Source organism: Macrotis lagotis, chromosome 8 (assembly GCF_037893015.1).
Source record: "Macrotis lagotis isolate mMagLag1 chromosome 8, bilby.v1.9.chrom.fasta, whole genome shotgun sequence".
Taxonomy (NCBI): domain Eukaryota; kingdom Metazoa; phylum Chordata; class Mammalia; order Peramelemorphia; family Peramelidae; genus Macrotis; species Macrotis lagotis.
Window position 1 is genome coordinate 56,169,787 of NC_133665.1, and position 72,089 is coordinate 56,241,875.

The 72,089-nt window shown below is 36.8% G+C and overlaps 1 protein-coding gene across 2 annotated transcripts; it reads right to left on the reverse strand.

The window, feature by feature from the left end:
• Window positions 1–7,359: 7,359 nt before the first annotated feature.
• C1QTNF8 (C1q and TNF related 8) lies at window positions 7,360–37,489 on the reverse strand. 2 transcript variants are annotated; one of them, XM_074195995.1, is made up of 3 exons: window positions 37,285–37,489; window positions 9,887–10,111; window positions 7,360–8,788 (listed from the first exon to the last, which is right to left on the reverse strand). In XM_074195995.1, exons 2-3 carry the CDS (start codon window positions 10,101–10,103, stop codon window positions 8,241–8,243), a joined length of 765 nt encoding a protein of 254 aa, XP_074052096.1. In that variant the 5' UTR covers window positions 10,104–10,111; window positions 37,285–37,489; the 3' UTR covers window positions 7,360–8,240. The 2 variants fall into 2 exon arrangements, with proteins under 2 accessions (XP_074052096.1, XP_074052097.1); XM_074195996.1 differs by lacking the exon at window positions 37,285–37,489 and adding an exon at window positions 21,721–22,137.
• Window positions 37,490–72,089: the final 34,600 nt, after the last annotated feature.

A 72,089-nucleotide genomic window follows, 5' to 3' on the forward strand; every position in this document is an offset into this window, starting at 1 on the left:
TGGAAAATACTTTTCCCAGTGAGCAATCAAGAGAGAGTACCCCAACTCCCACCATCCAAATAAGGTTTCTCTCATCTGCCTCCATGATTCAAGTTTTGAAACAAAGGCAGATCTATCTCCCTTTGCCTCCTTATTGTCCTATAGACTTCCATCTTCATGATAGACCATTGGAGTTATTTTCCCTTTATTTTTAATCCTTTAATCAATTATAGTTTATTACATATTTTCATTTTTCTTCTTTCTCTTCTTTTTCCTTTAATTTTTGTCATAGTTTGTGACTGAAATATATTCATTCATCTAGCTTCTATTTGCCTTGTGCTTGTACCTTTATTTCCTTATGTACTTTTAGAAAGAAATCTCTTAATGGTCTCTCTGTTGTTATTTTTTTGTTGATCTTGGTCTCTGGATTTATTTGCATTTCTTATTTTTTCGATTCACTGATATGTTTGCAAAGCAAATATTTTGATTAGGTTTGGTTTTCTTTCTAGGAATGCTTTGAATACCTCTTTTTAAAATTAGATGTCTTACTTTTTCATTCATTTTTAGACTTTGATTTTCAGGGTATGTCTCCTTGAATTGCATCTTGATGGCCTTTGCTTTTCAGAATGTTATTCCATTTCTTTCTCAATTTTCTAGTAGGTACTGGATGATCTTGTTTGTTTTTTTTATTATTTGAATTTCATTTCCTTTATAGCTAAAGGTTTTTCTCTTCATTGCTTACAAAATTTGCTATTTGTTTTTGGAATTGTTAAATTTTTTATTATAGACTTATATTTATATATATTCATATACATCTTGGAATTTGAAGCATAATTTTTGTTTGTCTACTTTTATTTTGTTTGGTATTGGAAGGGATTCTGTGAATTCTTTCAATTGGCATTTTGTTTCTCTGTATTCATTCAATTCTGTGAAGTTTTCTTGTTTCTTCTATTGTAGTGTTAAAATATTTTTAGTATTCTGTGAGATCTAAAACTATCAAGTTGTCTCTTCTCATCCTACCTTCAAGATGAATATGCTTTATGTTTTCTTTTAATGTTTTTTTGTTTTCTTCTACATTTTCTTCACTTCTGTGTATTTGTATTCTCAGCCAGTCATTCTCTCATCTAAGATATAGAATTCCATGTCATATGACTGAATGGTGGACTAAGCATTTTCTTCTACATTCATGACTTCCCAAATTTCTCCAAAATTGAAATCATGCACAAAAAATAAGGCAGCTTTTTTAATTTGGGGGGACTATTAGAGGAAGGGCAGGGTACAGCTGAGTTCTAGTCTGATTATGTAACCGTACTGCCAGATTGTCATAGGTGGTAGAGGAGGAGATGCTGAGAGATATTGTTAGGAGTTAGGATTTAGCTTTGTTTACTGTTTGACATATTTTTGCCTTATTGAGAATTTTTGTGTCTTAGACCATGGAGAAATCTGAAACTGCCTTATTCCATGTGCATGATTACAATTTTGGAGAAATTTGGGAAGTCATGAGCATAGAAGAAGATGCTTAATCCACAATTCGGTCATATGACATGGAATTTTATGTCTTTAAAACATACTTATGTGTGAATGATTGTCTCCCTTGATAGAATATAAGTTTCTTAGTAATAAATAGTCATTCTTTGTTTTTGTATTCCCGTCACCTACCACATGTAATAAATGTTTAATAAATACTTGTTGATCAAGTGAATTCTACTACCTGAGCATTTATTTTTGTTCCTGCTAGTAGGGTTGGATTCTCTCACAAGACTTGAGATTTGCTGACCCATTTAGGTAAAGACACCTTGCCTTGAGGGAACTGATGAGAGAGAAAAATCAACTTCAGGGACACCCTATAAACCTGCTCCTTCTTTCAAGTTCCATAGAACATAGCCCTTTTCCTTGGGAACCCAAAGAGGAATTTAGGATCTCAGATTCTAAAAGGATTAGCAATTCTTGGTTCTCATACTCTGGGATAAACCTCTCAGTCAGTTTAGAGTCTTCCCATCCCCACTCCCATAAAACTAGTCTGGATAAGCAAAGAGGTCAAAGGAACTGACTGGGAAGATTCTCAGACACCAGAAGAATATGTAGTCACTCAGAAAAAACAGGTTCCAACATCATGCTATAAGGAACGTTTTTCTATTAACCTTAAAGAGATCCTTATTTGTTGGCCATGATTATTTTTGCATCCCATGAAATGAGGCAGGTAAGTGATTCCATGGTTCACAGAATGTTTGACCTGTAGTGGGGAAGTCTTGAATTCAAATATTATAGTCTTAAACACATTATAATCCTGGGCTAGTCACTTAATTTCTGTTTACCTCAGTTTCCCTTATTGTAAAATGGGGATAATAACAGAATCAAGAATACAGGGTTTTGTGAGGATCAAATGAGATAATATTTGTAAAGTACTTAGTACTTTTATAGATACTACATATTTATTCTCTCTTCTTTTCCTTTTTCTTTTTTCCCCTGAACACATAGTTCCCTTTGAGTTGGATCCAGCACCATTTCCCCACCTCCAATTCTGTCTAAGTAGAAACCAGAGACACATTCTAAATGAAAGTGGTTCTTTGTTCAAGGGTTTCTTGGGATCTCCAATTTATGGATCTTCCAAATGTGACCAGACTTCCATACTAATGTTCATGACCAGTAGCAGCCTGATATGAGTTAGTCCCATGATCTAGTCCCAAGATTCCATGTCAAGAATCTTGACTAAATAAGATTCTCTTTTATTCATATGGTCAAACCTTTTTATTTTACGGATGGGGACACCACAGCCCAGAGAGAGCAAAGGATAAATACAGTGAGTTGGGGCAGAGTCAAGTTAAAAAACCTAGACTTCCCAACTCCCAGTCTGGGGCGGGGGGGGGGGGGTCTTTCTACTATATGCATTTATGGGAAGCCTTACCTGATTCCCTTAGCTTTTTGCTTCCCTTATCCCTCATCCCTCAAAATATCTTGTTTTTATTTATCTGCTTTTATGGTATATGTCAAATGTTGTATTCCCTTGTAGAATATAAAGTCCTTGAGAGCAAGGAATATATTTCATTTTAATTTGGTACACAGTATGTGCATTCTATACATAAAATATAATGCTAAAATAAATGCTTATAAAAATTTAAATATTTTATGCATTGGTATTTACAAAAGCAAATTGAAAGGGAAGAGTTAGGCCATGATCCAGAGGAAGAAGTTAAGAATTATAAATAATTTAAATATACAGTCTTTAGTAGTCAATTCAGACTATTAGACTGTAAGCTCTCTAAGGATAGAGACTATGTCTTATCTATACTTTATCTTTCTCCAAATTCCTAGCACAATATTCTATATGTAGTAGATGTTTAATAAATATTGTGGAATAGTTTAGATTGTTCTAATCCCTACTTGACTTTGACTGCATACATGTAAGGAACTTTTGATTTCATTAGTATAGGGAACTTACAGGTTAAGAAATTAAATCTGCTAATGTAGTTTGGTGACTTTATGCAACTTTTCATCTTAAGAGAGTTGCCTGCATGATGAAAAATACTACCCTCCTCTAGAGAAAGAACTTATGGAGTCTGAATGTAGATCAAAGCATCCTATTTTTTACTGTGTATGTGTGTGTGTGTGTATGTTTGGGTTTTCCTTTTGATCTGTGTTTCATCCCATAATATGGAAATATGTTTTGCATGATTGTTCTTTTTTTAATCTTTCATTTATTTAAGGCAATGGGGTTAAGTGACTTACCCAGGTTCACACACTTAGACAATTATTAAATGTCTGAGGCAGGATTTGAACTCAGGTCCTCCTGATTTCAGGACTGGTGCTCTATTCACTATGTCACCTAGCTGCCCCACATGATTATTCCTATAAAATTTATATCAAATTTCTTACCATAACAGGGAGGGAGGGAAAAATGTAGAACTTCAAATTTTCAAAAACAATGTTAAAAATTATCTTTACACACAATTAAAAAACTATTAGGGGAGAGAAGCAGGGGGAGGGAGGGAGAGACTTGTCTGGAAAACTGAAAAGTTAAGTGACTGGCTGAGTTCTCAAGGGTCATATATATCAGAGATGGTACCAGTTCTTTATTCACTACAAGATGCTCCCTTTGAGCTATATAGACTAAGCCTAAATTGGTGAATTACAAGGAAGAGTGGGGGCAAGTCTTACTAATCAACTTGAACTTTTCTGTTGGCACCTCAACTGATGCATTGGGAATCATTTATTCTAATTGCATCCATGGGGGAAATAATTCTTTGTATGTTTAAGGAAACTAAAAAGGGGAGAGTGGACTAGACCCTGATTGTTTACTATTTTTAATGAGAAATTTATTCTGAATTCTCTCCTGAAAACTGACTTATTGTCAGAATTGACTATCCCTAGGGCTTTGAATAGATATGTAAATTAGCCCTTTTCAATCTTTGTGATATTTTTTTCCTGCTATTTTACTTCTTGACTTTGGTGACTTGACTTAATCTGGTAAATAACTTCAGGCATAGTCTTCCAGTTGAAGGATTTTCTGTCTAATCTGATAGACAGTGGATATTTCAATGTTATCACTTTATTGCGAAATGGTATAGGACTCTTTGCTAGAGAATAATGGTGAATTGATTCAGGCATTCATCATAGGATCAGAGCAAAATCCTGCTTTATTAAAAAAACAACAACAATATCTCAAAAAACAACAGCCTTACTTCCTAAAACCACAAAGGCCTGTATAAATGTCAACATTATTCTGAGGAGAATGAACACTGGACTTTCTCCTAAATCCAATTAGTGGGCAAATGGTTTGTAGTAAATTTACTGGACTTTCCTACATCCCTTATTTAGCCACAGCTGCTATTTTAAGGAACAGTGAACAAAAATGAATAAAAGAGAAAGGGGCAGGGATCTTTGTCATTATTCATAGGCTATCTGTGTGACAAGAATGATAGGGTTTTTTTGGTATATATCTTGAATTAAGTGATTCCCTCTTTTGGGAACCACAAATTAGTGATTTTTAGCTTAGCTATCCATAAAATGATCCTAGTATCATAAATTTAGAGTTATAATGAATCATAATGATGATGTAGTCTGATCTTCAATTTTACAATTGAAAAATTTGAGGTGCAGAGGTGAAGTGATGTCCCAGTGTTCCATAGCTAGTTTATTCCAGAGATGAGATTTGAACCTAGGTCTCCTAAACACTCTGTTCCCTAAACTTAATATTTTTACTATCTGACGTACAGATGAGGAAAGTGCATTGTAAGCCCTTAAGCTTTTATAGAAAAATGAGCTACAGTTTATTTCAAAACAAAGAGAATCATTATCAGCAGTAATATAGGAATAACAGTCATAGTAATAATAATAGTAATAGTAGAAGTAGTAATAATAGTAATAGCAGTAATAAGAAGTAGTAGTAGTAGTAATATTAGTGGTAGTGGTGGTAGTAGTAGTAATAGTGCTGGTAGTAGTAGTAGTAATTATAGCAGCAGTAGCAGCACTCATATAGTGCTTTAAAGTTTGCAAAGTGCATCACTTATGTTATCCCATTTGAACCTCAGAATAATCCTGAGAAGGAAAATAATAATAATAATAATAATAATAATAATAAATAATAATAATAATAATAATATTTTAATGGCCCCATTTTACAAATGAGGAAACTGAGTCTCTAAGTATTTAAGTGACTTTTCCAGGGTCACATGGATAGTATCTGAGGCTATATTTGAACTCAAGTCTTCCTGACTTCAAGTCCAGTGCTTTAGCCATTGCACTACCTGTATGCAGAATCAGAATTCTTTTTTATGAGTTGGGTTATCAAGTGGACGTGCTTTGAATCCAAGTATTCTAATCTTCAAGAGAAGAGTAGAACCCTAATGATCCATCATGTTGGGATTAGAAGAGGAGTTGGAAGTCATTTCCTGGGAAAGCAGAAACCTGCCTGGTAGGTTTTTATATTGGTACAGACAGAGAACTAATTAGAGCAAGGAGATAGAAACTTGGCCCCAATTTAGAATTCTACCAAAATTTAACAACTGCTCTCCTAGAAACATATAAGCGTAGCACCTCGTTAGCAAGAAAAATAAATTAAAATAAGAAGTTAACATTTATCTGTGAACCACTGTATTAAGCAATTCCCTTTCCTGCTCATTAAATTTGTCTTAATTATTTCTTGTATTATTTTCCACATCGTGAATTACAAAATCGACTATTTTGTGCTATTTGACCTGGGAGTCAATACTATTAATTATGACTATGGGCACAAGTATAAAACAGACATTCAGGAGATGAAGCAACATAGGGGTAAAAGGGGCATTCTTGGAAAACAATAAGAAAGAGGAGTGTGCAAGATGGATCTTAGGAAGTTTTGCTAAATTGATTTAGATCAATAAGCTTGGAACTCAGTTGTTACCAGAGAATTTTCTTTTATGCTCTATATCTTATTGTGATGATTCTGAATTAATAGCCTTTTTTCTCATGAAGATGTGGCTTCAGCAATGGGAACATTCATTCTCTTAAGCTGTGCAGATCACCACCTCTTCATTCCTTAAAGGGTAGTCTCTGAGTCCAATATGACCCTAAAATCATACCTAATGGAGAACTCTCTAGCCCAGTGCTTTTATGAACTCATCTTGGCTATCCTCAAAGGACAGAGTCATAGCCTAAACCCACTTATGTACTGCAGGTTGTTCCAGCTCACCAAGATTTTTCAGAACTTGTATTCTGCTGGCCTGGCCATTGAAGGTAGGCTGGTTAGCAAAAGCACCTATGTAACCTTTAACACGTTACAAAGAAGGAGAATGGAAAAAAAGAAGCAGTTATCAGAACTTGGTGATTTGAGCAAATTGGAAACGGGAAGATGAGGAAGTACCAGAACTTTAATTTAGGAAGACCTGAATTCAAATCCTGCCTCATATACTTAACAATTCTGTTCCCCTTGGGCAGGTCACTTAATATTTTGAGTTTCCTCATTTATAAAATGGAGACAGTGGCATGGTGGATACAATGCTGAGTCTTGAATCAGGACGACCTGAGTTCAGATCCAGCCTCAGAAACTTGTTAGGTTTCTGGGTAAAACAAAAAAAAATCTCTGTATGCCTCAGTTTCTCTATGTGTAAAGTGTGAATAATAATGGCACTTATCTATTATTATTTATTTTATATTTTTATTTATTACTTCTACTATTATAAAGCAAGGTGTATATAGATTATTGGACTATTGGATAATTGGATTATTGTTTATTACTCAAGAGTTTGACTGAGACTGATGGTTTCATTTTTCTGGGCTAGTGGCTAAAATATGTGTAGTCTAGAGAGAGGAAACCAGGGACAGAGGCTTATCCTGGGAAGTTCCCCATTCTTTCCTGAAGAGTGATTTACATCAATTTCCAATGATCAAGAGAAAGACTCTTTAAACAGCACCCTTTATTAGAATCCTTAAGTGACTGATTATACAGTTAGAGAAGAGCAATGAATAAGAGATACCATCCAGTAGCAGCAGAGCTCCAGGTCAACTGGATCCTTTGGTTACCAAGCACTGAAGTCCATGATCAGCTTCATGGTGCAGGGGACTGAGAAATGGAACAGATGACCTGTGATGGAGGAGTCGACAGTCTAGCTGAGGAGGACAAAGTTTTCCAACCATGCAAGGTTAAATTTCAATATAAGGTCATTGCTGCAAATGTGATGCTGACAGTACTCTCCCTTATCATGGCTTAAGTGAACAAGCTCTTTGAAAATGCTATTTTCCATATGTGTGTGAATATATGTATGTTGGTATATAGCATATGAATATGTTTTATATATGTATGTGCAAACATGTACATAGTATGCAAATGTGTGGGTGTGCAGAGTTGCAGACAGATTGAGTGAACTATTTGTGCAGGGGTTCCAAAAAAGCAATCTTCAAGGGATTTAGACCTTGGTCTATATATACAAAGTAAAGGGAATGGTAAGATAGTCATCTGCTAAACTGCACCTATGTAGACAGCTCAAGTCATTTAGGAGCAAAGGTGCATCCAAATTGGCTCCAATTAATTTTATCCAGGGGGCAATATAGCTCCTCATACCATGCCTCTGCTAAAAGGAATCTTATCTCAATCTCATGTCTATAATATGAGGATGGATGTTCCACTTGACTCATCTTAGTCTTACAAGTCCCAGAAAATATCCAGTCAGGTAATATATGTTCCACTTGGCTCAGGTGTCCCCAGAGGTTGTCCCACTATACCCTATACTTGGTGCTTGATTCATATGTTCCTGACTTTGGGTCTTGGGGGAGTTGGAAAGGGGCAGCTAGTCCTCAGTAGGTTTGATCAGGTGACCATTGAAGGTGATGTAGATGTCAGACTCCTCACTGTAGATGGCATTTTCTCGTTCTCTCTTGAACATCCGCACCCAGACCTCATCTCCCTCCACCAGGTCCAGCATGAGGCTCTGACTCTGCATGATGCTCCGGTCACTGGGTTGGGTGTAGAGGATTGCTTCTTCCTGGTCATTTCTCATCAAGTGCAAGTAGGTCTCCTTGAAGTTCCAGGTGTGCACATTCAGATTGAAGAAGTAGATGCCAGCCACATAACAGGAAAACCGACCGGTAAACATGTTAAAATGTTTGTAGAGATTCACAAATTCTGTGTCAAAAGTGACATCTTGGAAGTAGTCAGAACTGTGGAGAACTTTTTTCCTGCCCACTGAGAAGGCTTCATAGACGTGCTTGCAGGAATTTCCTGGTAGGCCAATTTGTCCCTTCTGACCTTTCCGTCCTCTGTACCCCCGTTGGCCAGGAATGCCCTCCTTCCCACTTACTCCTGATTGTCCTTTTTCTCCGGATTCACCTTTTTCTCCTGAAGTCCAAATAAAAGAGAGAATATCAGAGCTAAAAGAGACTTTAGAGATTACCCTTTTATTATATAATTGGGAAAGTGGAGGTTTAGAAAGATTAAGTAACCTGTTCCATCCCACAAATAAAGAAGATGACAGAGGTGTCCAAGATTGGGATACAAATCATCAAACTCTAGATTCAGATGTCTTTCCACTTTTCCTCATTTTAATAGAGGAAAAAAGCCAATCTAGAAAGGGTAAAATATTAGTTTAAGACTAGGGTAGAACTTCCATCACTCTCCTCTTCCAGTTTAGTGTTCTTTCTACCCTCACTCTTCCCCAGTCCTTCCCTTCCTTTTTATAATCTTCTATCAGGAAGAATCTGTAACAATGCCTACCTATCTATGCTTCTGGACTTGGAGGGTTTTGATTGCCCTAAGTAATGCCAGATGAGCAAATTTAGAGAATCTACCCCAATATTCATATGGCCTATTTGCCTATTTGTACCCAACCTGTGGGATAGAGCATTCTAAGCTTGTATTGTTCTGATCAGTCACAGTCAGACTTACTATAATTTGACTCTCCTATAATGATCTTGGAGAACAAAATACAACAACCAACCATGAATAATAATAAAAATATCATAATGGTAGATCCTATTTTATAGTACTTTGAGGTTTAAAAAGATCTTTTTCTCACAACTGTGTAAAATAGATAGTACAATTATCATTAGCCCTATTTAATAGGCAGCTAGAATTTAGTGACTTGTCTAAGTTTACAAAGAGTATATTTTAGTGCTAGGGCTCTCCTGACACCCAGTTTAGTGTTTCTGGCCCAGCAATCTTTCTATTACAAACACTCAATTTTGGAGGCAAGTTATATTATTAAAATACAAAATTAAAATTAAAATTAAAACCACACTTTTTTGGTCTCAGAAATGGAAGAGTTAAACTTTATGAGTTATCTATTGACATGAATAATTCTGCCTTCAAACCTTTGTGGTGACTCAGTTCCTTTCACTGACTCTATCCCTCCTGTCAGGTTCCAGAGAACCCATGGAGGCTGGATGAGGTTTTGCGGTTCCCCCTTTATCAGATGCAATATGGGAGGCATAAATTAACCTTTAAGAATGGTGATGTCAATGGTGGGTTGCAGCCGGGGCATCACCCAAGAGGGATAGTTACTCATCCTAGTAGAAGAGGCAGAGACAGCAGCAGGGGGGCCTGAGGGGTTGCAGCATCGCACACACTTCTGGGCACTCTGTTTGGATTGCCCCAAGTCTGGCCAGGCCTCAGTATATAGCACCAAAACCAACAGCATAAAGAGGAAGGACCCCATCTCAACTCCTGAAATGGAAGCAAAAGTATCACCAAATCAGATAAGAAATTAGGTGTCCCCCCCAAAAAAACTAACAAGCTAGTTTGTTCTTCAGATTACTTTAGAGAGAGTATGTGTACATATATGGGATCATTAACTGATCTTTTAAAACTCATTTTCTATTTTTTCAGTCCCATATAAACTCTGTGGGTAGTGCAAAGAGGTACAATACAGTCCCTGCCTTCAAAATGATTACAGTCTGCTGGGGAAAACACAGGCAAAGAATGCCACTTGAGAGGCAGAGTCTTTCCCCTCATTACTATATTTAAGCAAGTACCACACGATACCTTTTCTGGTAGGGATTCTTGCATGCAGACATTGAGGTATCTGTTAGAGTAAGTGGTCACTAACATCCCTCTCAGCTTTGAGATTCTGTCATTCACATGTAAGCATGTGAATGTGCTCTATCTAATCCCAGTTTCCTCATGAGTAAAACAAAAGGATTGTACACAGGATCAATAAGATCACTTTTAGCTCTGACCCTCGATTGTGGTAAGGTACTAAGGGAGAACAGAGGAGGGAGACATCAGCTTTTCCATCTTTCCTTCTCCTCTTCTATTTTTTGGGGGAATTTTTGCAAGGCAATGGGGTTAAGTGGCTTGCCCAAGGTCACACAGCTAGATAATTATTAAGTGTCTGAGCCCGCATTTGAACTCAGGTACTCCTGATTCCAGGGTGGGTGCTCTATTCACTGTGCCACCTAGATGCCCCAAGTATTAACTTTAATAAGGACATTCATGTAACCTATGTCATAAAGTACTTTATTCAAGATTCTACTCTGAACCAGCTCCTCATTATCTTTTGTATGAGATGAATGCAAGTTATCACGTTATCATGAATAATGGTCATGGAAATTAAGTGAATTAGAGCTATAGCTAGAAAAAGGCATTAGAGTGTAATGGTTAGAGGGTCAACCTCAGAGCCAGGAAGAACAAATGCTGGCTAATCCACAACTTTTAATATCTCAGGCAACTAAGAACCAGATTTCTACCTACTTCCTTCACCAACCTGCCCCAGAAATAAAACTTGGACTCAGATTGGGATGGGTCTTGAATAGACTAAGGACTATATTTTTTTCTGCAGTTGCCAAATAGATAGTTGCCAAAAGTCTCTGGAATTCCATTTTCCTCTAGAGCTTATCTGATTATTACCTATCCTGCCCAGTTGTGTGAGAGTCCCATCTTCTCTGTGAAATGTTTCCTTATATCAGCAATGAGCTCTCATTTTAATCAATTATTATGGTCAGTACTATGAACTGAGCAAGCATTGAGTTTCTTTTTGCCTGTGTACATGAATCCACTGAGTCTACTGAGTACTATAGAGATTGAATTGCTTTATTTGTCTCCTTATGGGGCATTGAGCCCAGAAAACAGTATTTTAGGAACTGAATTATGCTTTTAAGGTAATCCTAGAAGGAAAATTCCCTCTAACAGTGCAGACAGGCATTTGATTTGCAATTTATAGTTTTACAGAATTTCCTGGAAGCACCAGGAATTGAATTTAGGTGTTATTGACTTTAAGGAGGATTCTTTATAACACTGAGTTTCTCATTGATAAAAGTTCAATAAGTGTTTTCTGAATTTCAGAAGTCATGGATCATGTGGGGTAGGGAAGACATCAATTATTAGATAGCCTTGGAATTTAGACAATGGAGTAGAATGTGATCATAATCCATTTATAGATTAAGGAGATGATTGAATCCTTGAACCGGATCTGTTACATCTCACTAAGTACCACTATTGTTTTCACTCCTGGCTGACCCAGCACCAAATCATCATGAAATTTGGTAATTATGGAAGTAAACATCTTTCTACTCTCTGCATAATTGACTCCCATTTCCTAAAGGGTTTAATATCTCAGTCTACTGAACATCTGAAGAGCAATGATTAGTTTTTATTCTAAAGACCCTATTCTTTCTCCCTCCCTCCCTCTTTTCCCTTTCCTTCCTTCCTTCCTTCCTTCCTTCCTTCCTTCCTTCCTTCCTTCCTTCCTTCCTTCCTTCCTTCCTTCCTTCCTTCCTTCCTTCATCATTTTATAGCCTTCTAAAATCAGAGCTAAGTTTAGTGTAAATCAGAAATAGAGCCAGTTTCCAATAATCTCACTAAATAATAAAAATAAGAGGATAAAATAATCACTCTCAGATAGCATCTCTAGTTTCTGGGAGATTTCACTATTACTTTCCAAAGGATCTTTCCCCAGTCTTCACTGCCCTATGTTTTCTTCTGATAAACGACTGGAAGAAGTGTGATTATTATGTGTTTATATTTTAGTCCTCCTTGGAGATTTCTTTGTCTTTCTTTGGGAGCTCAGAAGAAAGTATTATTAAATGTTCAGCATGAAGGAAAGATATAGCCCCTAGTTCTGGGAAAGCAACAAGAGCTTATCTTGCTTTGGTCACTCTCTTGGGGGCCTTTAAGAGATTAGTTCTCTATACCACATGGCTCAGCTGCCATCAATGGGACTGTGGTTTCCTCAGTTTGAACTCATTTATTTGGGAATGATTTATGATTACTGCTACTAGCAATAATAACAAGGATGATGATGATAATAGTTCCTTATACTTGAACTGCTAAAATGCTTTCATGTGTCTTTCTCCATTTGAGAATCACTACAACCCTGTTAGACTATAAGACAGGTATTAGTTTTTAGCACTATTTTACTGATGAATAATCTTAGACTTGAAGAAGGAAGTGAATTGTCCATGGTCAGGTGGTTAGTAAGTGTCTAATCCAGAAGTAGAGCTATAACTAGTAATTTTTACATCTGGGGCAAACAGTGTATGTATTTGGGGTGATAAATGGACAAAAGTGAGGTGTGACCTAAAGGAAGAAAGCATGAGAAAGGATGTTTTGAAATTTCTCTACTGTTGAAGGACTAGCAACTCTGGAGCAGGCAGAAGGAGGTACAGGGTTTAAAAATGTCAATGGAGGGGAAGAAATGTGCTTATTGGCAGTGGTTGGTGTTCTGTATGTTTTCTGCCCCAGTGTAAAGTCTGGATCTCCTTACATCAGTTACAAGTTCTTGTCAAAAATAAGCCTATAGAACAATATGTTTGTGGAAGGTCTGAAGAGGAATTAATAACTTCCCATCCAATCTGGTGCTAACATTTAGGAAATTGAGATAAGTCCCTCACTTATGGGGCTGAATGACTTGCCTAGGCTCACACAGCAGATAAACCTAGGTCTTCTCCCACTCCCACTAGGTTACTTCCCTAAAAAAAATTATTCACACATTTTGAGATCTTTATAATCTAGTAAGACCTTTCACATCTTTAAATGATCAGTATGGTACAGCCAAGAAGAATTTGTTGTCAAAGGACCAGAGCTCTGCCCTTGGTTAAATCACGTATTTCCTCATGATGGACCTTCATTTCTCAATTGCAGAATAAAACGCTTGGACTAAATGACCTTTTTATTTCTTTTTGCTCTGAATTTACGCAGATTGCCTGGGCCAATGTTCTTAATTTAAGGGAAGTGAAAAACATTTGCCTTTCTTTACCCTTTGTGAGAACTCGGAGGGCTTGGTGAAGTGGAATATGGGTTCTTGTCTTATCCACTGTGGTTGTTCTATTCACAACCTAATTTTTATGTATGTGTTTGGGTAGGGAGATGAAAGGGAGAGAGCAAGTCTGCAGATTCTGAATCTATCTTTGGTAAGTCACTTGCACACCTGCATCATCCAAGAGACCAAGCTATGCTATCATGCTATCTTTGCATAGCCCCAAAGATAATAGAAATTTGGCAGGCATAAAAACAGATTTACTTCTAGTATAGATCTCAAGGTTACAATACTCAAGACAACTCTGCATTTTTGGTATTCTTTCTTAGTAGCAAATTCTGTACTATCTTCAAGGCAGGGACTGGGATAGTTGTTTGGAACCTTGGGGAATCCCTCCTCATCTGGCTTCTCTTTCTAAAGGAAGATCAGGAATAGCTGTGGCCTGTGACCCTGGATTCTCTGTACTAAGTCCCAGTCTCCTGGGGCTATGCCCAGTGCAGCCGTTGGTCAAATATTTTTCTGTCTTAGGAGTACCACTTGACTTTGGCTGGGTCAGACAAGGGCACAATTCATTCCTGCCCAGGAAAGGATCCACACCGGAGATTTAAAACTCATCAATCTGTCTGCACCAGTTGAGCCAGACCTTCTAAATGGGGAAATTTCCTTAACATTTTCCTGACCAATTCAGGAGAAAGTAGGGATGTTGTCCATTTCAAACTCTATTACCATCATAGAATACCAGAATTGATAAGGTCTCTGATGTACTTTGATCTGACATTTTTAAAGATAGAGAAATCCTACTTGAAGTTCTTCTACCTGTTTGAGTCTGGATAGCAAGCCCCCTTTCTTAAAAGAGGCTTCATTCCACATAGGTTGACTTGTCTGTTAATGCTCCCTCATCTTCCTCACTTGTTCTACTTCCTACAAACTTTTCATCAAAGGCTCAGGCCTTGCCCCCACTGCTCATTAGTTGTGTGACTATGGACAAACATTAAATTCACAGAAAGAAAGGCTAGCCTGTAATAGTTGTACAACTAATTAGAAACTCGGGGGTTGTCTTCATATATTGGCAAAATGGGAGGGTTGTTAAGCTTAAAGGGCACCATTGACAGATTTTCCTTTCTTACAGTAATTTTGAATATTGTCATGGTGTTTGAAATTTCACCATTAGAGATTCATTTTTATAAGGGAAAGTACTGGGTCTCCAGGTGGCCAAAATTAAAGGAATGATACACATATCAACTACTAATCCCTTAGTATTTATTAATTTATCATATCAACCAACCACCTAACAAAGGATATGGAAAGAGGACAGGTAGGTTTTGAAGGACACAGTAGGCTCCTTGAGGACAAGGGGCTCATTTGCTTTAGTCTTTGTATCTCTGTTACTTGGCACTGGATTTGTGGGTTAGTGGATGAATGCATTCAAGTGGTATTATAAATTTAATTAACTTCATAATTTGACCAATGGTCCCAAAGTCTTTCCACCCCCTCCCATCCCTCTCATGACATTTTTACTTTCAAGGGGTTTGGGAGGAATAATCACTTAGTAAACTAACAGCTTGATCATTTTGAGCTAATTGTATTTGAGTAAGACAGATAGCTACAGTATTTTTTGTTTTGTTTTGTTTTTCTTAACAAAAATCCTGGTTACCACTTGAATATTCATCATTCTGAGAGAATGACATTGATATTATTTTTATCATCCGTGAAAAGAGGTCACCCAACCCTTGTTTATAAAAAATATCTCCATTGATAGGGTTCTCAACCCCTCCTGCTCCCACACCAAGTACATACAACCCTATCCATTTTGCCCTAGCACAAATTGTCAATGCAGGTTTCCTTAAGTTGAATTGAAATCTATACATCTCTCCACCCCTAGTGTAGCCTAGATTTGTAACTAGGAAGAATTTGGGGTTTCACTAGTTCAAATCCCTCAGTTTTTTCAGATGAAGGAAGATTCAAAGACCTTGAGTAAATTTTCTAAGGTTGCACAAGTAATTAAGTGATTGAGTTAGACCTCTAACTCAGGTCTTCTGACTCTAAATCAATAGTCTTTCCAGAGGATTTTGCTATTCTTGATGGGATCTAGATGGTTGTTTTTATTAAGGTAGGGAAGGTGGTTGAAGGTGGGGAAATAGGTGGGAAAGGAACACAGAAACACAGATTCAGAGAGTGGTGAAAAATAGTGGTTCAAGATTATAATGGTCTTTTGCTAGCTGTGATAGAAAACATTCTCCTTAGGAGCTAACAGTCTGGGGGAACTCTGGCAGTAAAAGTGGCATTCCCATTTAGAACACAACACCTAAGCAACACAAACCCAAGAAAGATAGTGGGAGCTCTCTGCAGACTGGAAACAGTAGAAAATCTGTTCATTTACATCAGTGTATTCCTTAGTGACTGCTTAGTAACAGTAGATTTGGTGATGGGGGACAGGGATAGAGGAAATGAAGGGGAAGGAGAATGATCAGATCTAAATTTCTCTCATCTACAACTCTTCGTGTACCTTAATATTTTTCTTATCCTGAAATCCAGAAAAATATGTATATATATATGTATATATATATATATACATATATACATATATATATACACATATATGAATCTTCATGGGTTGTTTATCTTGTGGTGGAAAGAGAAAGACCACCAAGTGAATAAGGCAGAAAAAAGAATCACCTTTAGCTACAATGGGAAAAATGAAAATCAGAAATGTACTTGAGAAGTGAAAACAATCTCAGAAGGTGAATGCAGAAAAGAACTATTCAGTTAAAGTTCTGATTTTCTGTCACTTACTCTGTTACTCATTATGTCCTGGGATCATAGATTTAGAGCTAGTTTTAAGGAACTTTTAATTCTCTCCCCACCCCATTTTACAGAAAAGGAACTGAGACGCCTAAAAGTTAAATGAACAATCCAGGGTGTCATAGGTTGTAAAGGGCAGAGTCAGGATTCAAACCCAGTTCTTTTCACTCCTCTGACTCCAAACCTAATACTCTTGAGCAAGTCCCTTCCCCACTCTTATTATCAAGTTTTTTCATCTGTATAATGGGAAAGTTGGATTGGATGATCACTACAATTTCTTCCACCTTGAAAATTTGATGATTTTCATTTCATCTCTGTCTCCAGTACCTAGCACAGTGCCTGGGTTAGAACAAGCACTTAATAAATCCTGAATGAATGAATGTTAGCTTCCCTTTTCACCCCATAAGACTATTGGTTTAAGGATCAATAGAAGTTAATAGAAATAAAAATTCTTGACCAAATTTAAAGAGCCTGTGGCAGTATATTATATATATATATATATATATATATATATATATATTTATACATATGTGTTTGTGTGTCTCTCTATATATACACACATATATGTATGTGTATATATATATATATATATATATATTTATATAATCCTTTATCACATAGTGCCTGCAGCCAGTCAGCTTGACCAGGGTGTGGCTGTTAAGTTTGTATTTGCCCAGGAGCTGTGCTCCAGAATGCCTCCAGGGATGGGACCAGTGAAGAAGGACAGGAAGTAATCTTTCATTCTGCCCAGACACACAGAGAGTGTTTGCTCTGCTCTGAAGCATGGCGCCACTGTGGTGTTACAGACTCTGGGATAGAGCTCAGAGTAATTCTGCCTGGCTGGGCAGAGATAAAGCCACCTGTGTACTGGTCTGAGTCACAGATTCCGAGAATCTCAGTAATGGGATATCTAATGTGAGCCAGTTCAAGTAGCACCTGAGCAGGTGATCCTTTCTGCCATATACCATGACCAGTGGTCATCCAGCCCCCATCTTGAAAGCTTCTAGTGATAGATTTGAATTCCCTCCCTACTTTGAATGATAGCTTTCCATTTTAGGAACTCTTTTTTATATTGAATAGAAATTTGCTACCCTATATTTCCATTAGGGGCAACTAGGTGGCATATTGGATAGAATTCTAGATCAGAGTTCAACTCCAGCCTCAGACACTTATTATTTGTGTGAGTTGGGCAAATCATTTAACTCTATTTGTCTCAGTTTTCTCATCTGTAAAAAGAGCCAGAGAAGAAAATGTCAAACCACTCCAGCATATTTGCTAAAACAAAACAAAACAATAGGGTAACAAAGAGTCATATATAACTCAATAACAAACCCAGCAACTTTCATTTGTTGCTCCTAGTTTTTTCCTCTGGATTTGAGCAATTAATATAGGTCTATTTCCCTCTTCCTCATGACAGTAACTTTAGACATTTCTATGATGTCATCAGAGCCCAACTCCTAATATTCTACCCCATCTCCCCAGTTATTTCTCTCCCATGATTGGCTCAGTCCTCAAAAATTCCATGGTTTCCAGTTCCCTCACCATCCTGCTCATCTTCTGCAGGTTGTACTACAGTTTGTCTTACATCTCTATATAGAGAAAAAGTACCAACTAGTAAGTCAACTAATCTGGCTTCAAATCCTACTTCTGACACTGCCTATAGAATCTTGGATAAGTTAATCAACTTCAACATACATATTAAATATATTACATATAGGAATATAATGTGTTATTTTCATATATAGTGTTATAAACATATAACATGATATATTCATAAATAATTTTGTTACAAAATGTATAATACATTTCTATGTATTTATTCACTTTATATTTAAGATATATATATATATATATATATTTGCACTTTTAGTAAAACATAATAAGCTTCTCAAGTATGGAGTGTTTTATTCTATACTTGTACAAATCTGGCACATAGTAGGTTCTTAATAATAGCTATTTACTAAATAACTGACAGCTTACTAAGATGGATGACCTCTCAGTCCCTTTCCATCTCTTGATTTATGATTTCATTATCTTTCTGAATTGTGTTGCCCAAAATTCATCTTCAAATATGGCCAGATCAGGTCAAAGTACTATAGGATTGTTACAGTCTTTGATTCCCAGAATATTTCTGTCTCTATTAAATGACCAGATAAGATTCCTATAATTAAGGTAAGGAAAAAAGTTTCCTTAATGCTTTCCTCTATGATGGGAAGGATTAAATACTCAAATCTGGAGGTCAAATCCAAGTGGTCCACACAGAAATCTCTGACTTCCCCTTGACTGTAGTTCAATCTGAGACTTTCCATCAGAAAGAGCCTGGCTTCTGCCCATAATAACTTCGGTCACTTAAGTGTATTACACTTTGAAGAATAAAGAGGTGCATAACACATTCTCCAGCCACATCTCTACAAGAAAAGCCCCACCACAGTGGAGAAAGTCCCTACTCATTTGATAACTAATCATTGGTCATGAAATCCCTTCCATCCTCTAAATGGCAGATATTGGACAATGGTTTTCCCCTAGAACTTTTAATATGTAGACAAATCAGAGATTAGTATTGGACAGGCTTCCTTTTATCCCCAGTTAACCTCTTATCTGGCCTCACTAGTAAAAGGAGACAGTGGGTGAACCCTGCTTGTCTCCAGTTCCTCCACATTGGAGTTGCTGGGAGTTGCAAAAGTAAGTGAGAGATTGGGTAGGGAACTAGCATTAAGCTAGGGGAGCATCTATGTTACTTTTTCATAAAAATAAAGTATTTGACAGTGGTTCTTATTCTTGTAGAAAGGTAGAAAGATATGAGGTAGATAATAGAACAAGATGGTAGATGCAGGATTGATTGGTCAAAGAATAATAACAACCTGGAAAGTAGTCTCTAGTGTGGTGCCTAAGAGATCTGTCCTTAGCCCTATTCTGTTAAATGTCAGTGAAGTGGGTGAAAACACTGATGTGATACTTGTTAAATGTGAAAATGACACAAATCTGAGTGAGGCAGCCAATATACTAGATAATATAATTAACAATTTAAAAGATTTCACTAGGTTAGAATGATGGGATCAATGTAAGAAGATAGAATTCAATAGTGACTAATGTAAAGTCCTATACTTGGGCTCAAGAATTAGCTGTGTTAGAACAGGATGGGGATGGAATGGCAAGAAAATGACCTAAGGATTGGTTTTACTGGAAACTCATTATGAGTCAACAGTTTGATGATGACTGCCAAAAAAAACTTAGGCTATTAGGAGAATCACAGAATGTCAGTGCTTGAAGAAATCTGCTAATCCAACTTCTTCCTATTATAAACTAAGATACTGAAATATGGAGAAGTCAAATAATTTGCTTAAGGGCAGAGAATAAGTCAATTGCAGAGCTAATGAAAATCAATCAATAAATAATAAAATAATAGAAACCTGGGTTCAAGCTATTTTTTTCTCCTGTTGTTTTTTAAACTGTACTAGATTACCTCCAAACTGAGCTATCTTAAAGTGAAATAGACTGCCTTGGGAGGTAGCAAGTTTTTCATGTTGGAGGTCTTCAAGCAAATAGATGAATGACCGTCAAGAATATTGTAGAGGAGGTTCATCTTTCTTCAGGTATGGGTAGGACTAAATGACCAAGATGGCTCAGTGGATAGCATTTGACCTGGACTCAGGAAGACTTGAGCTCAAACCCAAGCTTATCTACTTCCTATCTGTGTGATCCTGGGTAAGGCATTTAACCACTGATTGCCCAATAAAACAGATCCACTGGGGCATGAAATGACAAATCACTTTAGTATCTTTGCTAAGAAAACCCCAAATGGGATCACAAAGAATCAAACATGACTGAAACAATGGACCAAAAATAACAAATGACCACTGAGGGCCTATTTCATGCTAAGATCTTATCCTGATCAGACTATGCTCTAACCTAGACTACTGTCTGTCATCTTCTGTCCCAAATAATACTCACATAAATGTATGCCTTTGTTCACAGGGGCAACCAGGCAGGGATACTGATTTGGGCCACTGCTCCCTACTGCTCCATCACCAATGTGAATCCCTTATTCTCCAGATCTGAGGTTATCCGCATCATCTTCACATTAGTAGGATGCTCACTTGTATGTGAATCAGTAATGACAACCCATGATGGTAGAGTTTTCCAATATCTTTCCTGCCTGCTCTATAATCAAAGAATGCTTCTGTATCTCTTCCTTCAATTTCTACTTCCCTCCTTCCGCCACTATCTATTGAAAGCCCAAGCAGTCCCTGCTTGCCAGGAATCTCTCTGTCATGGCTTGGGATGGCCGTTCTACAAAGACTACCAATTCACCAGCCATTTGTGAAAATGAGTCAGTCTTGCCACAAGGAACTAGAGCTTCAGAGCTTCTGGGCAGGGCAGAGCACTGGGGCCAGAGTCCAGGCTCCTTCTTTCTGCCTTGCAACAGGGTTGGGTGATTCATGGGTAGATTCAGATGCTTTCTGGATTTCCTTGGTTTCTAATCAGTGCTGAAGCAGCCCAGAAAAGAAGGAAAGAACAGGAGAAAAATAGCCAGCTCCTCAAGTACCCCTTTACATATCACTGGACTTCTATGTTGGGGTCTGACTTTGTGGACTTAAGTGAGCTATTGTTTCTCTTGGCTTGACTCCTGTCATGGTGGGCTTACTACCATGGCATCTATCAGAGCAGAGAAGGAAATTTCTTGGGTCCAGGGAAGAGGGCAAATCTTGTCTCTGTCTCTTCCTGTTGGCTCCCAGTTATACATACCCTGAGCTGCAGGAACTTCTCCTTGATCAGCACCTTTTCCTGGTGGGGCAAGAACTTTCTCACAGTGGATTTCCAGCTATGCATCCCAGCCTAACAAGTCCCCGTCCCTTTCCTGGAATGCCATCTCAATCATACTTGATCTGGGAGTCAGGATGCCAGGAATCTGAGGAACTGAGTTTCCTCAAAAACTGAGGCACTCCGAATTAAGAAATAGTAGCTTGATTGTGTTCCTCAGTTGTTGTCCCCAAATGAGGGATGGTAACTGGTCCATCTGCCCATGGGCACACCAGATATAACAAAGGAAATGCACATAAGACTTGGTTATAGATAGGAAGGAAACTGTCAAACTCAACTCTAGAAAATGAATAATTCTATTCTGACCCCACTTTGGATTAAGCTATGATATCTAGTCAAGGCCCAAATCCCTGGGCCCCTGCTTCAAATGAGCAAATGGGCAAGATTTCGATCAGCTACCTACAAGGGGCCTTACATCCCACAGACGGATCCTGGTCAGCTCTTCCCATCCCTTTACCTTTCTCAGTGAAGGTTCGGGCTCCTTGCTGCTAGCCGTCCGGCTTCATAGTATGAAAGAGCCTGTTGATTCCACCCTCTACTTCCCCCAGTGGCTTCTGCTGCTGATGCATTCCCTGGTGGTGTCCAAATGCAACATTTAAAATTGGTCCAACTTTTTCCTCAAACTCAGCATCCATGGGGCAGGCGGATTACAAGCCTCTGTGTGTCTGTGTTGAGTGTCAGTGGGAATTTAATTGGATTCCATTCCACTCAGCTCGAGACTTGTGTAGAGTTCCTCCCCCTCTCCCTTGGGGTCTTTAAACCTCCAGCATCATTTCTCCATCAAGGACAACCTCCCTTTCAGGATTTTAAAAGGCTAAAACTTCTTGATCAAACGCAAGAAACATATGGAAACAATTTGTTGGCTTCGGGCAATTCTGTGGTATCAGTCTTTTAGCTGGGCGCTTACTGAGGGTTCCCGGATATTTACAAAGGGAAAAAGGGAAGGGGAGCAGTTGGGTGGAGCCTGCCTTTGGTCTCAGACAGCTCTTGCCCTTTGGAAACAGAATATCTTGCCAAAACCAGAGGCCTCTCAGTCTGAAGAAAATTATAGTCTTTCTCCAGCCTGTGAAGCTGAAGTTACTGTCCTCAAATGGACCAGGAGTGAGAGACCAGGATTCTATTCCAGTGGAACCAAATTCAAATAGAATTGGGGGGGGGCACTAACCCATACATAAGGATCCCCAAGGGTCCCATATTAATCTAGTTTTAAAATGTAATATCTGTTTTATTGAATTTTATATTTATTTTGTGGAATATTTCCCAATTTTATTTTAATTTGGTTCAGCTGCTCTTCGGAGTTGTTGAATATAACCCTGGGAGCCACATGTCTGACATTTCTGACCTAGACAATTCCACCTGCAAAACAAAGTGATGCTTAAGTTAGGTATTGGAAGACCTGAGAATAAGTTGGGGAGAAGAAAAAGAGTGAGAGGAATGAGAAGAAAGAAGACTGAAATGTAATATTAAGTGGAACAATGTCAAGGTTCAGTTATTATAAGCCAGACTAGAGCAGAGCCAAGGACTAGATACTGGCAGAGGGAGAGCCTGTGGGAAGGATAGTGACCATAATCGTAGGCTATAAGGAAATAATCTGGATAGATAGACTGGGGAGATGGCCAACTGAATTTAGCTGGCAGGCCTTGGTGCCACCAACTATTGTAACAGGTCACAGCATAACAGGTCATTGTAGCAGAGAGAGAGGCATAATGATAAGGGATTCTGTTGTACCATGGAGGCACAGATTGAGGCAAGGAGAATGGGGTGATTTTACAGCAGGTAGCATAGTCATTTGTGGGCCAAGTGCCTGGTTTTTAGAGTTGAGAAGAAAATGGTAATTATCTGTCAATATTTTCCTGTTGTATCTCTACTGTTGAGTAGTTACATTCTTTTGGACTAGCCCATTCTATTTTTTAAAGTACTAATGATTAAGAGGTCTTTTTTTTTCTTATATCAAAATTAAAACTACCTCCCTACAAGTTCTTACAATTGCTTCTGATTCTGTTTATTATGGCCAAAAAAGAGTACATCTAACTCTTTTTTCCATTTGAGAACCCTTCATATATTTGGCAACTATTCTTGTCCTCCATGAGACTTCCCTTTAAAAAAGCAGCATGATATAGTAGTGTGAGTGATAACAGGCTGATATTCAGAAGATACATTCAATTCAAGTATTTGTAGCTTATTGTCTATATGTGCCATTGGCCAGATCAGTTTTCTGAACACCAGTTTCCTCTTGTGAAACAAAATGCATATATAATAGATTTGCAATTTCATATGCAATCATCTTTTTTTAAATTATACTATGTTAAGGAAATATTTTATTTCAGAAATTTAAAATTAAATAAATAAAAAATAGGAAAAAAAAGAAAAATAAGGAGTAAGACTTAGATTCAATGATCTTTGAAGTACCTCCTAGCTCTAAATTTTGGTTCTTATGCTTCTTTGGGCAAAGCATTTCTGTTCACTTCAAATAGTCCTCATAGGATATGATTTCAAGTTCTTTACCATGTTTCTCTGGATGTTCTATAGCTTTCTGATGCCTTTTTTTAAAATGTGACATCGAGAATTGAAAACAATACTTCACATGTGATCTGATCAGGACAGAATCCATAAAAACCTATTGCCCCCTTAGTTCTGGGCCCATTAGGACTACACTGGCTTTTTCAATTACCTATTGATATGATCATCTTATATGGAACTTTCAGTCTACTAACTTTTGAAATTTTTAGTTCATTTACTACCTAGTTACATTTTATACTGGTTAAGCTATTTTTAATGAAGAATTCAGGTCAGTGTTATAGAAACTTTTTGTATGCTAATTTTGTCATGTGAAGGATTTATCAAAGGAATAGAAATCCAGCCTTGGAATCAGAAACATCTAGTTAGCTCCAGGTCCTGTCACTATCTTGATCCTGATTCTAGGTCTCATGCAGTGGAACCCTCAGTGTGTAAGGGTTCAAATAATCCATTTAATTATAATAATTCAAATACCCTCAGGTGAAATATATTACCAAGAAAATAAAAAAGGCATTTTGCAGGAAAATAAAATAGAACAAAGAAAAAAGTAGCTATATGTGGTCTCAAGAATTCTCTATTTTCATATTCTTACTTAAAGGACACACAGCTGGGTCACAACTCAATCTACCTAGGGCCAAAATCAACTTGAACTCGGTCCCCCAATTTCTATCAGTGTCTTGGTCTACAACAGCATAGATAAATTACTTGATTTCTCATTATTCTAGTCAAGATTCTAGTTTCAGAGAAGATGTTGATTTCTCTTGGTAAAGGGAGTTCTTTATCCAAATGAAATTACAGATCCAGATTATATTCCAATTACTATGTATTTTCTCTTCCTTCCAGTTTCATGTCATCTGCAAATTTTGGAAAGCAAAATTTGGCATTCACACTAATTTCTTTTTATTGGTAAATATCTTTCACCTGAGGGTATTTTCATTACCATAAAAGACGTTAAGATAGCATAGATAAGTGAGACACCTCCATGAAGATTTCTTTGAAATTTATGCCAATTAATACTATTGTTATGTAAGAAATAATGAATAAACTCTATAGAAGCATGGAAAGAATTAGAGGAACAGATGCTAAGTGAAGGGAATAGAACCAAAAGCATACTGTACACATTAACAATAACACTGTGTTGGGGCAGCTAGGTGGCGCAGTGGCCCAGGAGTCAGGAATACCTGAGTTCAAATGCGGTCTCAGACACTTAATAATAATTACCTAGCTGTGTGACCTTGGGTAAGCCACTTAACCCCGTTTGCCTTGTAAAAACCTAAAAAGCCCCCAATAACACTGTGAGTTAATCAACTTTGATGGATTTAACTCCTCTCAGCAATTCAGCAAACTAGGACAATCCTGGGAGACCTGTTATGGGCAGTGCCATCCACTTCCAGGCAAAGAAAACAAAATGAGTGAACACTATGTTCACTTTTTAAAAATTTCTCTTTTATGTTTTTCTTCCTATCCCTCAGTTTTCTTTCTTTTCCCTTAGTCCTAATTCTTTTTTTCAGTTTTTGCAAGGCAATGGGGTTAAGTGGCTTGCCCAAGGCCACACAGCTAGGTAATTATTAAGTTTCTGAGGCTGGATTTGAACTCAGGTACTCCTGACTCCAGGGCCAGTGCTCTATCCACTGCACCACCTAGCTGCCCCTAATCCTTAATTCTTAATAAAAAAATTACTAATATGTTGAACATGTTAAACACAAATGTACATGAACCATATTCACTAGACTGTTTGCCACTAAGCAGTGGGGGTGGAAAGGGAAGGTGGAAGAAAATTCTGTACCTTATAAATATGCATGTGGATGAATGTTAAAATGGAAAAATAAAATATCAATAAAAAATTACACCAATCCATTAATAACTATTGTTGGGTTTTGACCTTCCATCCAATTCATGAATCCTTTAACATGAACTATTATCTAGCCCATCTCTCTCTCTGGAATAGTATCCAAAGATAGTATGAGATCTTTGATCAAATACTTTACCAAAATTTAGGTCAATTATTTTTACCATATTGACTCTTTGTGATTACTATATCCTTTTTCATATGTTCATTAATCATTCCTTTAATAATATGTTTTTCAAAACTTTCCAGGTACTAAAATTAAGCTTGTGATCTACTTTCCCCACATCTAGTCATCTAAAAAAAATGCTACATATGCCTTTCTCCATTCCTATGGGATTCTTCTATTCTCTACAAGTTTTTCAGGATCACTGATAGTAGCCCAGAAGTTCTAATCTCTGGTTCACTAAGCAACTTGAGAGATTGATCATCTAGGCCCAGTGAACAATGATAGTTAGATCCTTTCTTATTTTCATTTTCTTACCTGGGATTTACATTTTCTACTAGGACATACAATTTTCTGTCCTCAACCCAAATAATATTCCATTTGGCAGATAAAACAGGAATTAAATTCACTTTGATAAAGTTTTTCCTTCTCTCTGGTGACTACTATTTTCATCCCAAACACCCTAAAAAATGAAACTATTCCTTCTTTGGTACCCTTTACCCTATATACCTTTTTTTAAAAATCCCCTTTTTTGGTGGTGTTTTGAATTTGAAGTACTTTGGACCTAAAATAAATGTAAGATATATGCCTTTCTTTTCTTCTTTTAAACATGTTTTAAAAGGTCCCAGTTGTTTGATGAGTCTTTCCAATAATTTTTCCTACTTACTGGAAATGCTTCTTTGTGCTATCAGAATTTCACTATTGAGATATTTCTGCCCCTGTCTATCCCAGACTGATTTTCTTTGTGGAATTTTAATATATGGAATTTTATTTATCTTTTTGCTTAACTCTTGAAAATTTTTCTCCCTAAATTTTGGATGTCAGCCTATGCCAGGGTTCTCTGTACTTTTCTATAGTATTCCAAAAAGAAATGATTGCTTTTGCACCCTATCACTTCCAGTTCTCAAAATACTATTTCAGTAATCAATTCACCTTTGGATTTAATTATAGATATGTCTTGAGACCACAACCTTCAGTTTTAGGAGTTGATGATTTATCAATTTGTTCATATCTGATTCTCACATATATTCATGGCTAACAAAATTCTCCAGTCAGGACATGGATTTTTCCAGGTATCAAAAGGAGGGTTAGGGGTGGCTAAGTGTTGCAGTGGATAGAGCACTGTCCCTGGAGTTAGGAGGACCTGAGTTCAAATGTGGCCTCAGACACTTAATAATTACCTAGCTGTGTGGCCTTGGGCAAGTCACTTAACCCCACTGCCTTGCAGGAAAAAAAAATGGGTGGTTGGACTTAAAAAATGCTTGAGATCCCTTCAGAGCTTATTGCTTCCTGACCTTAAGAAAAGGAATATAAAAAGAGGAAGATGAAAAAAAGAAGAATGAGAAGAATGACTGCTAATGATAGCCTTAGAGCTGAGGTCCCCATTCAGGATATAAATCTATCTCATTGCAGTCTAGACTCTTATCCCTCGCCTCAATCCTGAATAGCCTCACTATCCACAGAGGCTATTGAGAAATAGCAGAAGATAGTGATGATTCTATAGAGATTTCAGAAATTCAAATCCTGCTGCACAAAGATGTGTTCCATGACAAATACCCCTTTATATGAGTCATAACAAAACATGCAGTGTAATTTTCTTTGGAAAATTGTGTCCTTCTTAAAGCAATTCCTAATAAATTGTGACTTTTCTACAGATTCAGAGACTTTGTACTCAGAGGATCATTTTCTAACTATGACATATTTTTAATTTAACTTAATAACTACCTAATCTTCAAATCTTCCATTTTATAATTGGAAACTGCCTTAGGACATAAACAATAAAATGCCAGAACTTAGAACATTTTTTGGAGATCATTTAGTCTAATCCACAATTTTACAGGTAGGAAAACTGAAGCCCCTGTGACATGCCCACCCATAACTCATAGTTGCATAGCTAATTATCAGCAGAGCTGAGAATGTGAGTCTTGGGTTGGCAGTTTTTAGATTCAGATCTGGAAGAGATCTTGAAAATCATCTAATCAAACCTCCTGGATTCCATCAATTTGTAGATAAGGAAATAGGTTTAGAGATATTAAATGAATTGTTTTAATAAGTTAACAAAGGGAGTAAATGGTCAAAACCCAGTGGGAAACCAGGAATTTGAATTCCTGTTATTTCCACAACATCCCTCCAGGCAGTGGAATGGAGAATTGACCATTATGGTAACCAGCAGAGCAGCAATCTATTCCTTCCCAGTTCAAATACTCTGGCCTAATAAAAATCCCCCAAAACTTGACTGCATAGTCATTAGAGTTACAGTGAATGACTGAGAGGACTGTTTGCACAGGTGGGCTGGTTTGGTTTTAAGAGTAAGATTTTTTTTTTCTTCCAGGAAAAGGATGGTGCTTAAAACAAGTTTTTCCCCAAGCTGATTAGTCCTTGTTTTTAATAAAACATGGACAGGTGATACTATTTTCACTAATAATAATAATAATTATAAATATCAATAATGGCAACAAGGACAATGATGATAATAACAACCCATTCCATATAAATGATGATTTAAATTTTACAAAGTTCTTTCTGATCAAATCCAAGCTTTAGAACAACTCTCTGAGGGAAGGAGTGTAGAGACTCTGATATACATTTTAAAGACTGGAGAACTGAGATCTAGAAAGGGGAAATGAGTTGTTCCAATTCACTTAATAAATCAGTGAATGTGTCCTGGTGAGAACCCAGGTTTCCTGATTCCTGATCCAGTATTCCATACTTAAATGGTTACTTGGATCTTGGAGCAGGTATCCCTGGGGTTCTGTCTCATTTTTTGTAGTCTTCTCAGGATGGTCCCCTTTTTTCTGAAGTAACATTATATTACAATATCATTTACTCCAACATCAAAAATTACTTTATTGACAGTAAATGATAAATATCCTTTATTGTGGAAGCAAGACAAGAACCTTGCCAGCCAAAGCCTCAGAGATCTTTTCAAGATGGTCTCTATAGACAGGACCTGATCTCCTTGGTGACAGGATATTAGAGAAATAAAAGTACTACCTATTACATGGAAAAAAGTAGGATAAACTGAGCTTAGGTATAATGGACATATAAAGAAATAAGTGTGAACTTTGAACTGTGCATTCACAGAAATGCCACTGCTAGATCTTTACCTCAAAAAGACCAAAGGAAAAGAAACTCCATGTACAAAGAGTTAAGAATGCAAGTGTCTTGGCTATAGCAGCTCCTTTCACAGTAGTCCCAAACTAGAAATTAAGAAGGAAAAGGATGCCTTCCTTTTAGGAAATGACTAAATCGATAATGGTATGTGAATGTCATGGGATATTATTTTGCTTTAAAAAATGACAAAATCAGCAGTTTATGAGGAAACTGGTAACTTCTTTATGATCTGATACAGAGTAAATTGAGCAGAACTTGAAAAACAGTTTATACAATGACAGCAACATTATAAAGAAAAACAACTTTGAAGGCTTTTAGAACTCCAGTCTTGAGTCCAGAGCATTAAAGAAAGGAGGTGGGTTTAATATGGGACATAAATTAAATTAAGATGGGACATAAAAATGGGACCAATATGGGCTTTTTTTTTGACTACATATATTTTTATGAGTGTTTTCTTTTTTATTGTTTAATGACATTTGTAAGTTTGGGTAGGAGAGAGAATGGTAGCTGGTAAAAATAAATGAATATAAATCAATATGAGCTTCATCAAAATCTCTTTCCATTCATCTTTGTAACTATCTATTCATGCATGCATGCATCCATCCATCCATCCATCCATCCATCCATCCATCCATCCACCCATCCATCTATCTATTTGTCTGTCTGTCTTTCTATCTATCTACCTATGAATTAGGAAGAAAGTATAAGAAAAAAAGGGGAACAGAAATAACACTATAGGTGGAGTATAATTAAGGAGGCAGGACAATTGAGTTGTGGGACTATAAAGAAAGTAGCGGTCATTATTGGGTTACCATCCTTTTTTTCTGCTTTGGGATTGTCTGTATTTGGCAAATAAAAGAAGACATCTAAAATTCTTTGGATTTGTATTTCATAAACCAGTCTTTATATTGTAACTAGAAGACTGAACAAAAGTCTAGGGACTTCTTTGTGATAAAAGAGCACTATAAGATGCCTAGTGTCCTTAGATGTCTTTCTTAATGTATATAGTACCATTTCATACATTAGGATGTATGAAGATGGGCCTGCATGCTGGTCCTTTTTGGTGAATCCCTTTGCTAAAGACCAGCAGATCCTGAGAGATCTGTTGGTTCCTGTGATAGAGTGTCTGTGTTAAAGAAGATTGGTGATTTTGGATGAAGAGGTAGCCTACTCTGTAGGCTATAAAGACAGTTAGGCAGTATAGAGGATAGAGCAATGGAACTGAAATCAGAAAGACCTGAGTTCAAATCTAGCCTCAGATACTTATTAGACATGTGACCCAGGGCAAGTCACTTCATCTTTGCCTTATTTGTAAAATGGGAATAATGACAATAATAATGATGATAATGATATGATGCCTACCTCACAGGGTGGTGAAAATTAAGTCAAATAATATTTGCAAAGCTGTTGAAATATAATTGTGTTTAATAAATTTTCCTTCCTTTCTTCTCTTGGAATCACTTCATGATCTAGAATTGAAGAAGTCAGGCAGCCTTAGATCTGAGTTCTACCTAATCTCATGCTTCCTTAGGCAGCTATATGAGAGCAATCATCATTGCTACCAAACTGGGGAGAAGGAAGGAAAAGGAATCACCTTTAACCCTTGGAAATTCAAGGTATCAGTGGTCTCTACACTGGACTGTTTCACCAACTGTTGCATCCCAACAAAAAAGTGATATCAAAAGAGATTGGAAGTCATCTCTTCTCACTCCTTATTCCCCACAGAATGGATAGCTCATCCTGGCTCAGTCACCTATTGTCTTTGATCCAGTCTTGTTATCACAGGAATCAAGGTACCAATGAGGAGTGAGGGATGTACAAAGGGACAGAGTATATGTGATTTATCAGAAGAGCTCCCAAAGAGGTCCATAGATACTCTTTGGTATACTTTTAAGTTTGCTTTGGAGTTTTATGGTCTTTAAGTCTATGTCCCTGGGAAAGTCTTATTTGGTAGACTATGCTCTGAGCTGCCTAAAGTCTGGATATGCTTGAAGGGTAGGTACCGACGAAGCAAAGTGTTATGGTGAAGGTAGCACACCCCATTCTTGTCACCAAGAATACCGAGAACCCTCCATCCTCCTGAGACTGAAGCAGATCCTGTAATAACTCCCTAAGGTCATCAATTTGGGGCTAGAAATGATATTATTGGCTACTGACTCCAGCTCCCTCATTTAATGGGTGAAGAAACTGGGGCACAGATAGGTTAATTGACCTGCCCAGGGTAACACAGCTAATCTGAGGCAGAATTTGAACTTGTCTTCCTAATTTCAGCTTTCTAATAACCATGCAGCCTAGTTATATAGCTCAGCTAAGCCTCTATTATATTGTTTCCTATTTTAAAGGAGAATAAGAGTATTATCTTTTTGTGTTAATCTGAATTAGTCTTCAAAATACAGTCTTGAACTTTCTTGAAAGATCATGTCCAGTTGCTGTTTATGAAAGAAAAACCTGGAAGGGCAGTCTTTGAATGGACAATTCTCTTGTAGAGAGATTAAAGACTTTTCAAAATTTTATTTATTTATTTACACAATAGTCTTGTAAAAGTAAACATAATCCCCCTTTCCCCCCCACAAAGATAGAGAAACTTCATGAAAATAGAATGAGAGAAAAAGAAAAAAAATGTACTTCACTTATGTGTTCAGAAATCATTGGCTCTGTCTCTGGGATGAATCACATTCTTTATCATAAGTCCATGAGAGAAGTTACTTCAATATTTTTTTTCCCCACAGTGGTTATTGCTAACTGTATTTCCCTCTATTTATTCCTCCCCACTTAAATATTTTTTTAAAAGAATGAGTTCTTCATGGTGAAACAGTCCAGTGTAGAGACCACTGATATATGGAATCTTATTAGCCAGACCACCCTGGGCAGATGAAGACCTGGTAGCTTGACTAAGTATGGAATGTCTAGCTTTTAGATCTGAAGCGGAGACTGGTACCAGCATTCATAGATCATGATGAGGCCATGGGGGCCTCTTATTTGTACTTCTATGACTGTGATATTATGATAGACATCAGTTTCTAATAGATTTATTTCATTTATAGGGTAATACTTCCATCCTTATGGCAGTGATTATCTGTCCAGAATGATAATTCCAAGTCTCCCTTCTCTAGATGCCATCTTCTCTCAGATCATATATAGTTTTCCTTTTCTTTTTCTTTTCTTTTTATTAAGGCAATGGGGTTAAGTAACTTGCTCAAGGTAGCACAGATAGGTAATTATTAAGTGAGTCTGAATTTGAACTCAGGGCCGGTGATCTATTCATTGTACTATCCAGCTGGCCCCATATGGTAGTTTAAAAAAAAAGTCATTTACCTACATAGGCTTCCCAAATAGGCTCTATAATTTACCACCTAATTCTGGAGAAAAGTTCAAAATAATCTAGGTGTTCATTTTTTTTTTCCATCACTGCCTACCACACACAGACCAGTGGAGCACCCACAAGCCAGGACATCAAACAAGGTCTGTTTTATTATACTCCATACTTATGTTAGACTGGTCCCTGCCAATGGGCAAAGCTGCCAAGAACAATGCTATATACACCACCCTCAGGAACTTACCCTTTCAGAAAGCCTAGGGATTTTGTCCAAGGGTATGCCTGGCAGATGAACCAGCCCCCTTTATTGGAGTGAAAAAAACCACCTGCAAGGGAAATCCAGGCCACCTGGCAATTATTAAAATGGACCTAAGAGCAGGAGAGACCACAGAGATGCTGATGAAGAATAATGATTCTGTTGTAAAAACTTGGAGACCTGGTCTGAGGAGATCAAACACACATCCTTGTATTTATCTTCTCTTGGGATTTGGATGAGAGCTATTTGACAACTTTTCTATAACAATATAGTATTGGACAATTTGAGATTTTTGGTTGATTTCTTGAAAGAAATATTTTCTCCTAAGTAAGGTATTACAGCTAATATGAAGTGGGTTAATTCTTCAGCATCATCACCATCAGCAGCAGCAGTAGCAGTAGCAGTAGCAGCATCTTCAAAAATAATACTTTAATGTTTGCAGACCTCTTTACAAATATTATCTCATTTGATCATCATGGTAATCCTGGAAAGTAGGTGTAATTATTATCCCTATTTATAGATGAGACAGAGGTTAAGTGGTTTATCTAAGGTCACACAGCTAGTATCTGAGGCTGGTCCATTTCTCTATCCACCATGACACCAAGCTGTCATATTAAATGAAGATGTTGGAGCAAATATCCTCTGAACTAGTACTGGGGATACAAATTAGAAAATAAAGACAATCCCTGTTCTCAAGGACCTTACAATCTAATTCTCAGCCTATGATTCCATTTACTTATTTCAGTATCAGTCATCCTATTCATTGTTTACCTATTAAGAAGTCCCCCACAATTGTAGAATGTATTTGATTTTTTGAATACCTTTCTGAAGAAGTCTCTCAATCTACTTTGTTTTAGGTTTTTTTTGCAAGGCAATGGGGTTAAGTGGCTTGCCCAAGGCCATGCAGCTAGGTCATTATTGAGTGTCTGAGGCCAGATTTGAACTCAGGTACTCCTGACTCCAGGGCCGGTGTTTTCTCCACTGTGCCACCTAGCTGCCCCTCAATCTACTTTCAAAATGAGAGGTGGGTGATTGAGGTTTGAATTTTGTTCTAGTTATGCAACTAAAGTTGACTAAAGCAATGGTCTGCACATAGGAGAACTTGTTTTATGTTTAGAAGACTCAGAAAATGGAGATTTCTACTTTATGATGTAACAGTGGTAAAATCTAGTGTCAGAGACAATGTAGTCTAGTGGAAAGAGTAGAGAACTAATGTTTTATCATTTAGTACCTTTATTACTTTGGATTAGTAGCATTACTTGTCTGCTTCCAAATCATGATACGCAACCCCTCTATTTTAGAGATAAAAAATGAAACTCACAAAGATAAGCTCAAGGTTATATAGGGTATGAGGGGGGGCGGACAGAACACTGCCCTGGACCCAGATTTCTTGTTATTTCCCACTTAATCAAAAATTTTTTTTTCCTAGGGGTTCTATTAATTAAGAGAATAAAGATATGTTTTGGTTTGAAGGATGTGGGAATTTCTGTATTTTTTTTTAATTAAAGACTCCTCTGGATTGACCTGTGGTTCTAAAAATTTTATCATAGGAAAATGTCTTGTCTATACCTAAGATCATTTACTATAGCTGTTTTGATTGCTGCAGTACATACAGTTAAAAAGCCCTGGATGTACCGAATCCCCAAAGTAACATTTTCTTTATTGATTTTATTAACCTTTCTTTTGAAAAATAATTATAATCAATTGGCTTGAAATTAAACTCATCCATCTATAACTAGAGTAACCTTCACCCTTCCATAGAGTCTACACATGTGTTTTTCTTGCCCCTTAGTTCAAGTTCATGACTTTGCTTTAAAGAGCATTGTTAAGGCAAGGGATTTCTTAGTGTCAATCTATATGTCAAAATAGGCATGTTGCCATATTCCAAATATGCTTCCATACTTCATATGTCATTGATTTTTTTCTATGGAAGCAGATGGAAATCTCTTTATGTCTTCATAAAATATCTTCATGAAGAGCTTTGTCCTGTCCCCCAAATTCATCATTAGTGGTAAGTCTTCTGGTGATGGTCTTATCTGAACTCATTATCAGTCCCCATACCCCTTTTTTTTTTTTGGATTTTGCAAGACAGTGAAGTTGTATCTTGCCCAAGGTCACACAACTAAGTAAGAATTAAGTGTCTGAGGCCACATTTGAACTCAAGTCCTTCTGATTCCAGGGCTAGTGTTCTATTCACTGTACCATCCAGTTGCCCCCCCCCCCACCCCAGACACATTTTCAAAGTCTTTTCAATTTGGCATGACTTGCCAATCCAGTAAGATGGTACACTAACTATAATCTCAGCTACTAGGGAGATTGAGACTGATGGATCTCTTCAATTCATTGAGTTCAATTCAATAAACATGTATTGAGGGCTTATTATATGCCAGCCACTATGCTAGTACTGGGGATACAAATCAGAGAAAAGAGACAGTTCTACTCTCAGGGACCTTAAATTTAATGTTGGAAGATAGCACACAAAATGCTGAAAGATGAAACAAAGTTGAAAAGAGGAGGGGGACACCAGAGGATACCTGACATGGAGATGTATTTTCTCAAGTAATAGAAGCCAATCAGAATATAAGTTCTAAAAGGAAGACTTTGGGAGGAGATTAGTACCATACCTCCAATCTGAGGAAAGAAGCAAGTGAAGAAAAGTTGAAATAAGTTGTTGAGTTACAAAATCTCATTCAATTTGGGTGATGATAATCTTGTTAGGTGATCTCTCAAGTGAGGGAGCACAGAGCTTTATCAGGTTATGACTATAAGTGCTGGTATTAAGTTCAGTATCCCTATGGTGAGCCCCTCTCCCCTCCCTCCCCAAGAGGGAGGTCACCAGTTTTCCTAAGAAGCAAATAGATCAAAAGCTCTCAGTGCTGATCAGTACTTGCATTACCAGCCCAGATAAGAGGAGGAGATCCATTCTTAAAACAACAACAAATGAACTTGCCAAAGCTTGTATTCTTCGAGTCTCAGTTAAGACAAACAAGGTAGCTTGTATTTGTGCTTTGGTGGGGGAATTTTAGTAGAGAAATATAGTAATAATTACTATTATAACTCATTTTAAGGCAGAGGAGGAGTAGATCACTCTTTCCAGTTTCACTTCAAGCCTAATCTCTGTTACAAGTGAAGGTAGGGTTGGTGGAGGGAATGGGGAGGAATTCCATGGGAGGTAAGAGGCATAAATTGGTAAGCATGCTGTTGTCTTAAAGGATCACTTTTTTTAGGCTTGTAGATCACACAATAGTCCTTCACAACAACAATAACTAGGGTTTAAATAGAGTTTCAAGATTTGAAGTACACTGGTCAAATAGCTGATCCAACAAGAAGAAAAATTGATTCTCACTCACCTTTTGACCAAGTAATGTTTCAGAGGGTCAAACCTAGAGATTTTAATTGTCATTCAACTTACGGTTCCCCAGGTTCAGTTGATTTGGATAAAAATCTTTGGGTCTGGGTTGGACTGACCTGAGCATCACCACAGAATTCTGCTTTACCTTGTCCTCTGAGAGTGGTTTTGTCACTTTCTTGGTCATTCTATATCAAGATGACATATTCTTTGCATCTGTTTTAATGATTTGGATTGCTTTTTGGAAAACATGAGGAACCCAACTTGGTCTATGATCTAGAACCAGCTCCAAATAGTAATTTAAATAATGTTTATAGAACTAGAAAATTCAATTCAATAAATTAATCCTTTCCTCCTTACTATCTGCAAGACATAGAAACAAAACAATGACCCTAGAGTCTCAGAACAAAAAAATTAACCATTAAAAATATAACATTTCCTGATAGTACCCATTAAAACTTCTCCTGGACCTCTTCCTGCCTTGGAACTTGTGTTGCCTTCAGTTACAGATGAGGGACATTTGTACAAAGCCCAGTTTTGTCCAGCCTGTTCAATGGTTTTTATCAGATCAAGAGTTACTATGTTGATTCAATGTTCCTGACAGATATTCACACAGAATTAACAAGTGCTCATAGAATCATAAATGTAGAACCAGAAGGGATCTCAGAGATCATCTCCCTCATTTTACATGGATAAGTTCTGAGAAGTTAAGTGATTTGGCTAAGGTCACCTAAGTTCTATAAAGGAGCCCAGATTGAAGCATGGGTCTTGGGACTCCAAGATCAGCATTCATTTCATTGCCTTCTACTAACAATAGATATACCCTTGAAGATTTCCTGTGATGCAGACCTCATAGGCCCTATTATCACTTTTTGGATACCACAAGTTATTAGAAAATGGTATCTCCTTTTACTGAGTTGAAATGGGAATCACTACAACTCATTCATTGCTCCTGTTGTTGTTCAGGCATTTCAATCTTATTTGTCTTTCTATGATCACTTTTTTTGACAAACATTTCTGAATGATTTTCCATTTCTTTCTCCATTTCATTTTACAGAGGGGAAAACTGATGCAAAGGATTAATTGACTTGCCTCTGTTCACAAAGCTAACGAGTGTCCTATACTGGATTTGAACTCAGGTCTTCTTGACTCCAGGCCTGGGCCTCTATCTACTTCATCACGTAACTTCCCTTCATTGCTCCTAACTCTGCCTTTATGAGCCAAGCAAAGTAAGAGAAAATACTTGAAAAAAACAGCAGACAGAATGTTGGAATTCTGACTCCAAATCTTGGGCTCTTTATAGCTCCCTTACTTCCTTCATGGTCTGGTTAGGAGCATGACCTGGGATGAGGAACAATTCCCCTAGACACAAGAGTTGTTTATATTCATCACAGGAAGGAATTTTCTCACCTGGGGAGTTCATTGACCTAGACCATGGAGGAAAAAATAGTACCTACCTTTTCGTGTTGTTGTGAGGATCCAGTGAGATAATGTGTGGTACCAACCTCGCAAACTCTAAAGCAGTATATAAATGTGAGTTTTTGTCTAATCCAGGGCCCTCAGTTTTTTAGAGGGGACAAATGAAACCTAGAGAGTTAAAATCTTTCACCCATGTCGGATGTAGACAGGATTCTGCTGGGGCTTCTAGTTGCAGATCCTAGCCTCTCACTAACTCCTACTATCTTTCCCTAAGGGGAAGCAGAAGATCAACCAGTGGGGCCTGACTCATTCCAAAGTCAGTAATGCTTCCCTCTCCACACCCCTAATTGCTGCATGCCAGCAGCTTGAAGCAGCCCTGGGTTGTTTCAGTGCACAGAGGATTTGAGACCAATTATGGCTTTGCATTGGCAGGCCTTTATGGTGGTAAAAAATAACTCTAATGTGTTCTCACATTCCTAAAAGTATGGCCTGAAAAATAAAATGTCCTTAGCAAGGATGATTCGTTGTGCATGCTAAGAAACATTTTAGCTCTTCCAGGAGGCCGGGTCATGGTTATAATGGTCTAGGAGTTGCCCCTCTAGGCTCTGAAGACCCCTTCTGGGATTTTGGGGTCTGGAGGGTGGATCTGGTAGGTTAATTTCTTTTTTTAAAATTAATTCATATTTATTTCCACATTCCTTTCTCTTTAAATTTTGAGTTCCAAATTCTCTCTCTCTCTCTCTCTCTCTCTCTCTCTCTCTCTCTCTCTCTCTCTCTCTCTCTCTCTCTCTCTCTCTCACACCCACCGAGAAGGGAAGCAAAAGTTATGAATTAATTATAAATATGAAGTCATGCAAAACCATATTTCCATATTAGCCGTCACAAAATTATTTTCAAGTTTGTACTTCAATTTGTTTATCACTTCTCTCTTTGAAGTTGGAAGGTATTTTTTCTTCATGAGTCATTTAGAATTATCTTGCATCACTGTATTGATAAGAGAAGCCAAGTCTTTCACAGTTGAGAATCCGTTAGAACATTGCTGATACAGAATAGAATGATTTAATTCTGTTCACTTCACTTTGCATCAGTTCACATATATTTTGCCATTTTTCCATGAAACCACCAATTTATTTTCTTTTTAAAAAATTTTTAAGGAGATTTATTTATTTATTTTGAATTTTACAATTTTCCCACTAATCTGGCTTCCCTTGCCCCACCCCCTCAGGAGGCAGTCTGTTAGTCTTTACATTGTTTCCATGGTATACATTGATCTATGTTGAATGTGATGAGAGAGAAATCATATCCTTAAGGAAAAAAATAAAGCATAAGAGATAGCAAAATTATATAATCAGATAATTTTTTTTAATTAAAAGTAATAGTCTTTGGTCTTTGTTCAAACTCCACAAGTCTTTCTCTGGATACAAATAATATTCTCCATCGTAGATATCCCAAAATTGTACCTGATTGTTGCACTGGTGGAATGAGCAAGTCCATTAAGGTTGGTTATTACCCCTCTGTTGCTGTTACCCCCTGTCATTTCTTTTAGCACCAATAATACTCTGTCATAATTTTGCAACCACTTGTTCAGCCATTCTCCAATTGATAGGCATCCCCTCAATTTCTAATTCTTTGCACACATTAAAAAGAGCTACTATAAATATTTAGACAAATGGGTTCTTTTTATTTGTTCTTTTGGGTATACAGTGGCAGTGCTGAGTCAAAAGGTCTACAAGTTTTATAGCCCTTTGACCATAATTCCAAATTGTACTCCAGAATATTTACACCACTTCACAATTCAATCAATGGTTTATTAGTATGTCTATTTTTATTCATCCCCTCTAGCATTTGTCATTTCTATTAAGTGTACTTTATGTGGAACCTTAGAGTTGTTCTAATTTTCATCAAGAGTGCTTTCAAGCATTTTTTTATGTAACTATAGATAGCTTTCATTATTTCAACTGAAAACTATTTATTCACATCCTTTGATGATTTAGTTGTTGAGGAATGGCTCTTATTTTCAAAAAATTGGTTCAGTTCTCTATATAAATGAGAAATGAGTTTTTATGAGAGAAATTTGCTGCACTTTTTCAGTTATGAATACTATGTATTTTCCTCTGTCTTATTTCCTTTCTTACTTTTACCTATCTGCCTTCCCATCTATCACCCCCCTCTCCCTTATCTGCTTCGCCTCCTACTTTTCTGTAAGGAAAAATGGATTTCTCTACCCAACTGAGCATCTTTGACACAATTCCAATGATATTCAAGCATTGTTATCACTCCTTCTCTCCCCATTCATTATAAAAGCTCTTCCTTGAAAGTCTCTTTTATGAGAAAATATTGACCATTCCACTTCTCACTCCCACCTTCTCTCAGTTAATTTCTCTTTCTTACTCCTTCATTTTTCTGAGATCACTCCAACATAATCAATGCCAATGTAATCTCTTCATTTCCCTGTAATGGTAAAGTGCTTAGGAGGCAAATGTGTCATTGTCCCATATAGGAATGTAAACAATTTAACTTAATTGAATCTCATTATTATTCTTTTATATTTACTTTTCCATGCTTCTCTAGAGTCTTGTGTTTCAGTATCAAATTTCTATTCAGTTCTGGTGTTTTTTGATCTGGAAAATTTGAAAGTCCTCTTCTTTATTACATATCATTTTTACCTCTGATGGATTATACTCAGTTTTGCTGGGTGGTTATTCTTCACTGTAATTCCAGATGCTTTGCCTTCCAGAATATCATATCCAAAGCTCTCCATTCCTTTTAAGTGGAAGATTCATTTTAATCCTCACTCTGGTTCCACAGTATTTGAATTGATCCTTCCCTTCCTTATACTTTGTAGTACTTTCTCTTTGATCTGTGAGCTCTGGAATTTGGCAATAATATTGCTGGAGTTTTCACTTAGGATTTCTTTCAGGAGGTGATCAGTGGATTCTTTCAGGTTTTATTATACCCTTTAGATCTGAGATATTGGGGCAGTTTTCCTTGATAATTTCTTAAAATATGATACATAAGTAATTTTTTAATCATAGCTTTCAACCAGTTCAATAGTTCTTAAATTACTTTTTTTCTCAATCTATTTTCATCGTCAGGTTTTGTAATTTTGTTTTATTTTTTTTGCTGAGATATTTTCATTTTTCTTATATTTTTTCATTCTTTTGACTCTGTTTAATTGTTTCTTGATGTTTAATGGGATCATTAGCTTCTCCTTACTCAAATCTAATTTTCAAAGAATTATTTTCTGGAGATTCTGGCCAAGTTGGTGAAGAGAGGCCAGGAATTGTTTTAACTCTCCTGGTTTTCCCTCAGAATCAACAAGAATCAAGTCTTTTAATAGATTTTGGAGTGATAGAACTCATAAAAGAATAGAGGGGAACATCTTCCAGCAAGGTCTGTCACAGGGAACCATGGGCATGCCCAGCAACGAGAGCAGAGACCCAGGGCAGGGGCTGCAGGGTGAAATAGGGGACTAACCTGAGAAATGCAGTGATGGGAGCAGAAGCCTTTGTGCTGTGCATTGTGCAGGACACCCATTCAACCCACCCAGATTGTCTGGAGAGTCACCAGTGTTCCCAGAAGAGCCCCCAGCATTTCTGTGGGGTGGGAGGGTCTGGCATTCTCCAGTACAAACACAGAAATAGCCTTAGGTGTTCACACTTTTCCCCAAGGCCCAGGACTTCCCCAGTGCTGGGTCCAGAGAGACTCACCAACATTTCCATCTCTGATGGCCTAGGGCAGCAATTGGGTTGTGTGAGGACAGTCCAGATTCAGCCTCAGGTCTAGGGAATGGGAGACTGATACCCTCAGTGTAGTCAATCTAGGAAAAGCTTTTGGTGTTTCTTACTGCTTGATCCTTCTAACTCCAGTGAGTAAGTTCTCTAAGGTTCAAAACATCCAAGGCCAGTTAGCAAGCCCCTTTGCCAACACAAGACCTTAAGGAAGGTTAACATTCTAAAATTTTTTTAAAAAGCCATTGCAAAGGGGTCTATTGAATGTTACCTTGGAGATAAAGATACTAATTCAGAAAAGGAGAAAAGAAGGGATTCTAAATATGAACCTTCAAAGAATATGAACTGATCTCTAGTCCAGAAAGACTTCTTAGAAGACATCAGAAAGGAGTTTAGAAATCAAATGGAAAACTTGGGAAAAGAAATGAAAGGCAAATTTAACACTTTGCAAGAGAAAATTAACATCTTACAACAACAAAAATGACAGAAGAAAACAAATCCTTTAAAAATACAATTGAACAAATACAGAAAGAAAATAAATCTCTCAAAAACACAATTGAGCAAATGGAAGAAGATAATAACTTCTTTAAAAATAGAATTGATCAAATGAAAAAGAAGATGCAAAAACTAAATGGAAAAAATAGCTCCCTGAAAAATAAATTGGAATCAGTGGAAGCTAATGATTTCATTAGACACTAAGAATCTATTAAACAGGGGTAGCTAGGTGGTACAGTAGATAGAGCACTGGCCCTGGAGTCAGCAGTACCTGAGTTCAAATCTGGCCTCAGACACTTAATAATTACTTAGCTGTGTGGCCTTGGGCAAGCCACTTAACCCCATTGCCTTGCAAAAACTAAAAAAAAATCTATTAAACAAAATCAAAAAATGAAAATAAATAGAATATATAAAATACTCACTGAAGGAACAACTGCACTGGAAAAATAAATCCAGGAGAGACAATTTAAGAATCGTAAGACAACTTGAAACCTTTAATCAAAAACATGGCCTGGATCCATTATTCAGGATATAGCTAAAGAGAGCTGCCCTGATCCTAGAATTAGAAAGTAAAACTATCATTGAAAGAGTCCATCAATCCCTTCATAAAAGGGATTACAAAATGAAAACACCAAGAAATATTGTGACTAAACTCCAGAATTATCAGAACAAGGAGAAAATCCTGCAAGCAGCCAGAAAGAAGCAATTCAAATACAAGGTGTCACAGTCAGGATTACATAGAACCATCAGCATTAAAGAATCAAAGTGCCTGGAATATGAAATTCCTGAGAGTAAGGGAGTTTGGATTATGAACAAGAATCAACAATCCAGAAAAGTGCACTTTTTTCTTTCAGTGGGAAAGAATGAACATTTAATGAAATTGGTGACTTTCAAACTTTCCTGATGAAAAGATCAGAGTTGAACAGAAAATGTGTTCCTCAAATGGGATATTGAACAGATAAATGAAAAGCTGAACAGGGGAGAAGAAAATGGACTGCTATCCAATAAGAGCAAACTGGTTGCATCCCTACATGAGAGGAAGATTATCATTACTCTTGAACATTGTAACTCTATTAGAGGAATTATACTTAGGCTGAAGATATGGACATTCATGGTATATCCATTACTTTGATGGAATGATTTTTAAATGATTTCATTAAAAAAGGGAAGGAATATAAAGATATGGGAGGAAGGGGGAGATGGAATGGGGTAGGGACATGATAGAGGCAAAAAAGGAAAGAGGTGAGAACTCTCATTGGATTTGGCTCAAAGAAGGGTTAACATGCAGACTCAATTGATTTTAGAAATTTATCTTCTCAGGATTTAGGAGGGGGAAAGTGTAGAGGAGGGAAAGATGGAGGGAAGGAAAAAGGAAAAAGGAAAGCAAAGCGAGGGTGTTCCTAAAAAGAGGGAAAACACATTGAGGGTGGTGGTATTCAGAAGCAAAACACTAGAGAGGAGGGATAATATGAAAGAAGTGGAAAATGCAAATGGAGGGAAATAGCAAGGAGAGCATTAAAGATCTAGTAATTATAACTGTGAATGTGAATTGGATGACCTGTCCCATAAAACAGAAGTATATAGCAGAGTGAATTAAAAATCTCAATATGCTGCATACAAGAAACACATTTGAAGCAGAGAGATTCATACAGAGTAAAAGTAAAAGGTTAGAGCAGAAAAGTTATGCTTCATATGAAATTAAAAAATTAGGGGTAACAATCCTTATCTTAGACAAAGCAGTTGCAAAAATTGATCTCATTAAAAGAGATAAGGAAGGAAACTATATCCTCCTAAAAGGTACCATAGACAATGAAATAATTTCAATATTAATAGTATATACACTAAGCAGTATAGTATCCACATTCTTGGAGGAGAAGCTAAATGAGTTGTAGAAGACATCTACAGCAAAGCTATACTGCTGGGGCACCTCAATTTCCCTCTCTCAGAATTAGGCAAATCTAACCATAAAATAAATAAGGAAGTTAAGGGATTGAATAGAATGTTAGGAAAATTAGATGTGATAGATCTCTTAAGAAAACTGAATGGGGATAGAAAGGAATATATCTTTTTTTCTTTCTTTTTTATTAGTTTTTTTTTGCAAGGGAATGGAGTTAAGTGGCTTGCTCAAGGTCACACAGCCAGGTAATTATTAAGTGTCTAAGGACAGATTTGAACTCAGGTACTCCTGACTCCAGGGCCGGTGCTCTATCCACTGTGCCACCTAGCTGCCTTAATATACCTTTTTTTCAATGGTAATTGAAACAAAAAACTGAGCATGTATTAGGGCATAAAAAACCTCATAATCAAATGTAGAAAAGCAGAAATGTTGAATGTATCCTTTTCACATCAAGCAATTAAAAATCACTTGCAATAAAGGGTCATGGAGAAATAGACTTAAAGGTAATTAGGAACTAAATAGTCTAATTTTCAGAATGAGTAGATTAAATAACAAATCAGAAAAAGAATTAATGATTTCATCCAAGATAATAATAATAATAACATACCAAAACTATAGGACACAGCCAAATCAGTTAATTGAGGAAATATTAAATCTCCAAGTACTTACATGAATATAATAGAGAAAAGGAGATCAATGAACTGAGCATGCAACCAAAAATGTTAGAGGAAGAACAAATTAAAAATCTCCAATTACATACCAAATTGGAGTCTGAAAATTGAAGTGAAATTAATGAAATCCAAAACAAGAAAACTATTGAACTAATAAGCCAAAAGAATTTGTCTTATGAAAAAACCAATGAAATAGATAAACCTTTGGTTAATTTGATCAAAAAGAGAAGAAGCAAATTGCTAGTATCAAAATAAATTTATCACCAATAAGAAACAAATTAAAGTAATAATTCAGAACTATTTTGTCCATTTGCTAATAAATTTGATAGTCTAAATGAAATAGGTGAAAATTTACAAAAATATGAATTGCCAGGTTAAAAGAAGAGGAAATTAAAAGAAAAGAAATTAAACAATCAGGGCAGATGGATTCACACATGAAATCTACCAAACTTTCAAAGAACAATTAGTTCCAATTCTATATAAACTTTTTGAAAAAATAAGTGAAGGAGATCTGTCAAATTTCTTCTATGACACCAATATGCTGATATCTAAACCAGGAAGAGTCAAAACAGAAAAAGAAAATTATAGACCAATTCCTGTAATGAACATGGATGCAAAAATTTTAAATAAAGTATTAGCAAAGAGATTACAGCAAGTTATCACTAGGATAATGATTATTGATCATAAACACTATGATCAAGTAGGATTTATAACAGGAATGAAGGGTTGGTTCAAAATCCAGAAACCTATCAAAACAATTGATCATATCAACAACAAACCCAATAGAAGTCATGATTATTTCCATAGATGCTGAAAAAGCTTTTGACAAAAATAGCATTCTTATTAAAAATACTAGAGAACATAGAAATAAACAGAATGTTCCTTAAAATGATAAGTAGTATATAGCTAAAACCATCAACAAGCATTATACGCAATGGGGATAAAGTAAAATCATTCCCAATAAGATTGGGGTGAAATAAGAATGTCCATTATTCCCACTACTATTCAATATTGTATTAGAAATATTAGCTTTCGGGCAGCTAGGTGGTGCAGTGGATAAAGCACCAGCCCTGGAGTCAGGAGTACCTGAGTTCAAATTTGACCTCATACACTTAATAATGACCTAGCTGTGTGGCCTTGGGCAAGCCACTTAACCCCATTTGCCTTGCAAAAACCTAAAAAAAATTAGCTTTACCAATGAGAGAAGAAAAATAAATTGCAGGAATTAAAATAGGTAATAAAGAAACAAAACTCTCATTCTTTGCAAATGATATGATGGTATACATAGAGAATACTAGAAAATCACCTAAAAACTACTGGAAACAATTAGCAATTAGCAAAGCTGCAGGATATAAAATAAACCAATATAAATCCTCAGCATTTCTATATATTATTAACAAGATGCAACAGCAAGAGCTAGAAAGAGAAATCCAATTTAAAACAATTTCAGGCAACATAAAATACTTGGGAGACTGCTTGCCAAGGCAGAGTCAGAATCTTTATGAAAACAACTATAAAACACTTTTCACACAGATAAAATAAGATCTAAAAACTGGGCAAATGTCAATTGTTCATGGTAAATGGAGCTAATATAATACACATGATGATTCTACCTAAATTCTATTTCTTATTTAGTATGATACCAATCAAACTGGCAAAAAATTAGTTTAGTGGGTAGAAAAAATAGTAATAAAATTCATATGAAGGGAAAAAAATCAGAATATTAAGGAAATTCAAAGGAAGGTGGTTAGGTATGCCTAGTCATACCAGATCTAAAAACAATCATCCAAATTGTTTGTGATTGGATAAGAAATAGAATAGTGGATCAGTGGTAAAGATTAGGAGCACAGGAGACAGCAGTAATTGACTATAGTAATCTACTTTTTTGATAAACCCAATGATTCCAGTTTCTGGGATTTACTCTTTGATAAAAACTTTTGGGAAAACTGGAATATAGTATCACAGAAATTAGGGATAGACGAACAAGAAATAGTTTACCTGTCCATCCATGGAAAGAGGAGCAGTTTATGACCAAAGTAGACATAGAGAACGTGATGAAAAACAAACTAGATAATTTTACTACATTAAATTAAAATTTGTTTTGCACAAAATCACTCCATCCAAGATTAAAAGGAATTTAGTAAGTTGGGAAACAATTTTTACAACCAGTGTTTCTGGCAGTGGACTCATTTCTAAAATGTATAGAGAATTGAGTCAAATTTATAAAACAAGGCATTCCCTATTGATAAATGGTCAAAGGATATGTAAAAGTAATTCTCAGATGAAGAAATCAAAGCTCTCTATAGTCATATGAAAAATTGCTCTAAAGCATTATTGATTAGAGAAATGAAAATTAAAATATCTCTGAGATACCACCTCATAACTCTCCGATTGGTCAACAGATGACTAGAAAGGAAAATGAGCAATGTTGGGGGGATATGAGAAAACTGGGACACTGGTATATCATTAATTGAGTTGTGAATTGATCCAAACTTTCTGGAGAGCACTTTGGAATTATGTCCAAAGGGCAATGAAAATGTACATATCCTTTGATCCAGCAATACCACTAGTGGGTCTGTATCCTGAAGAAATAATGAAAAAGGGTAAAAATCCCACATATACAAAAATATCCTTAGCAGCATTTTTGTAATGCCAAAGAATTGGAAATTGAGGGGATATTCTTCAATTGGGAATGACTGAACAAATTGTAATATATAGTATATGATGCAATACTATTTTTAATAAAAAATATTAGGGTATGGGATCTCAGAAAAGCTTGAAAAATTTGCATGAATTGATGCTGAGTACAATGCGCAGAACCAGAAGAACATTATACACACTAGCAACAAGATGGGGTAATGATCAACCATGATGGATTTGTTCATTTCAGCAGTGCAATAATCAAAGACATTTTAAAAAGATTCATGATGGGGGCAGCTAGGTGGCACAGTGCATAGAGCACCGGCCCTAGTGTCAGGAGGACCTCAGTTCAAATCCAGCCCAAGACACTTAATAATTACTTAGCTGTGTCTTTGCGCAAGTCACTTAACTCCATTGCCTTGCAAAACAAAAAAAAACAAAAACAAAACAAAAGATCTGTGAAAGAAAATCCATACCCAGAGAAGGAACTGTGGAGTTTAAATGAAGGCCAAACCTTATTACCTCCAATTTTTAAAAGTTATTTTATTTATGTCTTTTTCTCTTTCTAATTTTTTTCTTCTGTTTGTTTCTGATTCTTCTCTCACAAAATGATCAATATGGATCTATGTTTAGCATAGTTAAAAATGTAGAGCCTATATCAAATTGCTTTTTGTCAGGAAGGAAAGGAAGGAGGGAGAAAATTATAAAACTCAAAATCTTCCAAAAGAAATTATTGGTTAAAAAATGATTGGAATGTGGTAGTTAAGTGGCACAGTGGATAGAACACCGGCCCTGGAGTCAGGAGTACCTGAGTTCAAATCCAGCCTCAGACACTTAAAAATTACCTAGCTGTGTGGCCTTGGGCAAGCCACTTAACCCCCATTGCCTTGCCAAAACCTAAAAAAAAAAAAAAGATTGGAAAAACGAATAAAATATTTTCTTAAAAAAGAATTATGTTTTTCAGTGAGCTTCTATACCTTTTCTTCATTTGGCAAATTCTGTTTTTTTGAGGAGTTATTTTCTTTAATGAATTTTTGTGCCTCTTTTATCATTGGACCAATTCTATTTTTAAGGTATTTTTTCCAGTACTCTTTGTGCCCCTTTTAATGAACTGTTCATTCTCTTTTTGTAATGTTCTTGCATCACTCTAATCCCCCAAAAGTTTCCTCTACCACTCTCATCTCTTTCTTTAACTGTTCCAGAATGTCTTGTTGGGCTTGAGTCCATTAAGCATTTTTTTTTGAGATTTTTTGGTAGCTGTTTTTCACTTTTTTTTTTACTTTTTCTGAGAGTCTTTGCTTTCCCTGCAATGTAGCACCTTTTAATGATCATGTTCTTTTGTTTTTGTTTACATTTATCCAGTTTATTTCTTGACTTTGACTTTTATGTTAAAGTTAGGTTCTGCTCACCTGGAAGTAGAGTGTACTGGTCTTTACCTCAGAAGGCTCCTGTTTTCCTGCAGTCATAAACACTAGTGCTTCCCTGCACCTTGTAATGATGACCAGGACTACTACTCCCTTATGACCAACCAGAAGTTCTCTTCAGCTTGGAATGGGACCCAGGACATAAACTTATGGGCAATAGAATTGCCAATAAGTGCTAGTTGTACCCAGTGCCTGGAAAGGATCTCCTGTTATCACTTGTTTTTTATCAGTTGTTTGAGCTCCTTACGATCTCTGAATTGGGAACTTCATAATATTCTATTGCAGTTGCTACTGTCTCTGAGGTCCATTTCTGGTGGTCCTGTGATACTCCCTAGAGTCAAAAATTTCTTCTGCAGATCTCCTAAGTTATTTTAGCTTAGAAAAATTCCTAACCCTGATCTTTTGTTTGCTCTTCCATTTCAAAATATGATTTGAGTTTATATTTTAAATTTGTTTGGAGGGTAATATTAGAAAAGTTCAGCTGCTTGTTGCCTGTACTTTGCCATCTTTACTTCACTCCATGGTTTTATATTTTTCACTGTATACTCTCAGGATTCATCTTTTGGAAAATTTTCCCATTCCATCTTTAAGATTTCAATTTACATGTCAGATTGAATATGTAGTTTTTAATCCTATTTATAATACTGAGACATTGAAAGTAATAACACCCTCAGGATTTCTTATTTTATTTTTATGGTCAACACCTGTGATACAATACAAGGTTAGAAATCTCCTTCCACTGATACTATTTTCTGCTTACCTACTTTATAGAGTTTTCGAGTATTGCCTGGGCCAGTGGTAAGCAAGGGTGTGCTGGGGCCAGCTCTAAGAGTTCTTGGAGAAAGTCAATTGTTAAATTTTTAGTGTGATCATTTAAACCTTGGTATAACTGCAAACTGCAAATCAGTGCTTGGTTTATTATTTTGTAATTGCATAGACTTAAGCTGATGGGGAAAATATTAATAATATAGATTAATTTAAAAATTCATTCTAAGGTGCCTTATCTATTCTCCCAATAGAGCTGGTTGTTAAACATTTTCAAAGACACCTCTCCAGGGAAGTTATATAATTTGCCCAGGGTCATATAGCTGTAAGTTTCAGAATTGAATTCAAGTCCTCCTGACTCCAAGACTGGTCCTTTATCCATGCATACTATATTTTTAGGATTATGAGATGAATACAATCATATAATTTATAGCTGAGAAAAAAATTAGCAATTATCTAGCTCCTAAATAGCAGAATCTCTTGTAAAAATGATCTCAAAGGCCACCGTATTCAACTCATACCTGAACAAGGTCTTAACTTCCTTGAAAAGTAATCAGCCAGTGGCACAGTGGATAAAGCACTGGCCCTGGAGTCAGGAGTACCTGGGTTCAAATCCAGTCTCAGACGCTTAAAGATTACCTAGCTGTGTGGCCTTGGGTAAGTCACTTAATCCCATTTGCCTTGCCAAAAAAAACTAAAAAAAAGTGATCACACACCCTGCTTCAAAACTCTCAGAGTGGAGCAGCTCATTGTCTCCAGAAGCAGGTAGCACATCTTACTTTCAGACAAGTCTAATGATTAAGGTTATTTTTTATTACATCAAATCCATCCTATCCAAAATCTGCCTCTACAATTTCCCACAGGTCCTATTTTTGCCCCCCCCAGGATAGCTTGATTCTAATCTCTTTTATAAGAAGGCTTTCTGAATAAAATTATATATACATCTTCCCCGTATTAATCTGCTCTAGATTAAACATCCTCAGTTCAATCAATCAATCTACTTATGGGAAAGGTTCAAGTTGTCATCATCTTGATCTCTTCTAGAGGTGTTCATCAATGTCCCTTTTAAACTACTGCTTATCTCATTTTACAGTTGAGGAAACTGCAATGTATTTCAGTTAAAATAATTGTCCAAGTACAGATATATATATATATATATATATATATATATATATATATATATATATATATATATGTATATAGTAAAATTGTTTCACTCTCCTTGTTTTAAGCACCTCTATGTTCCCTCCCAAGTGTGGAGAAAAGAGATTTAGAGCAAAAGAAAAATATATCAAATCATGATCATTTATATATTATAAAAATGCGATGTAGAAGTAATATCATTGAATTAAAATGTCAATGTCTTGAGGTCAGGGATTGCATTTTTGCCTTTCTTTATGCCTCTAGCATTTAGAAAGGACGTGACACTTAATAAATACTTAATAAATGACTGTTGGCTGATGCCTCGGGTTTGAATCTTTTTTTAAGCGTCTCTCTCTCTCTTTCTCTCACTAAACTTTAATTTCTATTTTTCCATCTCCACAGGTCGCTTTGGTGAGACTTCTACATGATGCAGAGGGGATCTGAGTTCTCAAAAATTATGCCTAAGAAATAAACCTAGTAGTATTATTGCTAGGCTAAAGGATATAGGCTGTTAAATAACTCTTAGGGAATATTCCAGACTGTTCTCCAAAATAGTTAGATTAGGTCACATACAATGAATTAGTATCCCAATTTTTCCACATCTCCTTCAACATTTATCATTCTCCCCTTCTATCATTTCACCCAATCTTGTCAGTGTAACATAATATCTCCAGGTTGATTGAATTTTTATTTCTCCAATAAATAATGATTTGGTATATTTAGAAAACAATTTTTCATAGTCTTTAATGTGAAAGGCTTTGTTCTAGGCAATGGAATTCAAAGACAAAAATTTAGCCATCCTTGTCTTCAAGGATATTATAGTCTATTGGGGGGGGTAGGATGCAACTTGTTCACAAGTCAGTGAATGCAAAGCATATATGCAGTTATTTCACACATTGCATATTGTAGCATAGGCCTAGGAAAATGAAGTTGGGGGCAGTTGGAAAACATTGGAAGAGGAAAGTTTGATGTCTGGCCACTTTCCAGAGCTAAATTTTCTCTGGTCATTCAGTTATTGCCAAGGTGATATATAGAAAGAAAATTAAACTTCCTGATAAAAATAGAATTTTCTTTTCTTTCTGGCTCCTGATTTTATGTAAGTTGCCACATTGTCACCATAGCAATTTGATAAAACCTTTGAATTTTAATGGTCCTTCAGACATATTTGTCATGTTGGGCCAGAAAATGACACTTTTACAGCCAATACATATGAACACTCTATTTGGAAATTCACAGGGTATCACAGGATGCCAAATGATTTCAAATCCCTGAGTAGAAAGGGTAATAGATTATTCTCCCTGACTTTTCAAATGAGAGAACTTATTCTTGGAAAGGATTTCAATTTTTTTTTCTTAACAGTGCCTATTCATATGATGCTCAGACTAGCACTCTGTTTTATAATTTTTTTTGTTTTGAATTTAAGAATCAATAATGAATATTTCAATATGCAGTGAGATGGCACAAGAAACTGTGAACATTTGTTTCAAACAAGGTAGTGACAAATTGTTCCATCTACTTGTTTCTGTATTTCCTTTTATGTTCTTTTGTCTATTAAAATGTTGTATTGATTCACTTTTATTTTTGCATAGCTCTCAATGTCTCCATCCAAAGATTCTCCCTTGTAATATATATGTACAATCAAATTCAGCACATCTCATTCTCCCTATTTATTAAGGACTCATAGTATTACAGTTGCATGTCATCATAACATTAAAGCTTCTTTAATCAGAGCTTAGGCTTCAAAACTACTTTATTTCATGAAATGTCATGATCATCATATTAATTGTTCTCCTAGTTCCACTCATTTTTTTTGCATCAGTTTATATGAGTTTACATTTTCCTCTGTGTCCATCATGGTTGTCATTTCATACTAGGTAAAACTATTTCATTTCATTTAGGTACATAATTTATTCAATCATTCTCATGTTTCTAGTTCCACTATAAATATTTTTCTATACATAAAATCTTTCCCTTTGTCCATGATTGTGTTTTGATTCATGACTAATCATTTGGTCAAAGGGTGTATATTGTTTAGTGACTTTATAGCCATAGTTTCAATAGTTGAACCAGGCCACAACTCTACCAGTCAATCAATCAATCAATCAATCAGTCAATCAAAAATATTTGATAAGTGCTTACTATCTTTCAGGCTAAGTATTGGAGAATCAAAGAAAGGTAAAAATTCTCTTTGGTCTTAATTAGCTAACATTTTAATAAAGGAGGTAATGTTTAGATAACCAGACACATACAAGACATATACTGTAGATGAGAGGTAATCCCAAAGGAGAAGACTATAGAAACTTAAAGTGGGATGGGGCACAGGGCGAAGTGAAGAAATATCCAGGAAAGACCTCCTGATGAAGATAGGATTCGAACAGACTTGATGGAAGATGGGGTAATTATGGGGTAGAATTAAGAAGGGAGAACAGTGTAGATATGGAGAACAAACAGCCTATGCAAAAGTACAAAGTTAAGTTATAAAGTGTATTCTTGAAGGACAACAGTGAATTAATGTGTCAGTCCTACCACAACCTTTTAAACAATTGCTAGTGTCTTCTTTTGTCATATTTGAAAATCTCATGAGTTTGTGGTGAAACATCACTTGTTTTAATTTAAGTTTCTTTTATTGTTTGTGATTTGGAACATTTGTATCATATTTCTTCATTTTATATTTGTTGCATGCCTGCCAGATAACTTATCCATTACTCATGACTAATATTGGTCTAAGACAATATTGAAGAGGCCGGTGACAAAGATGACAAGTTCTCAATTTATTTTACAGAATGCCAGAGTTTAAATATCCTCTTAGTCCCTGGTTTACCCCCACTTCAGGAGTAGTTCTCCAATTAGCAAATCAAACAAATGCTTCCTCCTAGTGGACAGCAGGTGATAAAGTTTACTTCCTCTGGCTAGTACTTCTCACACAAAGATGCTGTCACTGGCTTAGTGTTTAACACAATGGTCCAGGAAGTGCCAAAATATTAGGAACAGATAGATAAGAAGATCCAGAGAGCTGACCCAGAAAATTAGGCCAAGGGTGAACCTTGGCAAGAGGACCACTAGGCCATTCCCAGTCACACAATGACCTGTCTGTGACCTTCAGTCTCTTACAAATCCCCCTTTTTTGCTTTTTGGGGCAAATTTCCTGTAAGTCATCTGCAAGAGGGCAGATTATTCTCAGACAATACCATAGGAGAAATACTATGATCATAAACATTACCATCACTGATACACTAATGCACAGGGAGGTTCTAAAATCATTGTAGGACTTGGAAATTTATCCTACGCAGCATGATCAGGAGTTTTGAAGTATTATCAGTTTCACTTGCTTTTTTCCCCCAAATCAATTAAATTCAAACCCCAAACCAAAAGGAGTAACATTTAACATAACAATGTCATTTACTATTTTCCCCAACATTGCAATTGCAACAAGTTATGTACATTATTCATTGCAGCAAAAGCTTTCCATCCCACCATGACCGTTTTATAACTGTCATTATGCCATGACTGAATCACAAAATTATCAATGATCTTATAACAAGTTCCTATGTTAGGATAACAATCTAAAAAAGGTGGAAAAACATGTTCTTTTCCAATATCCCATGTAACAGGATATTGACAAGGTTTTTGTATACTGCTCCAAATACTTCTCATTATTTCTACATACAGACTCCAATATCCCTGATGCTGACATGGTGAAAGTTCATCTTTTGTATCTGAAACATCAGTTGGATTACTTCCAAAGGTCTGTTCCTATGTCTCCTCTTGCATTTCGATGGCCTGTGCCTTTTCCTCCTTATGTTGGTTCTCTCTTCCAGTGATAATGAGGACATTCCTTTCAGAGACCCAGATTTTTCCATTACCTGTGGAAATATAAACATATCCTGGCCCTCAAATTATTCCCTAGTTGGGTCCTATCCACTTTCTTTCCCTATCTTTTCACATTACTTTTTCTTGAAATTACATAATTCAATCTATTGGCGAGCCTATCATATATCCCCCCTTTTTTTATTTTAGGAGAGTTTTAATATTCCTATGCTTTCCTTAATTCAATTACCTATAGACCTTTCAACACTTCTAGTAACCAAAAAATAAATCTGTAAAAGTTTCTGAACTATTTTGTATACTTATAACAAGCAAAAACCATAGATATTGTAAGAGAATTTCTTTGAAGTTACAAAAGAATATCACGTAACTAAGAAATACATATGCATATATATTCTCTTCCATAAACATATGATTAATGATGAGACAAAGATTACAAACTTTCTTCCTTTACCAACAAAAGACCTTGTGAGAGTGTTGACAATTATCAATATTGATTTAACACCAAAACAAATCAGATTACAAAATTTAGTGCAATATCTCTTCCCCAAAAGAAATCAGCAAATTATATGATTCAATGTTCTCAAATTCCTTGAAATACAATTTATCCCAATAATAATTTCCTTCTTAATAACACACACAAATTCTCAAGACTTGTTACAAAACTTATATGACTAAATTACTCTCGGATAGTTTCTTTTTTCTTTAAACACTAGGTAGAGACCTTTTTTCCCCTCCCTCTTTTCAAAGCTTCCTGAGGGCAGGAAATCTACCCCACTTTGGTCTGCATGTCCAAGCAACCTGACTCCATAGGTGGAAATGTGCCTGGGGGTGACCAGACTCTGTCCTAGGGGTGGTCCCCCAAGGTACCTCACTCCTGGCCACTTATGGCCTCTTGCAGAAACACCTGATGGAGGAGTCTAGAAGTTTACATTTACTAAATCTTAAAGTCTCAATTAACAAAAGTTGAATACAGCTTATATTAAGGTTAACAAAAGCTTAGCTCACAGCTGAAATCATTTCACAAACTTTGCAAGTTACAACCCTTCAAATGGTATAAGTAGATAGGCTCAGATCCCAGCTACATTAGTTACTTAATTTAGACCTTTTAAGCAATTAAATTCAAAACTCAAAGTAAAAAGAATAACATTTAACCTTACTTAACTATTTCAGATCTGAATTACACATACACACAGAAGTTTAGACACAAACACAAACATAGAAACAATTCTTTTATATTTCAAACTTATCAAAGTGAGATTGTTGGACACCCTGGCTGGCATCAAAATCTCAACATATAGGAACATTTTCCCACCTCTCCAGGACAGTGGAGAGATGTAAAATGTCCTATAGATGTTTAAATACACATACACATATATTTATATTATATAATTTTGAACACACCAACAAAGACTGGTCAAATAATAACTTTTGGAATCAAATCAGTATTTCTTGAGGAACCTCATATATATTCATGAAACTCTTGAAATAAATAGTCAATCAAAAAAGATTGAATGTATTTTTAAACAACTTCACAAAATGTATGAATTTTTTTCTGATGGTAAAGAAAGGATGAATTGTGTCTAAAAGATTTCCCACATATATTATATTCATAAGGATTCTCTCCAGTATGAATTCTTTGGTGATAAGTAAGATGTGTCCTCTGGGCAAAAGCCTTCCCACATACATTACATTGATAAGATTTTTCTCCCATATGAATTCTCTTGTGGAAAGTAAGCTGTGTGCTCTGTTTGAAGGTTTTCCCACAATCACCACATTCATAAGGCTAGTATGAATTCTTTGATGGGCATACAAATGTGTGTTCGTCCTGAAGACCAATCCACATTTATAACACTTGTAAGATTTCTCACCAGTATGAATTTTCTGATGGTAAATAAAAGATGAGTTACAGTTAAAAGTTTTTCCACAAACATTACATTTATAAGGTTCCCCCCCCCCCGTGGGGGGAGTTGAACTGTTTTCAAAGAATTTTCAAAGCTTTTCCACATTCACTACATTTATGAGGCTTCTCTCCAGTATGAGTTTTGTGATTGTACTGAAAGGATGAACTGAAGCCAAAATTTTTGCCATGTTCCTTACACCCCGGGGAGCACAAAATCGGGGAACAGAGGGGGACCTCTGCCAGAGCGAGCACGTGGAGCCCAGCCCTCAGGGCACACAGAGAGCAGCTTGGTCTTTCTGCAGCCCAGATCCAGGAAACAGAAGCAGGCAGTGCAGGTAAACAGGAGCCCCCAGGGCATGAGCCCATTGATCCTAGGGAGGGGAGTGAAGAGAGACTGCAGAGCTCTGTCCTTTGCCTCTGGAACAGGACTCTGGGGCTCTGACCACATTCAGATCCTGATCACATCATAGGCCCCCCCATAGAACAGCAGGGCCCCACCCATCTCAGCCCCATGGCAGAGGGGAGCACTTATGGTCATTCACAGATCAGGAGGGAGGACACAGCCTCACATACTGAGACCCTTGTGGGAGTGTCCCAAAAGCTCAGGAAACACCCCCAAACCAGGCTAAGACTGGGAAAATGAGCAAGCAGATAAAAAAGAGGAACACAATTGAGAAATATTTTGCAAATGAGCCCAGGAAGGATCTAAATGCTCAGTCTGAAGATGAGGAAGCACAAGCTTCTGCATCTAAAGACTCCAAGAAAAACAGAAATTGGGATCAGGCTATGACAGAGCTAAAAAAAGACTTTTGAAAATCAAATGAGGAAGTTAGAAGGAAGAACTGAGAAAAGAAATGAGAGAGATGCAAGAAAAACATGAAAATGAAGTCAGCAGCCTAGTCAAGGAAATCCAAAAAAATGCTGAAGGAAATAGCATGCTAAAAAGCAGCTTAGGTCAAATGAATAAAACAGTTCAAAAAGTTATGGAGGAGAAGAATGCTTTAAAAATCAAAATTGATCAGATGGAAAAAGAGATAAGAAAACTCTCTGAGGAGAACAAATCCTTCAGACAAAGAATAGAATTCAGGGAGATTGATGAATTTACCAGAAATCAGGAATCAATACTTCAAAACCAAAAAAATGAAAAATTAGAAGAAAATGTGAAATATCTCATTGAAAAAACAACTGATATGGAAAACAGACTTAGGAAAGATAATTTAAAAATTATCGGAATACCTGAAAGTCATGATCAGGAAAAGAGCCTTGACATCATCTTCAAAGAATTACTACAGGAAAATTGCCCTGATATTCTAGAAGCAGAGGGCAAAATAGAAATGGAGAGAATCCACCGAACTCCCCGCGAAAGAGATCCCAAAAAAGCAACCCCTAGGAATATTATAGCCAAGTTCCAGAACTCCCAAGTCAGAGGGAAAATATTACAAGCATCCAGAAGGACACAGTTCAAATATCGTGGAGCTGCAGTCAGGATCACACAGGACTTAGCAGCAACTACATTGGAAGCTCATAGGGCTTGGAATATAATATACCAGGAGGCAAAAGAGCTTAGAATGCAACCAAGAATCAAGTACTCAGCAAGGCTGAATGTCCTCTTCCAGGGAAAAAGATGGACTTTCAATGAACCAAGGGAATTTCAAATGTTCCTGTTGGAATGGCCAGAGCTGAACAGCAGGTTTGATCTTCAGATACAGGACTTGGGTGAAGCATAGAGATTGGAGGAGAAGGGGAAAATATGAGGGACTTAATGATGATGAACTGCATGTATTCCTGTATAGAAAAATGACATTGATAATACTCATAGCTAATAGAGCAGGTAGAGGGAGCTTTTATAGTTGAAGCACAGGAGAAAGCTGAATTTGAAAATAAAATATGGTGTAAAAATGGAGTCAATAGAAAAAAAAAGGGAAATGTAATGGGAGAAAAAGGAGAGGGGGAATAGGCCAAGATATTTCATATAACAAGATTTTTCTTTATTACAATGAGCTATTGCAGTGATATGGAAGGGAAGAAGGCAAGGGGGAATGAGGGAAACCTTGCTTTCATCAGAGGTTGTTAGGAGAGGAAACAGCATATATACTCAATGGGGTATAAGCATCTGGAGTAAGAAAGAGAGAAGGGGGACAGGGGGAAGGGGGGTACATGAGTGATGGAGGAGAGGATAGACCATGGGGGGAGATTGGTCAGATATAACACATTTTCTTTTTTACTTCTTGCAAGGGACTGGGACTGGATGGTCTGTCCGGGACCATAGGGCCAGGTGGATGCTGGGCCTAAGAGGTGGTAGGGGGACTCAGGATCTCTTGGCCCCAGAGCTGGGGATCTGTCTGCTACACCACTCAGATACCCTACAGCAGAGTCAGAGTGAAAGGAGAGAGAAAGTACATAGTAGTGGAGAAATATGAAAGGAGGGAGTTGCAATCAGCAATGGCAACAGTGGAAAAATATAGAAGTAACTTTTGCCATGGACTTATCATAAAGAATATGATCCACCTGTGACAGAGTTGTTGGTGTTGGAACAAAGACTCAAGCATATTTTTTATTATTTTTATTTTTTGGGGGGTCCAGGGCAAATGGGGCTGGGTGGCCTGCCTGGGGCTGTATAGCAAGGTGACCGTTTGGTATCTGAGGCCAGATTTGGACCCGGGTGCTCTTGGCTCAAGGGCCAATGCTCTGTCCACCACCCAACCACCCCTACTATTATTACTACTATTTTATTTTATTTTGGGTCTTTTTTTTTTCTTTTTTCTTTTTGGTTTTTGCAGGGCAGTGGGGTTCGGGTGGCTTGCATGTCACACAGCTGGGTGATTGTTGAGTGTATGGGGCCAGATGTGGGCTCGGGTGCTCATGGCTCCAGGGCTGGTCCTCCGTCCATTGCGCCACCTGGCCATACCTGCAATTATTACTATTTTTTTTAATTTTAATTTTTTCTCTCTCCTCTTTACTTTATCGCTCAAGCAAGTCTATATTTATGGGGGGAGGGGGTATTTCATTTTCTCTTAAACAAGAATATTTTATTATAATGTAAAAAAACATTATTTGTACAAAATGAGAATGAATATTAAATTAATTAAAAAAATGTTTCTCTATAGGATGGAATTTTTGATGATCAAAATGGTATTTACCCTGGATGAAGTGTTTTCCAAACTCATGATACCCATGTCTATGAGTTATAAGACATATAAATGTCTTATGACCCTTAAAAAGATTCAAAGGATTCCCTACAATAATTATCCTTAGAAGGCTTCTCAACATCATAATTCCTTCTTTCTCTCAAGGTTGCATATGGGTGAATATCTTTTGGGGATGATTTGTCCACAACAATATTAGTCTTTGAAAGGTATTTCTTTTTTCCAGTAAGGGGCCATTATTCCACCCATATAGGTGTGGCCTTCCTAACTCAACAGCAGCCCCAATCAAAGAAACTGTGCTAATCTTTGCCCCTAATAAACACAATATCTCCCTTCACCATAATATTGTAGGGAGTCTTTCAACTATGAAAAGAGCGACAATCCATGCTTTATCTTCTTTTCTCCATTTCAAGGGTTGACAAGAAATTTCTGTTTCCTGTCAATCTCCAATGCCTATGAGGTTAGTATAGGTGGCCTGTTTAGGTCAAGCTTGTGGCCAGTCCTGTATAGTGAACACAGTTCAATCTGCCCCAGTGTCAGTCAAGCCTAGAAAAGCAATTCCTTCTAATTGGATAACACAAAGAGGTAATAACACAGTTTTCATTGTTATTTCTGTTATAGCCCCTTTATTATCTCCTTTTCCTTACAAGAGCCTGAGAAAACATGTAACTGAGCTATACATTGGTTCTCTGTTATGTAACTATCATCATCATTAGCATTCACTATTGCAATAGAGAAAATTTTTCCACTCACATGCTTTACTAAAGGTATAATGTGAGTATATTCTGGATTTTGTGGAGCCAAAATGATTGCAAACTCCTTATCTGTTAAAGGGTGAATAGGCATTTTAGTACAAGCATGTGGAGGTACCCTAAATTTCCCAGCACTTTTAACAATCAATATTTTTGTATGGGTTGGCTTGCTGCCAAAGTTGCATACTGGTTTTTCCATTCCATTCCCTGAACTGTCATACCCCATGATTGTTTTTGAGGGGCCCAAGGGGGAGGGTCCCTTTTCCCATTTAAATTTCCTTGTTTACATTCTGATGCCCAGTGTCCTACCTTTTTACACTTTGGGAACAGAGTTTTAGGATGATATGCCTTGACCTTTCTGGGTTTAATTCCTTGAGCACTCCAGCAAGCTTTCTATAATGTCCAGGCTTTCCACAAACAAAGCAAGTCCATTTCTCTTTATTTCCCATGTGTATATTAGCAAATGCTTCTGCCATTAATTCTGCATGATACACCTGAGACCCTATTCTGTTACATCTTTAATCATTTCCTCAATGGTGGCATCTTTTATTAAGCCAATCATTGCTTTCTGACAATCAGCATTTGCATTAGCCCATGCTAATTATTTTATTAATACATCTATTCCTGCTACATTTCCTACTTCCTCCTGCAATTGGGCAAAGAAATCTACAAAACTCTCATCATTTCTTTGTCTGATAAGTACAAATAGTTCTTTCTTTTCATTTTGTATTGGAATATGTCCCCAAGCATTCTTTACACAGTTAGCAATTCTTTCACTTGTTTCTAATCCATAATTTTTTTGGTCTGCATTGTTGTGAAACTGACCTGTCCCACTTAATTGTTCATATTATATGGTGGCAACTGGACCTTGTGCATGCCTCAAAGCCATCTATCTACCCTGTTCTACAAACTCTGTCATCCAAAAGACAGATTGTACAGGTGACAAACATGCCTATCTGCTTCCAATCATTAGTTGTTGATATGGAGTATGCAAGAATATTCAATTTTAACTTGACAAAAGGTGACTTTGCACCATATTCCCTCACTGCCTTCTTTAAATCTCTGACTGCTTTTATATTTACTGGCTCATGTCTTTGCCTAAGGTTTTTTGGATTAAAAGGATCTGGCATCTAAATAACAGGATTTGACTGAAACTCAGCTCCTAAATCTTCCAAACTTTCTCCCAAATCCCTGCCCCTCTTGATGGTCTCCTGCAATGCTGAAGTTTTTTTCACTAAATGGTGCTATAGGACCACTCCTAGGTCCCTCTTCATAATACTCATTTATTTCTTCCTTCTCTATCCACTGAGGAGAATATCCCCTCCCTATACCTTCAATTTCCTCCACACCTCCTTGTTCCAACTTCCTTTCAAATATCCCTAATAGCATCCCCATGATAAACAAATTGCCTCTCCAAAGTCGTCTGCTCTGGGGTATTGCCTGGAATCTTCTTCCTTGCTTGTATGACAGCTCAAAGTCTCAGTCCTTTGTTGCGTGGATCTGCTTGGTCCATCTCTTGGACTCCTATCAGATGGCCCCAAACATGCCTTCATGCCCCACACTTGAGTGTCATTTGTTGCATGCCTGCCAGCTAACTTGGTCGTTACTCATAACTAATTATTGTCTCAGAAGAACATTGAAGAGGCAGGTGACAAAGATGACAAGTTCTCCGTTTATTTTACAGAATGGTTTACCCCCAATTCACATGGGTTCTCCAATTAGCAAATCAAACAAATGCTTTCTTGTGGACAGCACAGGCTAGTACTTCTCACACAATGATGCTATCACTGTTTAACACAATCTCCAGGAAGTGCCAAAACATAAGGAACAGATAAGAAGATCCAGAAAGCTGACCCAGAAATTAGGCCAAGGGTAAACCTGGGCAAGATGACTGACTGCTAAACCATTCCCAGTCATGCAATGACCTCTCTGTGACTCTCAACAGTCTCTTACTCTATTAAGGAATGGCTTCTGTTCTTATATGTCTCTATAGTTTCTATGTTCATGTTGGATATCAGACTTTTGTTAGTAAAATTTTCTATGACAATTTTTTTCTCCATTTAATTGTTTCCCCTCCTAGTTCTAAAATTATTTATGTAGCACAAATTATATGATTCTGTGTTTCACTATCTCAACTCTCACTCACATTGTACGATTAGGTCTTAAGAGTTTGAATAATCTTCCCCATTAGGTTAAGGGGACAATCCTGAAGGGTTGGATGATTATTTTAATGATGTCAGCTCAAGTCTTCATCCAGTTTGTTCCCTTTAATATGAATCACCACTGATTACTACCCTAGTGTAATTTGTGAAAGCCAGTTAACATTTCTCCAACATCATTTAACTAGTTGCTATCTCTAGGTAAGAATTCAAAAAGAAGAGGAAGACAGTCTGTGCTCTCAAAGATCTAATGTACTATTTGATGAGACAAGACATAGGGAATTTCAGCAGCACAAGGAAAGGCTCTGGCATACCTAGGGCACAACATCAAAGCAGATTGCATTGCATTCTCCATTTGTACAGGATGACTTGGGTCTTGAAGGATAAGAGAGACATGAAGAAATGAATATGAGGATACCTGCATTCTAGGTATGGAGGATAGCATGAATAAATACACAGAAAAGGAAAGGGCAACACAAGCAGTAGGGATACAATATGGTTTGATTGGAAGAATTTAAAAAAGAGTTGGAAAAATGGTAGAATTCCTGAATTCTTAAAATTCCTGTGAGTCAATCTGAGAAGGTAAGTACACTATTATATAAGACCGTAAAAACCAACATTAAGGGTTTTTACTTTATTGAAGGTGTACTAGAAAAATTGGAGATGTTAGACAAAATCTTGTGCTACCCCAACCTTAGCCTCTAAAATAAGATAATAGTAGAGGACAGAGATATTGGGCATCAGGTCTGACATAGAACTGAGTATATATATTCCACCTGGAGATAACCTCTGAGTGTACCTTTTCCCTTGATTTATTAGGTGCAAAATATGTTTGGTTTAAACTCTGGAAATTCAAACATATAAACCCATTTTATCAATTCCAATGACCCCAAGCTTCCCTATATTACAATAGAAATATGAAACCAATATCACTCTACCTTATAAGGTAGAGGCCCTCAAAAATTTGGCACCTATAGCTAACAGATGTGCATTTCATAATTTCTTATCACCAGTGATTCTAAATCTTAAGATTCCCTGGGAAAAAATTCTCTTCCTTTGCTCACTTTCTCTCTTCTCTTGTCCTCAATTCTACCTTTCCTCTGTCTATTTTTTTCTGCTCACTTTTCCCATTGTAATCAATAGACCCTCCACTCAATATTAACAAACTTCCCTTCAACCTTGATCTCTTTCTCCCATATTTGTTACATGCTCTTGATACACTCATGGAAACATGACATTCTCCAGTAGTCAATGCAACTATGGCTATGATCTCCTGCCTTAGATGTTTCTTCTGTCATTGTTCCTAACATATAGAGTCAGGTAGAAGAACTTGTGCGTCTCAATTGTTACAGCTCATGTCCTTTGGTTCTCTTCTCTTATCCCTTTTTGTCTTTGAACCTCTCAAAAGAATTTAAACTTCCATGGGTTCAAGTAGCATCTCTGTAGGATTGGTTGTTTAACAAATATTCAGGTCAGCCTTCTGCTTAGAAGAGTCTTAGTTTTTAGTTAGGAGGATTCTCAGAAAGATGCAATCTGTTGCCAGAATTGTATTTTGACACTTTCAAAATTACATAGCTTTCACTATCCCCATATAGTCATTTGAAATCTAGGACCATCTCTGTGCCACAATAAGGAAAGGGCAGGTCTTTGTGGAGTGTCTTTACACAGATGATTTCCAAATTTATATATTCAGGGTATGTAGGTATCTTGGCTCAAGCCCAAACCTTAATTGAATAACCAAGTGTTTTATATCAGTTCATAGGATTTGAAAATATAGATTTAAATATGGAAGGAATCTGGATGATTTATTAGATTAATCTATCTTATTAGAAGTGGTGCCAGGTGGCAAGGTTGTTCAGTGGATAGAGTACCAGCCCTGGAGTCAGGAGTACCTGAGTTCAAATCTGGCCTCAGGCACTCAATAATTACCTAGCTGTGTGGCCTTGGGCAAGCCACTTAACCCCATTTGCCTTGCAAAAAAACCCTAAAAAAATAAAAGAAATGGTGCAGTAGATAGAGCATGGACTTGGAGTCAGGAACACCTGAGTTTGAATATGTTCTCAGACACTTACTAGTTGTGCAACCCTGGGCAAGTCACTTAACTGTTGTATACTTCAGATTTCAAATGGCTATATGGGGTTAGTTAAAGCTATGTCATTTTGAAAGTGTCAAATACAATGTAAATGGGAATAATAACAGAGTACCTATTTCCCAGTTTATAAAGTGCTTGATACAATGCCTGGAACATGGCAGACTCAATAAATTCTTGTTTCTTTCCTATATCAACTTTTTAAAAGCACAACATTATTTTGAGAGAGGTTCCATTGAATTCATGGCAATGCTAAAGGGATCCAAGACACTAAAAGGGATAGTAACTCCAGCTCTCTATATAATAGAAGACTCATGTTCTAGCTTTCTTAAACTATAAGTGCCTCAATTCCTCAGAGCCATTTAAATTTTCCCTACTTTTCCAGGGTTTATCTCATTCTCATCATCCCTGGATGAATCTTATTGTTTGAAAGGAAACATCTCTGCCTCTTTCTCCCTTTTTCCACTTCTTAATTCCCACTCAGGACCACTGTCCCATGAAATAGAATTTATCTCGGCTTGCTTTCTGAAGAACTTAAGAGAAAGGAGAAGAATGCAAGAATATACCTTTGACTCAGAACAAAAATGATGATCACTCAGCATACCTAGCTAGGTTCTTGGGATTAAGGATTGGAAACCCAACTCTCTCAGCATATAGGACTAAGGACCAGAGAGGAGAAGCTGCTTGCTAAGATGTATTTTCTACATAGTATCAGATGTGGTTTGGATCACAGATGCTCTGACTTTCAGTCTAGTGTCTCTCCTACTGCAGTGTTTTGCCTCAAGGGAAATATAAGGGAGGATTTAGAGCAGAACTGGTCCTTTCCAAAGGTGGTTGGGGTTCTCTTTCTCTGGAGGCTTTTCCAAACAGGAACAATTTTCTGAAATAGGTTAGGTTAATTAAGCAATGGGAGGGAGGGGATTTGGATGGGGAGTAGAAAGATTAAGAAAGTTGTGTTCATTTAAAGAGCCTTGATCTCCCACTGGGGGAGAATTTTCTGCCCTGATCACCCTCCTCTTTCCATGCAGAACCTAAAAGTAATAGCTTCTTTTTTAAATCTTTCATAAAACATTCAACTTCTCCTTTGTATGTTTCACATTTTATTTTGTATGATGATTGTACATACTCTCTCTTGAAACCAGCCTGCAGGCTCCTAGAGGAAAGAAACCTAATTTTATTCATCCCTTTAGTCCCATCTTGAGCAGAGAGCTACATATAATAGGAGGTATTTAATAAGTGTTCATTGTTTTAAATATAAGCAGTGAGATTTATTCAGAAACCAGCCTTTTAGATGCAACATTTACAAATTGTTTCGAAGACTAGTCTACAAGTAAGGGGAGAACTGGATAAGTGATGGATATCTCCCATTTTAAATTAATTCAACTCAAACTCACTATTTGAAATATACTCTGCTAGATTCTGGACACACAGGCTTCAGAAAGGGTCCTGTCTTTGGGGAACTTGATTATACAAGAGAAAAACTGATACCTGAAAGTTTGTTGACCCTGTCAACCTCTAAAATCCCTCAATATTCTGATTCAATTCAGAAAGTACATCAGAGCTTATTTTTCACTGCTTGGAAAATCTTCCCCCTTACAAAGTGTTTTTTTTTTCCCCAGAAGGACTAAATTTTGAAATTTCTCAGTAAAACATTGGGGTAGCCCCCAATAATAATAATAATAATTAAAAATTATGTCTAGAGAAATGAATCTTCCTATTGTTTTTCATATGTTATATTCCATGTTCCATCTTTCTGCTTTCACATTGACTGTCCCCTTGCCTAGAATACCTTCACCTTCTCACCTTTGTCTCGAAGAATCCCTCCTTTCCTTCAAAGCTTACCACAAATGTCACCTTCTACATGGCCTTTCCTGATATTCCCAACTGCTTATACTTTCAAAATCATCTTGAATCAATACATATATTTAATATATATACATGAATTTGTAGTATCCCTAGCTAGATTTCTACTTTACTGAGGGCTAGAACTGTTTTTCTCTTGCCATTGTATCCTGGGTCTAGTAGAGATTTCCTGCACCTAAGTAGTTATTTCATCAGTATTTATTGATTAATTGATTCTGAATTCATGCTGTTTGACAATGGGCTATCTGTTCTATGAAGATGCCCCAAATCTAGCCTATTACCTTTATCTGGAAACCTCTTTTCTTTTTATTGAAAACTTCCAAATGGAAACTTCCACAAAACCTTAAGGATCTGTGACTCCTGCCTCAGACATCAGCACTGGTAAACAAATCTCATATAATCCATGGATACCCCTTCCCTCCCTGAGGAAATACATGCCCTTCATCCCAATGGAGACACACTGCTTTTCTGTCCTACACTGAAGAATTGTATGGTAGGGAAGGGGAAAGGCTCTGTTCTTGGTGCTCTGACTAAAGAACTATGTCTATTGGGCAGAGATGTAGCTGTTTTTCTGGTGAATCTGATACTAGTATAGCCTCCCTTCCTTCTTTAACTCGACCCTCCCAAAATTAAACTTTTTATATTGTGAAGAGTAAAAAATGAAGACAACAACAAAAAGTTTTATTGCTTTTAGCACTGTTGTTTGGTTTGCTTCTTTGGTGGAAATATCTAAAACTCCCAAAAGTAAAAGCAGGGGATGAGAATAGATATCTAGCTCCCCAATTGCATTGTAAACATGGGCATACATTTTATTTACCTTCATCTTTTCCTGGCACTCTGTTATAACAAAAACCCTGCACTGGATAATTCAGACAGTCAAACAAAGAATGTTATTAGTTTAAAAAAATTAAATGATAGTTTTGGATGGCTACCTTGTATTCCAATTCCCTACATCAATTAGGCCAGAAAGAACTCAGGTTCCATGAGATTGCCCTTCCAAGAAGGTATTTCAAAGATCTCTCTGAGAGATGAACCTTTACAAAAGCAATTTGAGTTTTCACCTTCAGGGTCCAGATCATTTTTCTTTTGATAGTCTGGGTGCTTGTAGATGTCAGAAGGACTCAGTGTTCTTTAAAAAAAATAAAGCATCTAATTACCCATGACTTTTATTAACATGTACTACTGGCTGAAGAGGTTACTGGAAGTAATTAAGCAGATTTTGATTCAGAAAGATCATTTTAAAAAACCCAACCCTGGCAAATTAACTGATGTGGGAATGGATATCAGGTACCTGGGTAGTATTCTTGAATGCTACTACCATTAAATTAAATAAGATTTAATAATTAATTAATAAGCTTTTATTAAGTGCCTACTATTTTCTGGGAACTGTGCTAGGTACTGGACTCAGATACAAAAACAAGATAGTATCTTCCCTCAAGAGTTTTCATTCTCTTAGATTGATATCTCTGACCAAGCCATCCAGGACAAGAAAGTTGAAAGAAATGCAATTTAATTCAATTCTATTCCAATTAATTTCTTTATAAAAATATTTTATTTTTTCTTATTACATATAAAAACCATTTTTAACATCTATTCTTTAAAATTTTAAGTTCCAAATCCTCTCCCTCTGTCTCCTCCCTCCTTATTGAAAAGATAAACAATTCAATATAGGTTATACATGAGCAATCATGCAAAACATTTCCATATTACTTATGTTGTGAAAGAAATCACAGACCCAAAACCCAAGAAAAATAAAGTTAAAAGTTTTTATGCCAATTAATTGCAACAAACATTTATTATGTGTGGGGGGTCATAAAGTGTAAACTTCTCAACACCTACAGAGATCACCGTGGAAGAAGGAAGAATCGAAGTAATAGAAATAACTGTTACCATTAATCCATGGAATACAAACCAAGACCTTGGGACTGGGTGTGGGGAGAGGGCTGAGCTAGGGGGATGAAGAAAGGTTTCATGAAGGAGATAGCATTTGAGTTGGGCTTAGCAGGACTTTACCCTGAGGAAGCCCCTAGAGATAAGGCCTTGGTTTATTGATCCCCTTCTCTTTCTGTAACTTGAAATTCAGGGAAACCAGAGCCTGGTGCACAGACAAACCTGGTGTTAAGGGAAGTGAGAGGCAGCAGTGGAAAATACTAAGGACCTAGAGTCGGAGGACCTGCAATAAAAATCCTACTTCTGCCCTTTCCTATCACTGTGACCTTGGGCAAGTCACAACCTCTCTGGGCCTCAGTTGCCTCATCTGTTAAGTAAGATTAAACTATATGACTTCTAAGGTCTCTTCTCAGTTTCTATGATTCCATAAAGTGACAATATGTTTCTGAGTCTCATTTTTCCCCTCTCTAAAACATTGTTGCCTGACCTTTCCTCAACACTCCACCTTCCCCTCTTCCCTATTCTCTTCTCATCCCCATCCCCATTGTAGGGAAGAAACTTTGTAAGATATGATGAAAGCAGGTCAGACAGTCTGCCCTCAGGTAGCTGGACACCCTAGACAAAGGGAATAGAATTAAAGCCTGGGTATTTGAGAAAGCATTTCCCCATGAACTGCCTCACTTAGTAAGTCAGTTTAAGAATTATTTTGATCATTATTTTATTATTAACCTCCTTCCACTGGATAATTAACCTCTTGGTGCTGACGCTTGGGTTGGAAATGTCAGCAGGGAGTAATGTTCCAGGAGAGGGAACATGTCCTTTCCAAATTAAATTGTGAGAATTAAACATTGTTTCTTGCCAGTGATTGCAAAACAACCAACTGTACCCATACCAGATTTAGGCATTAAGGGCCTTACCTGAATAAATCCTGAGTTAATATTGACAGAAAGAATTAGAGGAAATGTGGTGATTTGGAGAGAGAAAATGGAGGTTATTGTCCAAGCTGTTAGATTTATTATGTATGAGACCTTGCAGAAGCTACTTCAGTCCTCTAAACTTCACTTTAAAAGTGCATTTTTTGCTTTTGTTTTTATATTACTTATACTTATTCTTGAATTCTGCCCTTTCACTTTTGCCAAAGAGCCATCCCATATAACAAAAACTTTTTAAGAAAAATTGAAAAAAACATAAGCCAAACTGATCAATAAATTGGAGAGATAGAACAATATATACAGTATTCCATATCCAGTCCCTAAACACTATCTCTGCAAAGGAGTTGAAGGAGAAGGTATCATCTCATATATCTTCTGTAGGACCATGCTTGTTCTTTAAAGTTTTTCATTATTCATTTTCACTTATTTTGTAGTGGTTCTTCCATTCACATCATTGTGGTCATTTTTATAAGGTTTCTTTTTTGGCTCTGCTTATTTCACTTTGGCATCAGTTCATGTAACTCTTTCCTTGGTCCTCTCTATATGTTATGTTTATAATTTCTTATGGCACAGAAGTATTCTATTACATTAATGTAAAACAACCAATTTTACCAGTCTCCAATTAGCAGAATCTACTTTGTTTTCTATTCTTTACTATCACAATAAGTGCTGCTCTAAATAGTTTGGCATATATGGAAGCTCTCTTTCTATCAAGAATTTCTGCAGGATTTGTGTCTCATTGTGGCATATCTGCATCAAAAGTTATGACTGTTTTAGGGGTAGCTAGGTGGCATAGTGGATAAAGCACCAGCCCTGGAGTCCGGAGTACCTGGGTTCAAATCCAGTCTCAGACACTTAATAATTACTTAGCTGTGTGGTCATAGGCAAGCCTCTTAACCCCATTTGCCTTACAAAAAAAAACTAAAAAAAAGTTATGACTGTTTTAGCCACTTTACTTCAATTTCTTTACCTAAATAAATGGGAATAATAACATTTGTACCTCATTGGGACTGTACATATAATCCTTTGATTTACACGTGGTAATTATTTGCAGGTTAATATTTGTGGACATTTTTTAAACTTTCAGATGATGATGAAATACAGTCTACTCATCTGCTGGAAAGTGTTTCATTTAACCCAGAATATTTAAAAATTAACAAGAATTCTATTGCCATATGTTTCAAGGAACAATAGCCCTAAGAGAACCACCTGTATGTGGTTTGCAAAATTTATAGGAAATTTAAAATTCCTGAAAAGCTCCAGCTCATCACACAATGATTTTGAAAGAATAATGCATTTCTCTTCTTGGACCACCAGGAACTATCCTTAGTGGGACATCCAATAATCGAAAATCTGAGGGCAAGAGGATATGATTGTTATCTTATCAATGACCCTTTTCTTCACTCTTTACTTCTCTCCTTTACATCTTCCTTCCTTCCTCCCTCCCTTCTTCCCTCCCTCCTTCCTTTCTTCTTTCCTTCTTCCCACTCACTCCTATAATTTCTCTCTCTCTCTCTCTCTCTCTCTCCTAGGCTGGAAGTGTAGGATCTGCTTATAGTTCCAACAATAGGCACAAAAAGTGTGTCTTGCTCTGTTTCTGACTTGCACTGGTTCTTCCTGCTTTAGGCAATTTGATGCTCCCCTTTATCAGGGGTCTTACCATATTGGTTCCAGACAGTAAGCATACCCAATAAAATTAAGCTGGATTGTAGCTCAGAATTCCTGAGTTTAAGCAACTCACCAGCTTCAACCTCTCCCAAAGTAACAATGACATGCATCACTATTCCTGAGCCTTTAAGTTCTATTTTCCTCATTTCACATTGAAGGAATTATACTCAATGATGTCACATGCCCCCTTTAGTTCTGATCTTCTATGTTCTAAAAACTCTCCCTTATCTAAAGTTCTAGGGTCCTTCAGGTTTTACTAATCTTCCTTCTGAGTCTGGTCCTATCCCAGTCAAGAGCAATGGAAAAAACAAAAGAACGTGGAGAAAGAAGATTTTTGAAATATCAAAAAACTCAGAAGGGTCAGACTGACCCGTACTTTGTGTTTATAAAAGATAGATTTTCAACCAATGAACTGACTTGTATGCAGGGCAAATCAGGCAGTATATGAAATTATTGAAAAAGCATTCATTATGGTCCTCTGTGGACTTCCTCTGTGTATGACCAAAGTTTTCTTTCTTCTAAGTGAATGTTTGGAAAGGACTTATTCTTTCTAGGGAGATGCAGTGAAAAGAATTCTGGTATGAGAGTCAAGAAACATGGATTCTACTTTAAGCTTTGCCAATAACTTGCTATTTCCTTCACCTGTCTCTCTGTCAGCCTTCAATATTAGGAAATTAGAGTCTTTGGGGTTCTGAGTCCAGTTGGTTCTTTCTGACTATTCCTTGATGTATGATTCTTCTTTGGTGAAAGAGCATACTAAATTACAGACACACATATACATATACACATATATATGTATATGTATATAGGCACAGCGAGACACATTTTTGTAGTTTCTTTTTCTCCTGAGAAAGCTCTTGAGTTCCAATTGAGAGAAAAGATGGCATAGTTTTACTAGGAATGTCTGAGTTCTGCAATCATACTTACTTAAGTGAGAGGAATCTCCTGAGATCATATGAGAGCTTCCAGACAATTTAATCAGGTGAGAGAGTAGTTCTGCTTTCCAGAAACCACCTTAAAATGTATAAAAAGACCAGGCATGAATGGACTATACTCAAGTGGATTCACAGTGAATAGGCTCCCCAATTAACCTCAGATTGCTTGTCTCTCTCACTCCCTCCCTCCCTTTCTTTCCTTTCAGGTCACTTGTTCAAGGGTGATTTTGAAGTCAAGAGATTCATTTTTCTGGTACAGCTTCAAACTCTGAAGGCCATTTCTTAATCATTGTACTGAAGTGTTCTGAGTCATGGCAGTCTCAGAGGAATAAGTTTTCTACTTTCTGAGGCTGCATATAGAAAGAATCCTGGATGTCAAATTAGGAAACATTGTTTCTATCACAATTGATCTCTTCCTCTCTCAGAGTCTCTTCTAAAAAGTAAGAGTTAGATTAGGTCAGGGAATTTAAACCTTTTGTTATATCATGACCAAACCCCTTTGATTATCTGGTAAGGCCTATTGACTCTCTTCCTTTACAGTTTTAGGTATATGCTGTGCATGTGAGTGTGGGTATATGAGTAGGTATTATTATAATTAGTGAGGAAAGAGAAATTAGGCAAGACATGAATCCTATATTTTGAGAGAGAAAATTTCAAAAGGTTCACCAAAATGATAAGTCAGATCCCTGGGCTTAATAATTTGAAGGGAAACAAGAGGAATAGAAATTTCTAAAGATTGAAAATCTAAAGACTAAGGTAAGAATTGTTCCATTTACATGGAAAATGAGGAATGATCAGAAGTGACTGACAAGGATACATAAAAAAATCCCATGAATAATTCCAGATTTTAAAAAGACATAAGTAAGAGTGACTAAAAATGAATATGTAGCTATGATTTGGTTCTTCTTGGTAAAA

Excerpts from the sequence above, each read along its gene's own strand:
- C1QTNF8 (XM_074195995.1), bottom strand. The coding sequence starts at position 10,103 with ATGGGGTCCTTCCTCTTTATGCTGTTGGTTTTGGTGCTATATACTGAG. Across the intron at positions 8,789-9,886 it reads TGACATCACCATTCTTAAAG|GAGAAAAAGGTGAATCCGGA; the intron begins GTTAATTTATGC and ends TTTGGACTTCAG.